This window comes from Sphaerodactylus townsendi, linkage group LG08, assembly GCF_021028975.2.
Source record: "Sphaerodactylus townsendi isolate TG3544 linkage group LG08, MPM_Stown_v2.3, whole genome shotgun sequence".
NCBI classification, from domain to species: Eukaryota; Metazoa; Chordata; class Lepidosauria; order Squamata; family Sphaerodactylidae; genus Sphaerodactylus; species Sphaerodactylus townsendi.
The window spans coordinates 70,382,413-70,454,501 of record NC_059432.1 but is presented as its reverse complement, the minus strand read 5'-3'; the positions used below and the strand labels follow the sequence as shown (position 1 = coordinate 70,454,501).

General features: G+C 44.1%; 1 protein-coding gene across 4 annotated transcripts; it reads right to left on the bottom strand.

Moving 5' to 3' along the window:
• Window positions 1-30,201: 30,201 nt before the first annotated feature.
• Window positions 30,202-71,180, bottom strand: SOX14 (SRY-box transcription factor 14). Of its 4 annotated transcripts, XM_048506079.1 has the most exons (6): window positions 70,526-71,180; window positions 59,462-59,526; window positions 57,198-57,341; window positions 36,883-36,978; window positions 36,663-36,745; window positions 30,202-30,478 (listed from the first exon to the last, which is right to left on the bottom strand). In XM_048506079.1, exons 1-3 carry the CDS (start codon window positions 70,795-70,797, stop codon window positions 57,241-57,243), a joined length of 438 nt encoding a protein of 145 aa, XP_048362036.1. In that variant the 5' UTR covers window positions 70,798-71,180; the 3' UTR covers window positions 30,202-30,478; window positions 36,663-36,745; window positions 36,883-36,978; window positions 57,198-57,240. The 4 variants fall into 4 exon arrangements, 3 of the variants coding, with proteins under 3 accessions (XP_048362036.1, XP_048362035.1, XP_048362037.1); XM_048506078.1 differs by lacking the exon at window positions 36,663-36,745; XM_048506080.1 differs by lacking the exons at window positions 36,663-36,745; window positions 59,462-59,526.
• Window positions 71,181-72,089: the final 909 nt, after the last annotated feature.

Genomic DNA, 72,089 nt, shown 5'->3' with positions numbered 1-72,089 from the left:
TCTGTAAAAAAATTAAGTTTGTTTAGCCTAGCGATCCCATGTACATGTTGTTTTTCCTTTTTTGAGGGGAATGTCTGTGAAGCTATGGCAGCACAAATATGTGCATATTGCAGTTTCTCTACCCATGTTGCCATAGCTTCACAGACATCCCCCTCAAAACAAAACAAAAGAAAAATGACATGTGCACAAGATCACTAGGCTAAACAAACTTTGTTCATCTACTTTTTACAATGAAATAGCAAACAGATGAGCTGCAAGCAAAGGAAACCTCCATGGGGAATCTTCACAGAGAATCTGCTGCAGCACACAAAATGGTGGGCACAAGCAGTGGAAACAAAAGAAAGAGATATGGGCAGGAGAAATAAAGTGTTTCCTGCCTGCTGGCGTTTGCTCAGCAGGCAGGAACCATCTTCAACCTGGGCTGGGGGGGAAAAGATCGCAAGCTTAGTGATTTTTGAAAAACCCAGGTTGAGAGGAATATAACAGGCTGAACACATTTTGGGGAAGACAGCTGTGCAAAGTTCTTCCCCAAGATGCTTTTTATAACATCCTAAAGATGTTATATTTGTGGTGTACAGAATCCGCTGATATGGCTTAAATCAACCAAGCCACATAAAGATACAATTTGCTCCAAACCATCAAGCCACATGAAGAAAAAATTCCATCAGGTTTCTTGAGGGGAAAATTCTTACCAGGGCTTTTTTAGTTGCAAAGGGTTAACCTTCACAGTGGTAGTGTTGTGAGGGGTCAGGCAGCTGCGGGGAGCATTTGGAGGCTTCTGGCAGTGATAAGTAGGTTTCTGAGGCATCGGGGTTCATTGGGAGGGTTTGGGAGGCAATGAGGGCATTAGGGAAAAGGCAGGCCATGCAGGTAGCATTCTGAGGCATTGGGCAGATAGTAAAAAGGGGGAAAGCCACACGGGACAAGTCCAGTTGGCAATGGGTAGGTTTCTGATGTCCAAATTGTTGGGCAAAGCTGCAGTTGTTTCTTCATGTGGATTGATTTTTCTGGGGCAAATTGTTTCTTGATATGGCTTGGTTTTTGGGGGGCAAATTGTTAGCCAAAGCAGCAGTTGTTTGTTCATGTGGCTTGCTGCCTTGTATTGTGATTATACATTTTATATTAATTCTGTGAGCTGCCCAGAACTTCAGAACTGCAAGATTGTAATGTTTAAACTAAATAAAGCAAATGTCCTTGTCAGAAAAATCAGAGATGTTTCCACATATGTCAAACAATGGCCAATTCATGTTTTTATCACACATTCATGGGGTTGAGCATGTAGACATGGTAGGTCCAAAGGCTAAAGAAAATGGATGCATTTGCCCTAGAGAAAGGAAGCCAATGTAATCATAGCCTCACTTCCTTGGGAGTGTTTTTATGATCATTTATGTTGGAAATTTTTTTCTTGTCAGTCTCCATAGAGCTGTCTTGTAAAAGCATCCTACCACTGTAAGGTTTACAATGAGCCATAGACTAAAGAAGATTAAGGCCATTCCATATATTACTTTTCCCCACACAAAGATAATCACTACAAGGGATAATGTGTATGTTTTGCATGATAAGCAGGATAGGAAAGTGGGGTTTTTTCCTGTATATATACTGGGCAGCTGAAGTAGTTTACTGTAGACAGAGGCCTGCATTTGAATCTCTGTTCAGCTATGCAACTCCCTGTGTGGCTTTGAGCAAATCCCTCTCTCTCTCTCTCTCTCTCTCTCTCTCTCTCTCTCTCAGCTTGCTTAGAACTGTCTTCTAAAACAGAAACCTTGCACAAGTCAAGTGTATGTGTGGGATGAGGGGAGAATCTGTTGACCTTGTATCACAGCCAGGTATTATTTAAGCCCTTCTGAAGGAGAAGAGCTCTATAAAACTGGAAGATTATAATATTCCAGAGGGAGCCTGTTTGCTTAAAATGAAAATAAACCTAGCAGAAGGATTACAAAACCAAACATGGAATATTACATGAAGCAATAATTATCTCCTATTATTTCTTTGCACTCACCAAACAGCTATTTAGACAAACAAAAGACCAAAGAAAGGGAGAAACTAACACTGAAAGTTGTTTTATCTGAGCTAATCCCGGCTTCTTTGATAAGGTTGTAATAGGATCACTTGGCATCCAAAAGAGTGGAATATCTGCAGAAATACCTCTGCATAAAGTTTTCACTTGATCTCTCACTGTCTTGGCCACCCAATAATAGAGGAATCCCAGCCAGATTGAAAACATGACCAAAAAAAAGGCCTGTGTATTGTGCAAAAGGCATCATACCATATCATCAGACCCCTTATTTATATTATTAGACCTTCGTCACACTCCTTTTTTTTCTTTGCTTCACTGCACAACCAACCCATGCACCATGCTTAAGAGAGTGAAGTGAAGTGTGAGCATAAATCACAATATGATATCTTTACAAGAATTTTGAATCAAATGTGTGCTGAGAGCTCAGTCCCCCGACACATGGGGCTCTGATTTAGACCAGGACCACAGCAAAAATAAGTAGTTTCAGCCTTCCCTTTGCCCCCTCCATTTTCCCAACCCAAAACAGTCTGGGGGGAACACTATTTGCCCCACTCAGGAAACCTCGGTGTACCCCACAAGTATATGTGGAGCCCGCAACAGCGCAAGTAGCAGTCTCTTGAGGCTATTTCAGGTTGGAAAAACAGGAGGAGGGGCAGCAGTCTTCCCAATTTGATTTGGACTCCACTTACCTGGATACTGGAATCCATACTGGAAGGTCTGGAATCCATGCTCTATGATGAGCGACTGATGGAGCTGGATATGTTTAGTCTGGACAAGAGAAGGTTAAGGGGTAACATGATAGCCATGTTTAAATATTTGAGAGATGTCATGTAGAAGTAGGAGCAAGCTTGTTTTCTGCTACCTCAGAGACAAGGATAAGGAATAATGGATTCAAGGTACATGAAAAGAGATTCCACCTAAACATTAGGAAGAACTTCCTGACAATAAGAGCTGTTCTACAATGGAATACATTGCCTTGGAGGATGGTAGAGTTTCCTTCTTTGTAGGTTTTTAAACAGAAGCTGGATGGCCATTGTTAAGGGTGCTTTGACTGTGTATTCTGCATGGCAGAGGGTTGAACTTGATGGCCCTTGAGGTCTCTTCCAGCTCTATGATGCCATATTTAAGTCCTCAGTGTAAACTTGCAAGTGGATTACATGGAGGAGAAAACAATACATGTAGTTTGGCCTCAGGAGTAGGGAATCAACCTGGTTCTCCAGGTTAGAGTCTGCCACTCTTAACTGCTATACCACACTGGCTTTTGGTACACTTATTATTTTCAACACAATGAAGTGGCTGATTGGGACGATCAATGCAATTTATGTGTTCAGTTACTATATGAGGTGGAGAGCTGAAATTTGCATTCTTTCTAAAACATGTGTAGCTAGCTGGTTGTTCCTAAGAATGCAGTCCCTATGGGGCTTTCAGAATTATGTGCCAGTGGCTCTTCCTATTCATACTAATAATAAGAATTGAAATGAAACATCAGCAACTCATCTGATCTAGTATATCTGTATTTCAAATCAGTAGTTTTGAAAAGAGTATTGAAAAACATAATGCCAAGCCTTCAGTAACCTGGCCTACTTTATTATACAGACTCTCCGAGTCTTCTATTTTTTATTGAATTGGCCACTCAGTCATACTAAACATGATAGGGAAATAAAGCTAAATAAAATTAACCAATAATTTTTTAAAAAAGCATCCAGAGGTTTCATGATTTTCAAAATGTACGAGGATATAGATTAAATTAACACTGGGCACTGGGAGAGAAAATAAGATATGGCAGCAAGCACAATATAAACATTCAGCATAAAATTCCATGTGTCCTTGAAGACTCAAGACTTCACATTTTCCCTGATGGGATAACCATTCTAACTGTGTAAGTATCTTACCTCACTAGTGCCCAGGCTGAGAGTTCACTGGACTGTAAGGATGGGATAATGAACAAAGAATCCAAAGGAGGCACCTGAATCTGTTCCCTTCAGCTCTCACTAGAGGGCTGTTTAGTATGTTTGGAAAGTGAAGGAGCTTAGCTTGCCGTGACACCCTATTTTCTGTTCTACTGCACAATGTTATTTTAACAAGGACACTGTGCTCTCTGATAAACCCAAAGAGGACCTAATACCTACTAATATCTTGCATTCAAATATATATGTGAGAGTGCGTGTGTGTGGAAGAGAACCAGGAGGAGGCAAGATGTATGCAAAGTGCACTAACTTTGGTTCTTCTGAACTCTCTCTCTCTCTCTCTCTCTCTCTCTCTCTCTCTCTCTCTCTCTCTCTCTGCATCTGTGTGTGTGTGTGTGTGTGTGTGTGTGTGTGTGTGTGTGTGTGTGTGTGTGTGTGTGTGTGTGTGTGTGTGTGAATTTCCATTCTCCCATCCTTACACAAAATATTGTTTAGAAGGGGCAGAAGGAAAGTGTTCAAGTGTGGGATGCTGCCATATGACTGTCTATCATCCTTCCTTTTCCCAGTGCTGATATTTAACAGACTAGCTTTAGAGCAAGAGGAAGGTGGGCTGAAAAATGTGAAAATGTTATTTGAAGAAAGAATGTTATCCTCAAGTTCAGATGCAGAGACACAACACAGGAGACTGGATCATGGATGGAAACATATGAATGGATTTTCATGAAGGCATGATCAAATCTCAAGGCATATATTTTCTGGTCTGCCAACGGAATGAAATTGAATGAGAACCAAACAGTCTCTCATCAACTTCAACAATTGCTTAGCAGAAATGGCAGTGTGGTTTAGTGTTATTTCTTTAGAATGAATTGAAAGGAAGCCATAAGTACTTCTAATAAGTACCAATCCCTCTGTGAGCAGATGATTTTTACCAGTCCCAAATTCCATTTACCCATCATGCAGAGTGGATTAAATGACCTCCAACTAATTAGAAACCAACACATACACTTAAAATCCAAATGTGTCTATATATTAGTGGTTATTTCCATACACATAGAATCCTGCACATTAGAACACAGAATAGATTTATTTCAGATATATTACTCTTATCTGATTCTGTTTGTGTTAAGTGCCCTCAATTTGCTTCTAAATTATGGCAACCCCATGAATTAATAGTAAAATGTCCTATTATTAGCAGCCTTGCTCACGTTTTGCAAACTGAGGCCATGGATTCCTTTATTCAGTCAATCCATCTCATGTTGTGTCTTCCTCTTTTCCTGCTGCCTTCAGCTTTTCCTAGCATTATTGTCTTTTCCAATTACTCTTGTCTTCTCAGAATATGAACAAAGCATGATAGCCTCAGTTTAGTTATTGTAGCTTCTAGAGAGAGTTCAGGCTTAATTTCATAGAGAGCCTACTTGTTTGTCTTTTTGGCAGTCTATGGTATCTGTAAAACTGTCCTCCACGACATGAAACCAGAGAGAGAGCTAGAATTTTGCAAAAAAACTACAATTTGTTCATTGTGAACACATTTCAAGCAACTGAACAGATAATGATATACATAGATATCAAGAGATAGCCAATACAGAAATGAAATAGATAACATAACTGGAAGCAGAGGACTGAGAAGTTCTATTCTCTCTGCTAAAACAAAACTAGGAGGTAACTATTGTACAGCCCATGATTTGTTAATATAAAAGGTTAGAATAAAACTGAAGAATACCAAAATATTCATAGTGCCAAAATACAATCTGTAGAACGTTTCTGAAGAGTTTAAAGAACAAGAACAAATTTGCTTTGAGGACTCTGATCTGGGTGGGAAGATGTCATTAAAATGGTTTCAACAAATAAATAACTTTCAGTAGAGCGGTGTTCCCTCTTTCTATCTACTCAGGTGGCATCCAACTACCCAACAGACTAGTCATTACTTTCAATTACTGCAGCACACTAGTCATTACTTGTGGACCAGTCATAACTTATAGACCAAGGCCTGCGGAGGAAGGGGTGCATGCATTTTAGTAAGAGAAGAAGGCACAGGCCTTCTGGTACTAGTTGGGGTTCCTTAGCCCCAGTACCAACAAGGGATGAAGAATAGATTGTGTAATAGAATCTCCTGCTCCTACAGGAGATAGATTACACCTTGGGGGGTCAGGTTTCAAATGTTGAAAAATCTCTTTTAATTTTTATGGGATATGTCACTGTCTCTAACAAATTCCAAAATAGAAAGTATTTTCCCTGCTTTCTAGCACACCATTCTGCTCTGCAGAAGTTCAACAGGCCCATATTATTCTTTCTTTCAAAAATTTGTTCTTGGGGCCCAGGTTCAAATTTGTTTCTGAAGCAGCGGCTTGGATCTGAAAAGGACAGACTTTTGCGGGTATGTGCATGTGCCCAGCTCAAGCACATGGCATAATTCTTGTGAGATAGTACCACTACACAGTGCAGTTGGGAGACATAACGTATGTTTCAGTGCTCATAAGCAAAATAGACACAACTTTGAGCGCAGCTTGAAAGAATGCAAGAAGCTCATGTACATGAATGCTGGGGTATATCTTGGTTGGTTAAAATTTCTATTGTGTGGATTTTCAAAGGACAGATACAATGTAAAATATATATTTGAGAGCTACATGGTGTTGTTGCTACTCAAGTCTGTGCCTCTTTGAGATACATAATTTGTAGGAAACACAAAACCCCGCAACAACAAGAAGGAGGTCTACCTGTAACCATTCCAATGGAGCTTCTTCATAGAGCTTCTCCACTCATCACCTTGGTGGAGAATAGAGAAAGTTACTGCATTTGATAATAGCCATATAAGGAGAAGTGTTTGTGTGCCTGTGTGTTTTCAAAAGATGGATGCTAGCAACTCAGAGACAGATAACATATGCCAATCTCTGTAAGTGTCCATCAAAGAAAAAATTAATATTAATGACAAATCAAATAACATCAGTGAGAATCACTCTGGTGTGACAAGCTCAATTTCTAGCCTATGGCATCTTCCAGTTCAACATATTAAAATTGGACTGACCTTCCTAACCCTATCTGTGTGATCTGCCACGTAGGATGAATAATAGAAGAGCTTTAGGGTCACCCAGATTTTAGGGGTCACCAGTCCTGTGTGGTTGTATTTTAAGGGGAGCAGTTGTCATTCAGTGTATGCATCATGCTGACTCACTGAGGCCCTTCACAAATCCCCAGCTCTTTCTAGCCCTCCCATTTTTCCAGAGGATGACACGGTGAGGTCTTGTTGGCTTGGTCAAAGAGAAATCTCCAGTTTCTTTCTCATGAAACAATCCTGCCTTAAAGACCGAGGACTCCATCGTGATTCTTCAGTGTTGTAACATACTGAACACATTATTGCTCATTAAAAGGGTAACTGACATATCTAATAGCAAAGCTCTGTCCTTTAAGCAGCTAATAAAAATTATTATAATAAGGACAGGTGTGAGGGCAATTAGAAGCCAGGTCTCCCATAGTCTTATTCCCAAGGAACCCACCCACCCCCCAGGTATGTAGAAAAATGACCCCATGTTTGTGAGGGTGGGAACAAAAGGAAAAATGCAGTATGCACATGCAAAAAGTTAGCAAACTGCCATATCTCACAAGAGAATGAGAACTTTACAGGAATCCAAATGACATTTTCACTGCCTTAGGCTCATTCCGCACACGCAGAATAATGCACTTTCAAGCTGCTTTCAGGGCTCTTTGAAGCTGTGCGGAATGGCAAAAACAGTTGTGAAAGCAGCTTGAAAGTGCATTATTTTGTGTGTGCGGAATGAGCGGCCGTGTCTGCACGGGCAATTCATGGCGGCCTGGAGACGGTAAAAACACCGTCTCCAGGCCGCCATTCGCACGGGGGGCGCAGCTGCAACGCAGCCGCGCCGCCCTCGCGCCGCCTGGCCGGCCTGAAGCGCTGGCAAGTTTCCCAAGAGCGCTTCCCGAGCGCTCTTTTTGAAAGCGCCCGGCATGAAGCCGCTGCCGAAAGTGAACGGCAGCGGCTTCATACCTCCCCCACCCGGCACTCACCTTCTCCGGGCCTCGGGCGCGTCGCCGAAGGCCTGGGGACACGATTTTGCCCCTGCAGCGCAGGCGCGCAGAACCAGAGGCGTGTCCCCAGGCCTCGGCGGCAACAGGCGCCGGAGGTCCCGAGGACAGGGCCGGGTCGGCTGAGCCGGCGCCTCAGCGGCGCCCGGCTGCCCAGCTGCTTCAAGGACCGTCCATGCAGACGGTCCCAGCGTCGTCAGGTCGGCGCGCAATGCGCCGACCTCGCCCGTTTCCTCGCCGCCGCGTCTCGGAAACGAGCCAATGCGCCTGAAGCAACCTCCTTAGGCAATGAAGCCTTAGAGTAGATGGAGGAGAGGAATCTTCATCAAATGATTCCTCAGGGGCCATTCCTAGAAGAGAGTTATATATGCCTTTTTAATTGCACAAGAATGGTTATCATCACTAAGGCTCATTCCGCACACGCAGAATAATGCACTTTCAAGCTGCTTTCAGGGCTCTTTGAAGCTGTGCGGAATGGCAAAAACAGTTGTGAAAGCAGCTTGAAAGTGCATTATTTTGCGTGTGCGGAATGAGCCTAAATAAAGTTAAAAGAAGATGCATAGCTAAGATGCATCACTAAAAAATGCATCACTAAAAGTATTGGATAGTATAACCACTTAGACTCACTCTTAATACAACAACCCTCTCAGAAGCAATGAAGATCCCATTATTAAAATGTGACAATACGTCTCTTATTTAGTTAGTTTCCTTCCTGCTCATTCTCAGTTCCCTGGAGATGTAATTCTCCAATACTGTCAATCCACAAACCATTTATTCTGGAGAAGACTCATAGAAATCTGTCAGTTAAAAACTGAATGAGTTGTTTGTTTCTGACAGCCATGCAGTGTCATTTAACAGTATGTGCATGTGTGTGTGCTTGTTAAATGCCATCCAGTAACTTCTGAATTATGGAAACATAATGAATTAATGGCCTCCAAAATGTCCTATTAACAGCCTTGCTCAGGTCTTGCAAACTGAGAGCTACTGATTCCTTCATTGAGTCCACCTATCTCAGGTTAGGTCTTCTTTTCAGTACAGTACAGTAACTTCAGTACAGTACAGTAACCAGTTTGGTCATTGTAGCTTCTAGGGAGAATTCAGGCTTGATTTGACTTACCGGTAGAACCCAGTTATTTGTCTTTTTGGTTGTCTGTGGTATCCATAAAATTCTCCTCCAACACCATATTTCAAATGAATCAACTGTCAGCTTTCTTCATTGTCCTACTTTCACATTCACATAGGCCGCTTCCGCACGGCCCATATACGACGGCCTGGGGGCGGTTAAAACTCTGCCCCCAGGCCGCCGTTCGCACAGGCGCCGCTGCTGCAACGCAGCAGTGGCGACCTGAATGCTCTTCCCTCCTCCCAGGGCGGCGTCAGGCCGCCCTAAACAACAACCCTTTAAAGGGTTGTTGTTGGGGAGGGAGCGTCTTCCCGGCAGCGCGGTGCGAACCACGCCGCCGGGAAGACGCATGTCTTCGCTCTCCGCCCCATTCACGGTGTCCTAAAACCGTCGCCTGCTGGTGCGTCGCAGCCCGCCCACTGTCCTCCGACCTCCAGGGTCGGAGGGCAGCGATGAAGCGGGGCTGTACGCCAACAGCAGGCTGTTACTTCCACGAGGACACCCCAGTGGGCGGCGAAGCGGCAAGAGGCATGGCTCCGTCGCGGAGCCGCCTCGCGTCTACCAGCCTCCGCTTCGCTACCGCTCGTGATGCTTGCATGCGAGGAAACGGGCTTGCGCTTCATGCGCCGCCCACACTCTTGGCGGGCGTGAAATGACGATAAGGAGGCCGTATGAAACGGCCATAGTGACTGGAAACACCATGGTATGAATTATATTGATCTTGGTCATCAGTGACATATCCTTACCCTTAAGAATATTTTCTAGCTCCTTTATGGCTGCTCTTCCCAGTCTCAAATCTCCTCCTGATTTCTTGTTTGCAGTATCCCTTTGGTTGATGATGCAGGCAAGGGATAGAAAGTCTTTAACAATTCAATCTCTTCATTATCAACCTTAAAGTTGTACAATTTTCACTTAACTAACTTCCAGAAAATTGCTGTAACCATTCCTGGTGCATTGACCCTGCTGAAAGGAATTTGATGCCTACTGACTGTCAAACAGCTAGCACACCAATTGGTAAACATGCTTAAAGGTTATAATCTCTTGCTGATCTTGCTATTAAAAATATTGAACATAATTTCTTAGTGACTTTTCTATGTGATTCACATCTAAAGTCTCTTCCTTTGAATAAAACCTTCTCATGGTTCTCTTATCCCTTATTTGAAGATGCTTTTCAAAGCAATGAGAATATTGCTGCCATCTGTATCTAGTAGGATGAAAAGCAGTTCAAAGTTATTTTTCAGTATTTTCCCCTCATGTATTCTGTAGAATTGCATCTTTTCATATCATTGCATTAGATTTGAACTGGCCTCTAAGCCATGGCACTGTCAAGGCACAATCCAGCCAAAGTTAAGCACTTTTAAATCCTATAAATTTCGTAGGAATTGAAATCATGTAACTTTGTCTCTAATGAGTCTGTTGTAAGTAAAGTCCTGAGCTGGAAATGTTTTTTTTCTTTATTGAAAACAATGAGAAGCAACTGAGATAGGCAAAGGTCTTTGTTCCAATAAAAGAAAAGTAATTTCAAATGTTTTCTCCCACTACAAGTAATTGGGACTAAGACTGGAGGAGTCCTGAGTTCTAATTGCCACTGAGCCATGAAACAAACCGGATGGCCTAGAGATAGTTATTCTTCTCTGGTTCAGTTTCTTCACAGAATTTTTGTGAGGATTATTTATTTATTTATTTATTTATTATTATTTGGATTTGTAGACCACCCCATCCCCAAGGGGAAGCAGGGAGAACAATGCTTCTCTGAACACCTTGCTGAAAGAGTGGGATCAAAATGATTACATGTATACCTAGTCAGACCTATGGCCCCATCAGCTTCATTACTGTCTACTCTGATTGGCAACAGCTGTGTAGATCTTAGGTCTTTCAATCACCTGCTACCTGATTAAGAAAGCCAGTGTGGTGTAGTGTTTAAGATTACCCACTTCTCCTCATGAAGCCTGCTGGGTGACTCTGGGCCTGTTGCAATACTCCCAGAACTGTCTCTGACCATGCAGAGGCAAGCAGTGGCAAACCACCTCCAAATATCTCTTGTCTTGAAGACCTATGGGGTCACTATAAGTCAGCTGTGACTTGACAGCATGCATGCATGTACACAGAGAGAGGGGGGAGGGAGGGAGGGGGAGAGAGAGAGAGAGATTATTTTATCTAAGGATGCCCAGGGAGTGATCCGAGGATCTTTCTCATACTAAACAGATCATCTATCTTTGAGCTGTGGACCCTCCCAAGGGGCATCCATGGATTGGATCTACCCCACTTTTCCATTTCGTCTCACTCAGTCCCTCCTTCCTACAACCCAAGTCCATGTTAGGACTTGACAGTTAGATCACCAAAATCTACTTGACAGCTTGGCTGATGCAATACTCTACCTTTCACCTAGTTTCAGTGGGTGATGCAACCATGACTAAGCACATCTAGTGTGATTGCATCACTGCTCCCTGATTGGTTGAATGTCTCTATATGTATGCACAGAACAGTTTGGTCTATGCGTGCTTTGGTTATACAGTTGCTGCGCTGCACTCTGTCAGACTGTTTTGTGACTTTGGAAACAAGGAATAAAACCCTTCTGTTCTTTGAAGTGAACAACGCCTGGGTTCCTGTGTTTTCTTTTCCTTAACTGCTTCTGCTGTTACCACGACCGCTGCTGGGTGGCTCCTTCTCAGGTTATGGGCCCAGCTCCTCACGTGCTCTCGTGGTAACAGTGAGTGTACTCGCGTGCTGTGTGACTCGCTATTGCCATGGCTTCCACTATGTCGGCTTGCTGTTTGAAGGCTGAATAGCAGGCATAACATGGCAGGGCTAGAGATGCAGGCTATCTCATTAAGTGAGGACCTGTGGAATGTTATCTCTACCCCTCAGCGGCTAAGTTGCTGGCGTGCAGATGAAAAAGCCGTGCGTCTATTGTCTTTAGCAGTGGAAACTCAGTTAGTTTATCTGCGAAGCTGGAACTGCAGCCAAAGGCGTGGTGACTTTTGAAAGGCATCTATCGAAGCGATGAGTGGAGGCTGGGGCAAAGGTTCTCTCACAAGACAACTGTACAATCTCAAACTGGGAGCCAGGAGGATCTGTGTTTGGGCATCTGAAGCAGATCGTGAACTGTTTGCACAGCTCGCTGATCGAGGTTTACAGTTTGAAGACTCCCACAAAGTTTATCTGTTGCTTTCGTCGTTGGATAGCAGCTGGGACCAGTTGGTATGCAGTTCCAGGCGTCAGCCGGAGTCTCACGTGACTTTGGATGCGTCATATGGCTGCTAGACCACCAGAAACAGAGGAGACTACCAGCTTCGAGAACCGCGGCTGAGAAATCATCGCAGAGGGATTTTCCTGCTGATTCTGCGTCCTACTTCCTGTGCTGTGAAAAAAATGTTTTAAGTTGTGGGAATCCTGGCCATTTTGCGGGCCTGTACAAATGCAAAAGTGTGGTGCAGAGGAAGAACAAAGCCACCTTGGAAGCGAGGGCCAACAGACAGGAATGCAAGCATCTACTTTCCCGCGGTAACAAGCAAGGAGAAAGGACTCCAACTCACTGCTGAAACAGAGTGACTCCTTTGTTCTGGGCATGTATAGTGAATAAGGAAAGTCTCCTTACTGACTTCCCGTCGCCAACCTGTTTATTGACCACGTTTGTTTAGCTGATGATGGCGCAGCAAAGGTGCAACTTCTAAGGAGATCAACATTTGTTCCTGCTCTAATGGCTCTCTGAGTAATGTATGTTGTGCCTTCATTTGAATTTTGTTTGTTAAAATACGTTTATGGAACTGACAGCTGAAGGGTTATGTGGTGGAATTTAGTGGGCAGACCTGTTTCTATTAAGAGAAACAGGGAGAGTCTGTGCCACTGCAGAATAACAACTATCAGCTAAATAACAATGATGTAGGACAAGCATATGGCTAATGCAGGTTAACAAACTATGCATGATGACTGTATTCATTATATGCGTGTGCTAGAGACATGCCAGTTTCAAGTGCTAGGAAACATGTCAGGTTGTGTGTGGTTTTGAAAGCCAAGTCCTGTCCTAATTATCTTGAGTTGTACTGTGCAGTAAGGCCAAAGTAAAGGCATTTCCTTCTACAGGAAAAGCACCAGACAGTCAGATAGGCCACATTTGGTTTTAATTCATGCAGACGCCTGGACCATTTCAAGCCCAGTCAGGGGCAATACCAAAAGTACCACATGGTTTTGGTGGATGACTATAGCAGGTTCACCTATAGTCTTTCCTGGAAATCAAAGCTGAGGCTTACCCAAGGTTTAAAGGGGTGGGTGGCAATGGTGGAAGAACCCAGTTTCACGCGGGTGGCTTTACTCCAAGCGGACAGAGGAGGTGAGTTCCTGGGTTCTAGGTTCCAGAACTGGTTGAAAGGCATCGTCTGAAAGACCAACCCTTTCTCTCCTTTTGAAAGCGGGGGGGGGTTGCTGTGAGAGGAAATTTGGGGTTCTACATACTATATAAAGCTGTTTGCTTCTGGATGCCAACATGCCTGAACATTTCTGGGCTGAGGCTGTGAACACTGCCACATACTTGATAATGAGTATGGTCTTCTAGTGTGAACCAGACTCCTTATTTTTTTTTACTGTACCAGAAGATCCATCTGGATCATTGCGCTATCTTTAGCAGTTATGCTGCCAATGTGCTGTTACCTGGCGCCCAAAAGCGGAAGAGGATCAGAAGGTGGAGTGAGATTGAGGTTTCTTGGATTTGCCGAATCTGAGACAAAAGGTTTTTCGTTTTGCACATTCCTATGGAAAGGTTGTGATCTCTCGAAGTGCAAACTTTGAAAAGCATGCAGGGATGGGGAAACTATCCATGCTAACACAGAGTTTGCTACCTTTCACTCTCAGCATGAAGGGGTTAACAGAACTGCCAGGCAGCAGCCTGCAGCAGCCCAAGGTCAACCAACTGCTTCCTGAAAGTAGTGGCAAGCGTCCAGGAAGAAATGAGAAGGGGAAGGGCTGCAAGACAGTGACACTAGCAGTAGTGAAGAAGATGAGAAACAAATTAAGGTGCCTCAAATTAATCTCTGATGGAGTCTACAAAAGGGATACCTCTGACAGGTATGGAGTTTCTCAAAGCGTCTATGTTTGTCAAGCACAGGTATCAGAGCCAAGCTCTATAAAGAGATATTAAAAACTGCAGCCAGCTGAATAGAGGCTCTGGTGAAGCTATGGCTGAGGTATACAAACTTAGTGCAACAACAGGGTGTTTACCAAGACTGTTTTGCCAGAAGGAGGAGGCAATTGGGTCAAAAGTGGGTGTTTAGGAGGAAAGAGTTGCCAAATGGTACTCAAGGTATAAAGCAGGCTTGTCGTAGGGGTTTGTACAAGACCGTTTGCTGAATTATGACCAGACTATTCTCCACGAGCGCGACCTGGAGTCTTTGAGCTATGCTTGCGTGTAGCTAGTAGAAAGGCTTTATGGTGAAACATTATGACTTCCAGTGTGCTTTTTTAAGTACAAATTGAAGGAAGCAATTTATCTGAAGCCTGCACCAGAGGTTATGAAAGAAACGGGCCAAATGCTGTTTATCTTTTGCATAAATTCTTTGTATGGTTAAAACAAGCTGGTGCTAACTGGTATGATGAACTGAACAGTACATTGCTTAAACTGGGGTTTAAGAATTATTTGCTGATGCATGTATACATCAGGGGAACCTAAAAGAATCAAGGAGGTCATTCTTTATGTTGATGACATATGTTATTGTGTGCAAGATCATACACAACAATTTGACAAATTGTACAAAACAATAATTGACATGTATGTTCCTACAAGGACTTAGGTTTTATCAAACATTACTTGGGTATTGATGTCATATCTACATAGAAAGCAAGGTTATCTCCTAAGTCAGAAGAACAAAATAAATGAGTTGGTCGCAAAGAACTAGATTGTCAAAGACAGGGTTGCCACAACACAATATCCTAAGACTTTCCAGAAGTTTAGTGAAAGTGAAATTCAACAATCCTGAACTGTATAAATCTGTTGTAGGTAGTCTTCTACATATATCTAACTGGACAGCCCGAATATGGCGTTTGCTGTTAGTGCACTAAGCAAGCTAGCAAGCCCAGCAAACATGATTGGGAGGTGTTAAGCGTGTGGTTAAGGTACTTAAAAGGAACTGCTGCTGATCATGGTTTTACTGATCCAGTCCACGCCAAAGCACAGAGTTAGGTATTGCGAATAGTTCATTTGCAGACTGTGGTGACAGGAAGTCCTGTACTGGTTTGTCATTCAGGTATGTTGATGTAGCTATCACCTGGTGTTCCTAGAAAACAGACCACAATCAACCTGTGTCCCACTTCTGAGGCTGAGTTCTCGCGCGTGTCTAAGAAACATGTTCAAGAACTTTACTTTGAGTTGAGACACTGCTAACTGAGTTAGGTGAATCAATAAAGAAGCCTATAATGCGTGTTTGATGATTCACAGACCTGCGCCATGATAGCGAGAGACTGCAAACATGAAGACAAGAACTAAGTACATAGGGTAAAGTACCAAATGTTAGAGAGCTAGTACAGAATGGAACTATTCAACTTCGCCTATGTTGAAACAAATGAAATGTTGCTGATGTGTTTTACTAAAGCTGTGTCACAAGAATAAGCATCGAGAGAATGTTAGAACAGCTGAGAAGTAATAAAAGGTGCTGTCATGAGCTAGTTTGGAAGGGTGTTAGGACTTGACAGTTAGATCCCGCAAAATCTGCAACCATCTGGCTGATCTAATATCTGTACCTTTCCTAGTTTCAGTGGGTGATGCAATACATGATAAGCATCTAGTGAGGTGCATCACTGCTCCCTGATTGGTTGAATGTCTCTATATGTATGCACAGAACAGTTTGGTCTATGCGTGCTTTGGTTATACAGTTGCTGCGCTGCACTCTGTCAGACTGTTTTGTGACTTTGGAAACAAGGAATAAAACCCTTCTGTTCTTTGAAGTGAACAACGCCTGGGTTCCTGTGTTTTCTTTTCCTTAACTGCTTCTGCTGTTACCACGACCGCTGCTGGGTGGCTCCTTCTCAGTCCATGCATGTCCCATGATGCCCAGCATACTCTTTTTGGGGAGAGGGGCATCATTAGCAGAAAAGCTGGTTTGATCCCAGAGTTTCTCTTGTTTGACAGTAATTATTTGATATTCATGTGCTGATGATCAAGCAAATGCTCTCTGTCTTTATGGCTCATTCTGCACATGCAGAATAATGCACTTTCAAACTGCTTTCAGTGCTCTTTGAAGCTGTGCGGAATAGCAAAATCCACTTGCAAACAATTGTGAAAGTGGTTTGAAAATGCATTATTTTGCATGTGCGGAAGGGGCCTAGATGTAGCATTTTTGTTATCAGTATGTATTGTTCAATTACTGTTATTTTTTTCTACTTAATTTGTCTCGTCCTACAGTGTACCTTGAATCTACAACCCTTTCAACCTGTGTCATGCATTCAATGAAATAATATAGCTCTGAGAAAAGCTCATGCCACACTAAACCATTTATAATCCATACCTTGGCAAAGAAGAGTTTGAGTTTGGATTTATAACCCCCTTTCTCTCCTGTAAGGAGACTTAAAAGGGCTTACAAACTCCTTTTCCCTTCCTCTCCCCACAACAGACATTTTGTGAGGTAAGTGGGGCTGAGAGAGTTCTGAAGAACTGCAACTAGCCCAAGGTCACCCAACAGGTTTCATGTGTCAGAGCAGGGAAACAAATCCACCACTCAGAAGGGAGAGCAGGGAATCTATTCAGGTCTCCAGTCCAGTTCTCTAGAAGGAAATCATGCCATTTAAGTATTCCTTAGGGGGGGAAAGGGTTAAGCCTGAGATCAAGTAAAGTGCATCCAACAAGTGCATCCAAGATGAACTAAAGCTCCTTGGCTTTCAGTTGCACAGGGATGTCTGTCGTTGGTGAATAAAGCAAATACGATGCCCAGCACACTTAGGCTAATGGGTAGTGCAAGCATATAGCCCCACATAACAATAGGTATCTATGAAGAGGAGATGCATACCTTGTTGAAAGAGGACTCATTCTCCAATTCCCCTTTTTCTCATTGTGGGCTTACTCCTTGTGTGTGTCCCTTCTGAGCCCCAGCAAACACAGTGTGTGCCCTCTGACACACACACACACACAAACACACACTGTGTGGAAGAAACAGAAGACAGATAATGCTTGAGAAAATGTTAGAAAAGAACAGACTTGGAACTGTCTCCAAAGAGATGCTTTCCCTGTGTGGTAAGTGCCTGGCGGATTAACCTTTTGTATATGCAGAAATAGGGGATGAATAATTGAACAGCTGTTCGTTCGCATAATGCTCCCCCATGCCATATTTCTGTATCATCCAGGCTCATGCAGCTCACTTTACAAAGACCCTTTCAGTGACACCTTTTAATTGGTGCCAATGTGTGGTGGCAAAAGGGGGCAGGAGGAGCAAGTGTTCACTTCATTCACTTTACCTGTTGATGTTCGCTGGGGTTTTGAAACATCTTGTGAACAAAGCAACACTCTGCCTTAAACATAGCAACCAGCCTAGTTGCATAGCACTAAACTTCAAAATGCACACATCACAATGTACGTCTCCATCAATAGTGTCTGGTTGTTTGCTGTAGCTCAACTTTGCTAAAGCATCAGTGTGCCTGGCACACTTTCTTATTTATTCATTTATTTTATTCAGCTTTTGTATCACCTCTCCCCTTCTAGGCTGCGGGCAGTTTCCAGCATAACAAATACAAACTATCCCTAAAATTAGATAATACAAATTTGATTAAAAATAGATACCCAATGAATCATAAATATCTTAACTTTAAAATCAATGCACAAATTTCTGGATGGCGACAAAATTCAGTACATCAGACTGGGTAGTGGACCAAATAAAACTGAACAATTCAATAAAGATCTACATCTTCTACTTTGGTTACTCCCTGAGGTGGTATGAAATGTCCCTATGCATACGGGTAAAACTCTTACTCTTACTAACCAACTCCTACTAATCAAAGCAATGTATTCCAAGAACCAGGCAAAATGAACAGTATGTACAGTAACTGTGGTTTTGTATCCAGTTTGATTTGGGGACCAGCACACTCCTGAATGAGGCAGAGTGTTATAGCACATTGGCCAAGACCAAAAGTAGTCCGTCTTTGTTGTGAAGCTGCTGTGAAGCAACTACTGCACATATGAACGGACACAATATTTTCCAAGTAATGCCCACATAGAAACATATGATGCCTATTTGTGGCACGAATCTCGTGGCTATCTGGTTTTACTCTTGCATGAGATTTCATAAGCAATGGATTGCCTTGTCAAATGAATGAAAGCAGCATGTGAGGATAGCAAGTGTACATATGCATGGGTGGAAACACATGGGAGGATGCCTTTTTTTAGCCCAGGATGAAATGCAGGCAATAATGGATCCTGATTCCAGGAACACAAAATGTGTATGAATTGTGTATTCATCTAAATGGGAGATGCCCAAGTTATTGTAATGTGCTGACAACATAGTAGCCCTTCTTCAAGCCCCAAGAACCAAAATCACATTTGTTCATGAAGTTCAGTTTTTGAGCCTCGTATTTTAGTAGCTGCTGTTTTTGTTCATCAACTTGCCTCTGCTGTTATATTATGAGTGTCCCAGAAAGCACTCCCCCCCCCTCACCCACCTTTGGATCTTTGTTGCTGTTATTAATGTTTCATTTGTTCCTGTTCATTAACTTACACGGGGGCTCTTCTGTTTCCCCAGTTTAAATCACTCGTAACAATCCTTATAAGGGATTGTGAATAAGCCACTGGTTGCATAGCTGCTGTCCCTGGTCCTTTAATTGTGTTGGCAAAGGCGATGCAGTCATGCCAAATGATGTAGGTAAATAACAGATGTGATGTATGCAAAAAATAATCCTGATAGTGTATAGCTTTTGGGCACTCTTTCTTGTAGCACTAGCAGTTCACTAGTTTATTCTCTGTCCTCAGATCTGATAAAGATGTGAATTTCTGAATCATCCCTTAAGGAATTCAAGACAGATTCATGTTTCTGCCTCACTTAAGTTGGGTTGCAGATTCCACTGATAGACGACAGCCTTCAGGTGAACACTAAGTGAAGAGAGCTCATGTCCATAAGTGGACAGCACAATCTTTTATTAGAGAGAATAACTGAAAGGTAATTCCCTAGCAAAGTTTCGCCGGCTAATTTCTATCTGCTTGACTGGTCCCAATTTCTTGTTCAGGCATTAGAAACTAAGTCAGCCTGGAACCCATGGTCTGCTTGATGGAACGATATGGACAAAACATATTCCTTCCATGTTATTCTGAAATTTAAGAATCCCATGTTTTGATTTCCTCTTTCCAGGTAATTACTATAAGTTCACATCAAGCTTTGAAAAATAACTTTATGTGGTGTTTTTCTTCCTCCAAAATGCTTACAAAAAGGAAAGTTGCCTTTTATGGATTCAATTTTGGGTCCCACCTACTTTTAAAAAGTGCCTATGCCCATATGAGCCAGCCTATGCACTGAGGTCAAGTAGGGAGGCCCTCCTGGTGATCCATTCTGCTGCTGAGGTGCGGTGGGAGGGGGAACATTGGGGGGACTTTTCTGTGGTGGGCCCCAAGCTGTGGAACAGCCTCCCTGCAGAAATTTGCCAGGTGCCAACACTTTATGGATTTCGGCGCTTGGTTAAAATCTTCCTCTTTCCCCAGGCCTTCAATGCGTCACACACACACGCACACACACATGCACACGCACACACACACAGGTCACAGATCAATGCCAGCTAAAAGCTAGGGGATGGGAGGGGGTGATTTTTAAAGGATGTTTTTATGGTGGTATTTATGTTTTATGTTTTTTAGGATTGCAATGTTTTAATGGGGTCTTTAACTCCATTATGTAAGTCACCCTGGGACTTTGGTGTAGGGCGGGGTATAAATGGAACAAATAAACAAATAAATCTACTTTGTTGTTTGGAAAAATATATATTTACTGATTAAATTTATATTATTCATTAAAATATTTTTACTTTGCCTCTTGCTTGTGCCTCAAGGCTACTTCGAATTCTAAATTAAAACCATTCATAATAAAATAAAATCCCATTTGTTGACCTCCCAAGAACATACTGTTACCCAAAATGGTAGGAGTCTCTCCCTTTTAGAGTAGGGAATTAGCAAGAGCAGGTTCTTGGCTTAGCAAAGGGTTTGGCAAGCTTGAGGTCTTGGTTGCCTATGTTTATGAAAATCAGCTTTTGCAAGAAATGCCACAGGAGAGCAAATAAAGTCTAACAATTTTATTAAGGGATAATGGGGTTATATAAGCTCATAATGATCAAAACAGCAGAACACACACAATCCTAGGATATAAGAATGAGTGGATAGGTCTGGAATAGTCTGGAATTGGGCCGTAAGGGTTATAGTCACCTGATCTTGGAGCAGAATGGTCCAATGAACAGAGCTGAGTGGCCCACATTAGCTCTGGCAGAAGAACAATGTGTTATGGAACAATATCACAGACAAAAATATTGAGATATTGAATAAGGGCTACTGGGAGAGAGGGCTTTTTCTAGGGGAAAGGGGACCCTCAGGGTTATGCAGAGTGACCCTTAATATCCAAGGACAAAGAGAAGTCCTGCCTTTCCGGGGAAAGACCAGAGGCTGACATCAACCTTAATGGTTAATCTAATCGGCTGAGGCATTAGCTTGATGGTCCAAGCTTTGGAGTGCCTGAAAAGGGGAAGGTAGTTGATGGATTTACAGCTATGAAACAATGCCAGTGTAAATGAGGTGGTCATTAGAGGGATTCGTCAGAGGAAGAAACATTGGGTTAATACTTGGCAGGAACACTCAGGGCAAACACATTAACAAGTCCTTTGTCTCTGCAGGGGTGTATAGTCCAGGGCTGGAAATGGGAATGGTCTTCAGGGAAGGATCATTGTGCTCCCTTAAACCCTTTAGGAAGGGTGTGAGATAGGTACTTTGTATGGCAGATGCAGGTGAGGGCAAAAGTTTTTACTGTGTCCTTGTAAGTACACTGAGCCAATGCAAAGAATGGGCTCCCCATTTTGGCATTGCTCTGCTAGGCACCCCAAGGGTTGGCAAAATGGGTAGAGCTATCACTGTCCTAAAACCAAGGGCCCCCACAACCCACCATGCGTCAATCTAGTCACAATGCCAGCAGCTTAGAACCTATTAAAGGCCCTATCAAATTAAAAAAAAATAGCCTCATAGTGCCTCCTTTAAAAAAGATGGTGTCTTCCTCACAAAACTTATTCTTAACAGTAGGAACAGTAATGTAAAATGAATGAGCAAGGTAGGAATAGATGCCAGATGAGGAACCTTAAATGGAGTATAGCCAAATGATAGTAGGGAGATAACACATGGGAACTTATGGGAAGAGATGGCTCTTCAGATATACAGGTCCTAGACCATGAAGGGCTTTCAAGGTACTAGCCAGCAATTTGAACAGAACTCAGAAACAAACTGGCAGACAATGCAGCTGTTTTTGAAAAGGCAAGACATGTTCCCATCAGCTACCTCCTGACAATAATCAGGCTGTCACATTCTGAATATGTTGTCTTTGGCATGCTGTCTTCAAGAGAAGCCCCATGTGTAACATGTTATAGTTGTCTAATTCCAAGGTTATAAAAGCATGGATTACCATGGATAGGTCTGTAACATTTTATGCTGCCCTTCCTAAAATACATACATGGTGTCCTCTGCTTCATTTTATCTTCACAACAGCCCTATGAGGTAGATTATGCTGAAATACAGTGGAATCACACAATTAATTTTATAACTGTGGAAAGATTTGAACTTGGGTCTTCCCAACTCAAGTTCAACCACTACCCCATGCCAATCATCTTCATAAGTTACATTGAGACCACATACAATCCCTGTACAGTCTACACTTTATTTTTCTTTATTTATGTGTAGAGTAATTCTCATGTTACATTCAATGCCTGTATAACTGAATAAGTGATGGAAACTGCACATTTATTCAGGTACTGCTCTCTGATTTCATTTGTTAAATGAATGCACATTGACTCTTTTCATAAACAATTGAACACATGTACATGTAGGCTGTAACTTTATTCATGGGCTAGTGCCTCGCATGCATGTTGTCTGTGTGTTTGTTTCCTCTAGCTCTTTTGTAAAAATATAACTTTAATGCTCAGCTTATAGCAACATTTCTTTTTTGCTGATTCCATGGCCATACCTATTGTACAATTTTAAAATGGTTTCTTGCATAGATTTTTAAATTATATTTAAAAGGGATCCATATATAAGGAATCCACGTTAGCACAGATTTTCTGCACACCAACTATCACAGCAGCCTTCAAATATGGTAATCCCAGCCAACTTTTGCATGACACTGTATGAACCTGTATATGACATTAACTGTGCAATCTGGGGTGGGGGTGGGGGGCTGAAGCCACATTGGAAATGGCGGAAGGGTTGCATCTGTGCATACCAGCACAGTGCAAACTGGCATGGATGCTGGCACCAAGGAACCAAGGTCATATTTATATCCTGTCTTCAGGAGCTGTCTCACAGGAGTAAAATGAGACAGCTCCTGAAGACAGGATATAAATATGACCCAAAAAAATCATATACTTTCCTTACAGGATTCAGCAAGAAAGGCTCCCTGATTCTATTTGGATTGAGAATAGTTGAATATGTTTCAGAGAATATGCATGTCCTGAGAATCATTTGTTTCCAGAGTATGTATAGAAGGTTAGGAAAAAGCATCTGGGTATTTAATTTGAGATGGAGGATATCTCATATTTCCTTGCAACAGCAGGAACTTGCAACAAGGAAGTGGAAGGATGGGACTTCACAAAAAGCAAACAGCCAATGGAACAGGAATGTATAAAGCTTACTGACTAATTTTAAAAAGTGGTGTAGTGTGAGAAGAATCCATACCCAAGGCTGCTTACAAATCAGACACTCGTATGAATAGCTCCTGGATATAAATTCTTCCGCCTAGATTATTGTCATGAACAAATTGGGGGTACTCCCATGAAGGTCGATTGCACTGTCAAGAAGCAGGCCTCACTTCTTGCACGTAACAACAGAGCAGTCATCCCCTAATGCATTATCAGAACATTTTTATGTTTAGTGTGCCTTTTCCCCCCTTTTGTGTATTTATTCCAAGTAAGAGGGTCACCACCAGCCAACAGGCTGAAGACTGTGATTAAGTGTAACCACACTTACCTCAGAAATAAGATGTGAATAGAAGATCGGAATGACATTTCAAAAAGTCATTTGCTGAACCCCATGCACTGAATTTCTTTCTGTGCACCTGTGCAGATCAGAGGGGGTGATTTCTGGGAAGGCTTGATGTGACAACCCATTTCTTTGATCGCAAGGGCTTTGTGGTTGTTCAGCGTTGAAGGAAAAACATTTGAGTCATGTGCAGAGGTACTTTGCTATTAATTTGTACATTTCAGTGTGGAACCCTGAATTCCAAGCATAGATCAGGTCAGAGCTTAGCCATAAATGCAGCTCAGTGAAATAAACCAATGTTTATTCATGTGAAGGAAGGTCACGGAGCTGCAGCCTACTTTGATGGCTACCCTGTAATTCCTGTGGCTGATTAATCTCTGTGTACAAGGAGATGCATTCAGCCCATGGCACGTGGATGGGTACAGGACCAAGCAATGCATAATAAGAGGGATGCCAGCCTCTCAGAGGTGGCTGGAGACCTCCTGCTGTTACATCTGATGTCCAGGTGACAGGGATCAGTTCCCCTGGAAAAAATGGCTGCTTTTGAAGGTGAACTTCCACTGAGCTTCCTCCCCAAACCCTGCCCTCCTCAGGCTCCACCCTCGAAATCTCCAGGGATTTTCCAACCCAGAGCGGGCATCCCTGCACAGTATAGTGCAGTCCTAAGAAGAGTTACAGCATTCTAAGCCCACTGGAAGGCACAATTTAGCTTTGGATGGTGCTGTTAGAGCAGTGGTTCTCAACCTGTGGGTCGTGACTCCTTTGGGGGTCAAACAACCCTTTCACAGGGGTCGCTCACCTAAGACTCTCATTATCAGTGTTTTCCATCTGTAAAATGGATAAATGTTAGGGTTGGGGGTCAACACAACATGAGGAACTATATTAAAGGGCCACGGCATTAGGAAGGTTGAGAACCACTGTGTTAGAGGCTCATATTTCATAGTCTGGCTCAGATTTCTAAAACCAAAGCAATAATGAACCATCCAATGTCTTTTTAATGTATGTGTATGACAATGAGATCCTTTTCCTTTCAGAATCTCTAGATATAAATATTAAAGCAGCAAAACATCAACAATTTTGACAGAGGTTGACTCTTCCACTCAAATTCCCCACATGATGCTATTTGTGGCCTTCACTGGGCACTTGGAACCAGGAACAAGATCTCCCCAGGCTCCCTCCCTCACAGAATAAATGAAAAAGAATCTTTACAAAGAATCACAAATTAATTCTATTGTGATTAACGTTTCACCAACAAGTCCAAGAAAAATCTCTTTATTTCTTATGATTCTGTGGAGTCTTCATCTCTCTCAGAGGTTATGGAAGCTGCTATTTTTGGAAGTGCTATGAAAATGATACCATGGCCAGATGGGGAAACAATTTAAAATTTTCTACTTGCTGAAGAACATATTGTTTGGGTCAGTTTAAATGCCCCTACTTGACAGAACCACAAGATGGCACCATAACACTGTTGTGTTTTCTCCTCAAGTGGAAGGGCCTGGTAGACCACACCAACTGGCTGCCCCAGACACAAGAGAAGGGAGTCCGTTCTGGAATAAGAATCGGAATGTTACTGAGACTGAAAGATGCAGTCTGAGTAATGGTTATAGTGCTCGATTAGGACCTAGAAGAACCAACTTTGAATTCCCATTTTACCATGCAGCAAAACAGTTGGTGACCTGGAACCAGTAATGCTGTGTCAACCTGATACATGTCACAGAGTTGGGGGTGGGGGGGTGGATGGGACCCTGGCCCTCTTTGGAGGAAAGGCAACTTTCAAATGCCAGATAGATCAGTATATGAAATGAACCTGTAAAAATGAAAACTGTTTCAGCGCATTTATTTGTTTTTGTTAAATTTGTACTCCACTCAATTCCTGGTCCAAGCCAGGCTCAGAGTGGTTTACAATCAGAAGTTAAAATCCAATGCAATATCAATGCAATAGTTAAAACATTGCAATATAAAAATAACTCAACTTTTCCTATAAAATAATTCCTGTTTTGATGGCTGCCCATTAATACAGTTAAGCCTACGCCTAAATTTCTGTCTCCTACCGCTCTCTGTTCTTATTTATTGCGGTGAGAAAGAAGGGGGGAGAGCCAACACACCAATGCTCTTTAACCTATTCATAAATGGTGGTGGCCAAGTTTGCAGATGTGGCCAAGTTTGCAGATGATACCAAATTAGGTAGGGTGGTGAGAACCACAAAGGATTGCAAGGAGCTCCAAGCGGACCTTGATAAATTAGGTGAGTGGGCTAAGAAATGGCAAATGCAGTTCAATGCAGCAAAATATAAAGTGATGCACATAGGGGCAAAAAATCCAAACTTCATATACACGCTACAGGGGTCAGTGTTATCAGTCACAGACCAGGAAAGGGATTTGGGCATCTTAGTTGATAGTTCCATGGGAATGTCAACTCAATGCATGGCAGCTGTGAAAAAGGCAAACTCTATGCTGGGGATAATTAGGAAAGGAATTGATAATAAAACTGCAAAGATTGTCATGCCCTTGTGTAAAGCAGTGGTGCCACACTTGGAGTACTGTGTTCAGTTCTGGTCACCACATCTCAAAAAGGATATTGTTCACCGCCCAGAGCCCTTCGGGGGTAGGGCAGTATATAAAACTTAGAAATAAATAAAATAAATAAATAAAGTGCAGAGAAGGGCAACAAGGATGATTGAGGGATTGGAACACCTTCCTTATGAGGAGAGGCTGCAGCGTTTGGGACTCTTTAGTTTGGAAAGGAGACGTCTGAGGGGGAATATGATTGAAGTCTATAAAATTATTCATGGGGTAGAAAATTGACAGAAAGAAATTTTTCTCTCTTTCTCACAATATTAGAACCAGGGGGCATTCATTGAAAATGCTGGGGGGAAGAATTAGGACTAATAAAAGGAAACATTTTTTCACGCAACGTGTAATTGGTGTTTGGAATATGCTGCCACAGGAGGTGGTGATGATCACTAACCTGGATAGCTTTAAAAAGGGCTTGGACAGATTTATGGAGGAGAAGTCGATCTATGGCTACCAATCTTGATCCTCCTTGATTTGAGATTGCAAATGCCTTAGCAGACCAGGTGCTCAGGAGCAGCAGCAGGAGGAGGAGGCCATTGCTTTCACCTCCTGCATGTGAACTCCCAAAGGCACCTGGTGGGCCACTGCGAATAGCAGAGTGCTGGACTAGATGGACTCTGGTCTGATCCAGCTGGCTTGTTCTTATGTTCTTATGAATATATAAGTATCCCAGACTGCTCAAAGCCTTAAAGGTTATAATCAACACTTTGAACATGATTTGGAACTGGCAGGTAGACAGTGCAGCTGGAGCAATACAGGTGTTATATGCAGAGCCTCGCTGCTGCATTCTGGACCAGTCTTAATTTCTGGGTCAGTCTCAAAGACAGGCCTGCATAGAGTGAGTTACAGTGATCCAGCATGTAGGAACAGTAATCCAGAGTTTGGTTATTGCACTAGAACATAACAAGATCCCTGCTGAGTCAGACCAAGATATGTAGTTCAGCTACATATCCTGCAACCTTGAAAACTGGGCACTAAGGTTCCCCTTCTGTGTTTCCTGATAACCTTCTGCCTCTAAAGGTTTCATATAAGTTTCATTGCTGGTAGAAAAGGCTTCACCAAGGTAAAGTATGATGAACCCACCCCCAAATACCCTTTCTTCTGAAGTAGATATGAAACCAAGAGGACAAATTCCATTCCTTGGAGGAAAAAGAATCCTCACCTCCCTTTAGAAACAAAAAGTCAAGCCAGGTACGTACCCCCTCAAAGAGGGTGTCATTTCAAAAGGGGGTGATTATGCTGTGTCAGTTGCAAATTTCTCCAACTAAATAAGGTGCAATAGAGGCTCTTACCATGCTTCGTGTGAGCATGTTTTTGCGCTTCTAAATAACAATGTGCAGAAGAAAGAGGCTGGAATTACATCCCTCCAGACAGCCATTCTGCAAGGGAGAGAATGGGGCACACAAGCTGTAATGCTATGCATTAAAAAGCACTTAGGCTTCTCAAACCAGCATTAGAATAGCACATAAACATGGCTGTCATGATTTCAATGGGACTCTGGAGTTCAAATGGGAGCTCTAGTTGCTTCTCAGGGACTGCATGAGGGAGCGGGGGGAGACCCCAATATATTGCAATGATGTATTTGGCACATGAAGAATAACCTTCTCACCAGTGTTAAAATGAGGTTATGAGGCTCCCTATCAAACATTTTTCCTGTATCCAGACTTTTTTCTCTCTACTGCACAGGCAGGCAAAAACAGCCATACAGACAAAGACAAGCACTCTTCTCGGGATCTATTCATCCCATGCCCAAAGTTGGCTATGCTATAGGAAGATTGATTACTGTGGTCCTTCAGTTGTACCAGCTACTGTTTGTGCAGGCTGACCATGAAAGTCTTGTTTCTAGTATTGTTCTACCCCTCAGGCTCAGTTCTGCGTGGCCATAAGGAAGCCATTTAAAGCATAATGAGCACACTTGAGAATATGACACATTACCACAGAGAATGGTGAACTGTATACTCAAAGGCACATCAAACAAACAGCAAGATGGTGCTACCTTTTAAAGGTGAGAGTTACCTATGACATCCTTCTTAGCTGACATCTGCCAGGGCAGGAAGGCCCTAAATCAATGGCCGTTTCCGCACGGCCTCCCTGTCGCCTCCACGCCGGCGAGAATTCCGCCGGCGTGGAGGCGAAGGCCGTTCGCATGCACGCATGCGAGCGGCTGCAGCAGAGGCCGGCAAACGGCAGGCGGCTCAAGACGGGAAGCTTCCTGGTATTCGCCCATTACTTCCAGTCACGCTGCTGGTTTAATTCGCCACGCTGCCCTCCTACCCAGTTCGAGGACAGTTACGGGCTTCGGACGCCAGCAGGCGACGACGGGGACAAGGTGAAAGGGCCAGGGAGACAGCGTAGCCGGGCGGCTGTTCGCGACCGCGACATCAGCTGAAGACCGTTTCAACAACAACCCTTTAAAGGGTTGTTGTTTAGGGCAGCCTGACGCCGCCCGGGGGGGGGGAAGCGCTGTCAGGTCAGCGCTGCTGCATTGCAGCAGCGCCGCCTGTGCGAACGGTGGCCTGGGAGCAGCGTTTTTATCGCCCCCAGGCAGTCGTTTTTGGCCCATGCGGAAAGGGCCAATGTCAGAGTTCATATGTTGCATCTTTGAGGTCCTGACTCCATAAAGAATATACACAGAATCTGTATATGTTTTAGTTTAGGGATCATTTTGTTTTTTTTAAATCCCATTGTTTTATTCTTTATAGTAGTGATTAGCAAGTTTGTTTTCTTTATTTTGCTCTTTACTCTTTTCCATCGGTTTCAACATTTTTGGCTGTGACTTTTTTCCTTCCACTCAGTTGAGATGACATTCTTAAAGGCTGGGCTTCCTACATGCAAAGAACTTCGGCACCAAACTTTCAGGCAGACAAGGTCCCAGTTTTATAAATAATTAAACTTCTTCCTTGCAGAAGGGGAACAAGGAAATACCTCAAATGAAGGAAGAGAGTCTGGTTTTCACTGTTTTCCCTCAAACCCCACTGATGTTCATTACAGGCACCAGACAGGGAGAAAAGTACTGAAATGCAGTGAGACATGGAGCAGGAGATGACAGAGTTACTTTTCTTCTTCAATTTTGGTTTTAAAAAATGTCTCTCACCTCCTACTTTCTGTACACGTACCCTGGCATGAATACAAGAATTTACTCCTGAACTTTTAAAAAAGGTTTTCCTGTGTTACCTGCTCCAGTAATGTGGCCTCAGCCTAAATTGATAAGGTCCCCTCACCAAGGAGCTTTTCAGTGATAAAGGCCTTTTCTGCATGCACAGCTTACCACAGATTTCCCAGAGATCACACCTTGTGTTTTAGAAATATTTTCTATGAAATCATTCCGACTTCTCCTTTCCCCCTGTTGTTTTGGGTTTTCTTCCCTTGTGTATCTTCTGTTACATTTATTCCACACACACTACTGATGAAAATGTATTATTCTTGATGGTGGTGGAATTTAATCCATGATGCAGAAAAACAACCCTTCCCCTCTTTTTTTCTTTTGCATGGGTGCTCTAGAGTTACAGTCCAACAACATTTTGAAGCAGCAGTTCAAGAATGCCTCAGCCTACATTTCCACTATTGAGAACTATCAACCCAAAACAGGAGTCATAAGAACTCCTGGAGCAGGCGCCATTACCTGCAGTAACAGAACTATGTAACCCATTCATCCCCCAAATGAATTTTTTGGTAAATTTGAGCAGTCCCCAATTATATGCAGCAATTTCTCCAAGTACTCTGTTCAGTATCCCAGCGTCCCAGTATTCTATTGCTGATGCTATTGCCTCCCACTTCAAAATCTCTCTCTGACTTCACATTAAATCTCTAGTTCAATATAAAACTGATGAAGCTGATCCAATCAACCCTGATGTTTGTATCTCTTCCTGAACCTTAATATGATCCAATTGACCCTGTTTCTTGTATCTCTGCCTCAGTGTTACATTGCTAGTTCAATATGACAGATGTTGAAAATTAAAATTTTCCTTTTGAAAATGGTTGAAGAGAGGGAAGAGAAAGTGGCTGAAGGAAAGCTGGGCAACTACAAGTTGGGGATGAATAAGGTCCAGGTGTTTGGTGGGGCAGAAAAATAAAGACCATTTCAAAGGGCATGCTCAAGGTAAGCTGGCTCAAAAACTTTGAACTTGTACTTAGGAAAACAACAGAGGAAAAACAAAAGTAAAATGTTTCCAGAACCAAACAGAAGGGAAAAAAATGTGGAATTCAAAGAAAACATGCAGCATTTGGCAGCAAGATATGTCGTAAATGACTTGTGCAGAAAAGGCCATACTTAAAATAACGTCTACAGTTCAAACAATACAATATCATAGTTTTTGATCTTTCATGTAGCGACACTGCATATTAAATGCATTAAAGAAAATAGGTGTCTGAAAAATATTTTATTGGCAGCATATTTTTTATGAAGAAAAAGATCTGTTTCAGATTTAGGTTAGAAAGCATCCAAATGCACATCTCTGTTATGTATACATTCAGAGAAATAGGACAATTCTGATATTTCACAGCTAGTACATCAATACATATTCCTTCTTGAAAATCCCAGATGGTAACAGACTTTGGACAATGTCAGTATCATCTACGTATTTCCTGGAATAGATTTCTGCACTCCTCTCCTTGTAAGCATAGTGCAAAGATGCCTTGGACCTAAAAAAAGGAGAAAATGAAATATTTCAGAGCAAATCTTATCCTACAGTAGAATTCAGTGTGATTCCTCAGTGTTAAAAGTTAAATTCATGCTGCAGAAGGCACAAGTCTTTCATAACATATGCTTTTGCTGTCATAATCCTTAAAAAACCTCAGTGGCTCTCATTAATGTGCTGTACTGAAATTTTGGAAGACACATTCTGGGGATGCACAGCAGACAGGTAATTAATACTCCCAGCCTGAAACACAGACTCAAAAAGAGCTTTACCTTGGTTGCAGTCATGATAAAGAAGTCCTAGATAGTCACAGAAAATAGTGGAGGAACTAAGCTGTCGCTCCCTTAAAATCAGCAGTTATTATTAGCCCCAAAGGTAACAAATAGAACATTAAAGGTATAGATAATTAAAAGTTTATGGGAATTAAATAAGCTTTACTATTACTTCAGCTTGATTGTCTGTGACTTCGATGGACTTAGAAGAATATAATTGTTTAGAACTGAATTGTTAGTCTAACTCTTTAGAACTGCTCTCTGTCTCTCCTCTCCCTCTCCCTCTCTTTACAGAAACATCTCAGTCTATTGAAACTTGCTATCAGGCCCATCATGAAGTTTTCCTCTAGGCTTACTATGCCCAATGGGCAGTGCCATCCAAAGACCTTGGTGGCAGGATGCGGCACCACTGTGGCACTGTCCCTCTGCCTCCTATATGAAACCCCCCCTCCAGAAAGCCCTCTATAGCGTGGCATAATTCCAGATGACAGTCGATTAATGTAAGCTCCACCCTGAGAACACACAGACACACGCACTGGTGTCTGGTTGGGACACCAGCGCAGCCCCACTGCGGCCTGAACTTCTGGGTTTGGGGGAGCAAGGGCTTTAAAAGGGGCTTGGACAGATTGATGGAGGAGAAGTCGATCTATGGCTACCACTCTTGATCCTCCCTGATCTGAAATTGCAAATGCCTTAGCAGACCAGGTGCTCGGGAGCAGCAGCAGCAGAAGGCCATTGCTTTCACATCCTGCTTGTGAGATCCAAAAGGCATCTGGTGGGCCACTGGGAGTAGCAGAGTGCTGGACTAGATGGACTCTGGTCTGATCCAACAGGCTCTTTCTTACATTCTTAAGGGCTGAGGGGTGGGCAGCTGCCAGCACATCTGCGTTCTCTACTGGGGTGAGTGCCCTGGGAACAGTGGATGTGAAGCTAGGGAAAAAATTCGGACAAAATCTGAGTTTTGGCGCATATGGGCAGCCCCCCCTTCCCCACCATGACCAAACACCATCACATTATAGAACATGCCCCAACACATGAATCTGAACACACCCCAGTGCTCCCTAGTTTAAAACAACATTGAGTGATGCCATTTTGAAGGATTCACTTCCCTGAAACAGCATCACTTTTAATGTTGTTTAAACCAGAGAGCCCAGATTCTCCTCTTTTAAATACACCTTAAAGATACACTCTAGGCTACCTAGTTTAAACAACATTGAAAGTGATGCTGTTTCAGGGTGCAGATTTCCCACCCATCCACCCCCCAAACAGCACACCATTGTCAAAGTTGGTTGTTGTGGGTTTCTAAGCTGCATCCTGCTGTGGTCTGGTAGATCTTGTGGCTGGTAATCTTCAGAGGTAATACAGAGCAGTTGGCTCAGAGGTGTGAGTCACAGAGAGAAGTCTGTTATGCTACTCAGGTCCAGACTTCTCTTATAACAGACTTCTCCCCTGTGATACACCTCGAAGATGCCAGCCACAGAGGCAGGTGAAACGTTAGGAACAAGATCTACCAGACCATGGCCACACAGCCTGTAAAACCCACAACAATCAGTTGAATCTGGCTGTGAAAGTTCTCTCAACAATACTTCTCAATGTTTTAATTTGAGTCTAGATTCTTCCCTTTAAACCACTCCAAAGGGGTGGATTTAAAGAGAGAACTGGGAAAATTTTGAGGTGCTTGTCAGAGAGCAAATGTTTAAGATAACAGTACCAAAAATTTTAGGTATTATCTTTAGGAGACTGTCTCGATATAATTACCTTAGTTTTGTGAAGTTTGGTTCAGGGGTCCAAAGTTATGGACCTTCAAAAAGGTAGCCCCATCTACCATTATCTCCCATTGGAAACAAATGGGGATGGAGCATCTTCCTTGGGGGGTCCATAACTTTGGACCCCTGAACCAACCTTCACCAAACCTGGTGGAAGACAGAAGGAGACTATCTCCCTTAAGGATACCACCTGTGGTTTAGTGAAGTTTCATCTAGGGAGGGTCCAAAGGGACCCTCAAAATGATAGCCCCATCTGCTATTAGCTCCCCATTGAAACAATGGAGGATGGGGCCTTTGGGGGTCCATAACTTGGACCCCTGAACCAAACTTCACTAAATCCTATTGATATCATCAGAGAGTCACCTGATGATATCCTGAAATTTTGGTGCCACTAGCCTAAAAAACTGTGCCTCCTGCAGACCAAAATTGGAAAAAACAGTAAAAAATACAGAAAGCTTCAAACGAACCTGCAATTTTTCCGCCCACCACAAGGTGGCGCCCGGGGCGCTTGTCCCCGGATGTCCCCATGGTAGCTACGCCTGTGCCTGGGAAGGGCAAACATTCTGGCATAATGCCTCCCTGATGACACTGTCACTTGATGACACTAGACACTAGACAAAATAAATCTGTTACTTCCATATAGTTGTTATTCTGTTTGGCTATCTAGTCCTTTTTCTAAAAATCTTAATTTTTACCCTCAGTTAAGTGCCACACATGCACAGTTCTTTGGACACTAGCACTAAGACAAACTCCCCCCCAAGAGTGTCTCTCTCTCACACGGTGCTTATCATAGAAGGATGGCCGCTGTCCTTGAGGAAGCTACAATCCTCTCTGTATAACTTCCCTTCTCTCAGAAGCTTCACTGCTTCATATCTGAGAGAGGTCCTCCTCAGAGAAAAAAGAGAGAGAGAGAGAAGCGACCAGTGTGATTAATCATTGTTACTGTTTTACGTTTAACTCCAGGAACTCTGGTACAGATTTCTTTATTGAACACTGTCCTTCCTGGCACTTATTTCAGAGAATCATGGGCCACTCTGAACTGGCCCTCTGCTTCCAGAGAATAGAACTATCTCCAAGCTACCATTCACTCTGGCTCTCACAACAGAACACTTCTTCTTTTAAAACTTCCTGTCCTCAGGCTTTATAATGTTGTACAGTTCTCACAGCCGATCCCCGTGGAGTTCTAAATTAACCCTTCGGGCTCTGAGAGTTCCATTGACTTGTATACGTTACAGCAGGCATCTTTTAAGGATAGGAGGGGAAGGATTTGGGGTTTACAATTTTATCTTCAGTTTCAGCTGGCGCTGTTTTAACTTTAATTGTAAACTGCCTTGAACCAAGAGGAAAGGCAGGATAAAAAGGTTTTGATTAATAAATAAATGCAAATAATTTACCAAGTGACTAAAGTGTCAAATTCGCTACTAGAGGATGCAGTGATGCCCAGAGGCATAGACACCTTAACGAGTGATTAAACAGATTCATGATCATCTATCAGTGTTCACTAGCCATTGTGCCTAAGGGAACCTCCACATTCAGAGGCAATTAACCTCTGAATCCCAATGCCAGGAAGCAACATGGGGAAGACCTTGGTCTCTATGCCTTGTTATTAGTCCTCAGATTAAGTGGTTGGCGACTGTATGAGACACGATGCAAGACTAGATGGACCTCTGGTCTGACCCAGTGGGGCTGTTATTATGTTCTGAAACCCTTGTTCATCTTTTCTACTACCCACTGAATTCTCTCCAAACATATTGCTTTTAATATATTTTATCTTTTTAATTGTAAATATCTTATTTACCTTATGCTGGTCTATGACTGTAATAAAGATTGTTTGTTATTACCTCAGCAACAATGATATTACCTCAGCAACAATGAAAACAGCAACTTCATATTGGGTATTGCTAAGAAATGAACTGAAAACAAATTAGCCAGTTTTGTAATGCTGTCATATGAATGTATAATGTGACCACATATGGGAATACTTGTACAGTTCCGGGTTGCCATACCTCAAATGAATATTGTAAATAGAGGGGGAGTTAAGAAAAGGCTAAGTAAAATAATGAAGGGACTGGAGCGCTTTGGGTCTTTTTATTTTAAACAAGGGATGAGTAAGGGGAAAACATGATAGAACTTTTTTAAAAAAATAAAAGTTTGAGGAAAGGAATAGAGACAGCTTTTTCTCCCTTTAATCAACTTTGTTGGGGAGGCAAATTTTAGTACTATAGTAATAGAACTTGAGACACCCAACAAAATTTGATGAGCAATAGATTCAGGATAAGCAAAAGGAAATATTTCTTTACTGAACAAATAATTAAATTGTGAAATTCACTGCTAGTGAACAATAACTGAGAAAAGACCATCAATGGCTACTAACCAGAATGACTAAATGAAAACCTTTGGAGGCAGTAACCTGAATGCCAGTGGTACTGGACGGGGGATTGGCCTTCTTGCCCTACTTATAAGCCCTCTGGGGCCATCTTGTTGGATTCTGTATTATCCAGCATGATTTCGCTTATGAATCTGCACCAGAAGCGTAGCTGAGCAGGACTCTATGTTTTCTGCCCCCTGCGGCCCCGGCCCTTCCCCCTACTTATCTTTTTCAGCCGACAGAAAACAGCTTTCTGCCAGCTGAAAACGGGCCAGGCTGGTGGGGCAGGGCCAGGCCTGGTGAGGCAGAGCAAGGGGGGAAGGGGTTGGGGATAAGAGGATGATTTTCACACACCCCAGGCACGCGCCCAGTGCAACGTGCACTCCCCCTGCCTCTTGTAGCTCCGTTACTGGTCTGCACAGTGAGTTATATTGCTTCATTTCGCATGAAAACTGACACAAACAACCGTAGCAAAAAGACAGGATCCTTGGATTCATAAAGGAGGACCCTGCCAGTTTTTCAAAGCATTAAATAGCATCCACCATCAAAACATATATAATGGGTGTCGCTTAATGTTCATGTTAACATAGCTCAAGACTCCAGATAGCCCTGTGCCACACATGAAAAGACTTTGAAGAAAGCCTTTAAGTTATCTCATTCTAAGCTGAAGGTATAAACAGAAAATACTGGAAAATCAACTGAGAATAAGAGGCCACATGAAGTTGGCTTATATTGAATCATACCATTGGTCTGTCAGGGTCAGAACTATGATAGGCTGCAACTTAGTAGACTCAGCTAGGGTCTTTAATGCCACCCAATATCTGATTTTTTAAGTGGAAGATGCCAATAATTGAAAACAAATGTATCACTGAGCCACTAATGTAATCAAACTACATTTCTGAATTGCAAAAAAGACATCAGATAGCTGTTCAAAATTCTCATTTTAGCAGTCAAAAAGTTGTCTTTTGATACATATTTGTACATCCCTCTATTAGTAAATCTGAAGAAATACATCAGTTTCATAACAAGATTTTGGCCAGAATGGCTAAAACAGTGAACATCCTTTAATCACCAGGATGAAAGAATGCTGATAATTTAAAATGTGTTTTAAATTAAAACAGAATATCTTTAGTTAAATTGTCTTGACTGTGTGAGCCATGGCAGGTATCCAAAAGGATTATTTTAATTTGGCCGTGATACATTCTGATTAATGAGCAGTGGTAGACAGACATTAATCTCACAGTAATGAAACTTTTTTCCTAAATCCATCCCAATTGTAGCATCCCAATGTTTCTTTCTTTCTTTTTAAAACATATATCCCTCCAAAAATATTTCTTCATCACAAAAAAATATTATGAGGTACTTTATATGGAGGGATTTTATAGTACCCATAGAATCCTGAAGTGATGCTCACCAACAGACCGTGTAGTAGACATCACATTTTAGGATTAATTTTAGGAGAGCTGATAGATGTATTCCCTGCTTACATTGGGTTTGAGAAATCACAAGTTAGACTGCAAGAAGAAAATAACTTGACAAAGGGTCATCTATGTAATTTGCAATACAATCCTAGGCTCATTCCGCATGGGCCAAAAACAGCGGTGTGAAAACAGTGTGAAAATGGTGTAAAAGGGTTTAAAACAATGTAAAAAGGTTTATACCATTTTCACACCATTTTCACACCACTGTTTTTGGCCCATGCGGAATCAGCCCTAGAAATGTGTAGTCAAGAATAAGGGCTGCTAAGGACGAAAGGACATACTGCCAAGCAACTATGCTTACAATTGCAGGGTTATGCCGACAAAGGATATACTCTAGAATTGTTAAAAATAGATGGCCATCTTTCTTTGGTGAATAGCAGCAATCTATAGAGAGGAGAAAACAGGGAATTTATATGGTGAGAAAAGTGTTTTCTAAAATGGTGAAAAACTAATACTGCAATCCTATGCAGAGCTATTCCAGTTAGGCCATTGAAATCATTCAGTGCAACTGGAGCTTTTACCTGACAGGAAGAAAAGCTGGAAGGTAGGGGTCCAATTGGTTTGTTTGTCCACTTCTAAGTTAAAACGTTGGATGATGCGGTTGATTTTATCTGCAACTAATAAATAAAAAGTAAAAAAGAGAAGAGAGCAAAAAGAATATTGATTTGTTTGCCCATGGTTACATAAAAACTTGGTAAAATGTTCAGAATTAGGACCACTCCTAGAGATGAAATCAAATGTTGCAGAAATTCCAAATTTGGTAGCAGTTCAACGTTAACAAGAGGTTCAGAGTCTGCATTTGAACTTCAGTTTTCATGAAAATAAATCTCACATTTTGTTGATGAATTGTAGGGTCATAATGTTTACTGTCACCCTGCCAAATGCAGTGCTTTTTCACAGAACCCTAAATGTCCAGACCCAAGAACATATCAACCAGTCACTGCTGGAAGACTCATCCAGTGGATAAGCTATGAACATGCCAGCGGTGTATCTAATAAAGTAAGAATGCTTCATAGCAAGTCAAAACACAGAAAGCTGTCAATATACAAGTATTACACACATCCCTTTAGAAGAGGGAATGAAAATGCAGGATTCTTGAACAAACACTGCTGACTGGATGAACACTGCTTTAAACTAGTTTGCAGCAAAGCTACCTCCTAAGGATTTGCATATAGAAAAGGGATCTACATAAAGCCATTAAACGAGAGCATTACCCAATAGCAGTCATGGCTAGAATAGAAGATTCAGCACAGCTTGAGAATGGGTTGTTTTTTTGTGGGGAGGAGGAAGGCTATGAGGGTCCATCTTCACAAAGAAATTATAGAACCCGTCACTGTTAAATAAGTTGTTTATGTATGAGATTTTCCTTCAAGAAGCCAAGGAATGTTACCAAATCTGAGAAAGAGGGGCAGAAAGAACTCTCAGGCTCTAGACTTGGGTGAGAATCAGTATCCCCAAAAGAGTGTTAGCAAGAGCAAGGTCTAGTACTGATTCTTGGAATTATTCTTCATCATAGCATGCCATTTCTCTTTATATTCTTTGGTCTTCTTCAGATGTCACATTTGGGGATATCCAACATTGTGTATGGGGTGCACATATTACAGATGAAGTTTACTTGCTTATTTCAGATGAATGGTGCATGTATTGGCAGGGTCACGGGCAGCATGAGCCACCAGTATATGAGGTTGGACATCCTTAAATGAAACATCTGAAAAATACTCTTCAATTCCATCCTCCCTTAAAGAGCACACAGTGTAGGTTTAAGCTTGAACAAACCTCAATGGGTGCTTTTAGCTATATTTTGGGGCAACATTCTATAAATCGGGCATTTTCATTGGGTCAAGGTATAGCTATTCACAGAATTTCTTTGAACATAATTATTTTGCCCATATGAATTTCAAGGTGAAAAAACATTCTCAAGTAATAGGGAACAGAACTGGGAGGTTTTCTTCATATAATAGCCCACTTCCATTTCCTCACATAATGCTGGACAGTTTTGACCTGCTGGTGTTAAATAAACCCTATAGCAGTTTTTTTGTGTGTGTGTTTTATTTACAGGGCTAGGGATTATTTAATGTCAATGGGTCAAAACTGTTCAGCAGGTTTTTTTAAAAAAATGTCTTTAGCCTTCCCTTATATAGAAGGTCTTAGTCAGCAGTGTGGGTGACATCCTATGGAGAATTTGGGCATGCCTATTCAGGTGACCAAACTATCTTAGAGTATCACATTTTGTTTAAACTTGCCTAGTGGGTAAAGAAAAACAACTGCAAGTGTGTGGTATGGAGAGAGAAGACATTTCTGGGAAGAATAATGAGCACACTCTCTCTCTCTTTGCATTTGGTATGTCAAAGATCAAAGTTCTCATTCAGTTTCCTCCCACAAAGTGACCACAGCAGCTGAGCAGCTAAGACTTGTCTAAAAGGATCCTTCTTGGACATGGGGCTTGGATGATAGCTCTGTGCCCTAATTCCCCCTCCCAGTCTCTCTTTTTCAGCATTCATGTTGCAAATGACTATATAGCTTTCCTGTTCTAAAAGCAAAATACATGGCTGAGTGCTTTCAGTAGGGCAGCAAAATAAAGAAGCCCATAGGAAAGACAGGGTTCTCTTTTTATAATTATTATTATTTTATTTATTATTTATTGGATTTCATATCCCCACCCCTTCCCCTTGCAGGCTCAGGGCAGCTCAAAATATAAAATATATTACAAAAAATAACAAATGTAAACATTTCCCTAATTAAAACCAGATAATAGTAACATAAGTGTAACAATTTCACACAATTTCATGCAATTATATCCTGGAAGGGATAAGCGTAGGTGGAAAAGGGAAGAGGGTGACCAGATGGTAACAACTGTAACTGCCTGAACCTTATTCCTGGTGGAACAGTTCTGTCTTACAGGTCTTACAAAACTGCACCAAATCTTGCAGGGGCCATGTCTCATTAGACAGAGCATTCCACCAGGTTGGGGCCACGGCCCCAAAAGCCCTTGTCCTGGTTAAGGCTAGTCAGACCTCCTTTGGGTCAGAATCACCAGTAGATTTTCAGTTGCAGACCACAGTGCTCTTTGGGGATGTACTGGGAGAGACAGTTCCTTAGATATGTGGGCCCAGACTAGAGGCACACCAGGGGGAAGTGGTGCTGCGCCTTAGGTGTGGGCCATTGGCGTCACATGGGGTGGAAAATTGCCACCAGACCCTCCCCTCCCAGGGGCAGGGCAGGGGGGCCCACATGGCCCTGTTGTGCCCCGGGTGCAGTTTCCTCTCCCTCCATCCCTGCTTGGCAGTCAAGAGCTATACACCATCAAGAGCTGATAACTGACAATCTGTATGCTGGGTGGACTTCCAAGGATACTGAAAAATTGTCCACTCTTTTAAAAGACACATACACTCCCAATTAACAAGCTTGACAAGAAGTGAACATGTTTTTGCCCATGTGATGTTGTGATCAGTTAGCAGTGCAATCCTAAACAGAGTTATACCCTTCGAATGTAATTCTGTTTAGATTTGTTGAACTCAGTTAAAGGTTAGAATCTCAATAGGGAAATGGGGAAATTGATCAGCTGAAGTCCTTACAACACCTGGAGAGAACAATTTGGATGGGAGGAGAAAAATTCGTGGTTGTTTATTTCCTCCGCCCACACCCCCCCCCACCCCCCACCCAATCACTTCTCATAGGCTTTAATTTATTATTTAAGAATCCCGAATCGTTGTGCTTAATAATCTTCACTCAAATTTAAGGACACAGTTTTTAAAGAGAAGAGGAAATGCATGTTAGATATTGTATCAATTTTCTCTATAAAGCTCTCTTTATTCTTTCTACTTACTTAAAGATGCAAATATTTTCAGTGTTTCACCTTTCTAAGGATTTTTCATTTGGTGCTGTTTCATATAATTTGTGATGGCACAAAGATGAAAAGCTGGATGAAGCAAGGATACGTTATGTGGAATCAAATGATTAATCTGTATTTAACATTCCCTGATGTCCCAATCCTCAGTACAATTATTTGGAAAGCCCCACTGATTTCAGTAACAAATAAATGTGCTTTATTATTGCCTCCTCACCTAAAAGCCCTCCACTAACTTTGATTGTGACCTGGAAGATCAGTTAAGAATACCCTTTGACTGTACAGTCTGGATTCCAAATTCATATCAGCTTGGCATGAAGATATGTTTATGTCCCATACCTATTAATGGCTGTCCCACAACTACAGGACTACTGCCCCAAGATCTGATCCAGGATGTCACATGAGTTCATCACTGTCACTTGGAGTTGCAACTTTGGCAACACCCGGTAGCACTGTGGTACATTGGAGTAATGCAAAACTATTCAGGGACAGGGAACTACACGCAGAGTATGTAACAAACCTGAGGAGAATCCAAGTGTCAAAATTGATTATAGTAGTAATCATTACGTGTTCAGTAGGCTTGCAATTACAGACTGAACCACAATCCACATGGCAAAAACAGGATGCTGTCTATAACTATTTGATCACAATTCACTGTATGTATGGCCACTGCTATGCACATCTATGGAATAGTGAGGCACATTCATGTGAAACTGTCACATCAAAATTAATGACACTTTATTCCACATAGCATATTCTGGATCTCAGAATTATGTTGATTATTCTTTTATTTGTGTCTGACAAGTGTAGAGAAGCATAACAAAAGGCAGCAATAGAAAAATCTGAATTCTGAGGAATACAGTCTTATTTCCCTATCTGTTCATTTATTAACTGGAAACAGAACTGAACTTGTATTGTGTGTGTCTGTGCCATCACGGCTGACTTATGGTGACACCATAGGGTTTTCAAGGCAAGAAATGCTGGAAGGTAGTTTGCCATTGCCTGCCTCTGCATCACACCATGGTAGTTGTAGGGTCACCCATCCAAATTCTAACCAGGGATGTCTCCGCTTAGCTTCTGAGATCTGATGAGATCAGGCTAGACCGGAACTATCCAGGTCAAGGCAAATGGATATTAGGCACTGGTAATTCCCATTGAATGAAATGGAAGAGATATATGCATATACATTATTCTATTTCATTGAACTCAATGGACTTTTCAAATGCCTTAGCTCTGATGCCTCAGGCTCTTCCCCACATCTTAAAAAGAGATATAAAAGGGTTGCTGCTAGCAAGAGTAAAGGTCAACACTTTGATTCAAGGTAAATACACATTTGCATGCAACTTGAAAGCTTGTATATGACCAGAGTAAAATCATTTGAAGATTCTTGTAAGGCTTTTGCCATTTTCAAGGGACATTTAGGCTTATCTTCCAAGCTCTTGTTGCATTTTAGAACTTGATGCCTTGCTAGAAACAACTCTTTATTTTCCACTACAGCACTGCTATATATATATTTTAGGCAACCAATTTCATGATTTCATCAACCAAATTTTGGAGGCTGTTTAGTGTGTTGACCAGAGCTTAAACACCCTGTATGTAGTTTTTTAAAAGCTAAAGGCAAACACCAGAACATTACTGACCCATAAGGTGACTTCACATCATGACATTTACTAGGCAGACTATGTTTATAGGGTGGTTTGCCATTGTTTTCCCCATTTGTCTACATTTTACGCCCCGGCAAGTTAGGTACTCCTGTTACTGTCCTTGAAAGGATGGAAGGCTGAGCCAACCTTAAGCCAGCTACCTGAAACCAGCTTCTGTTGGGATCAAATTCAGATCGTGAACTGAGCTTTTACTGCAGAATTGCAGCTTACCACTCTATGCCACGGAGCTCCTCCTCTAATAGTGGGATATTCGCTACTAAGAAAAAGTTGTGCTTTAAGACTTCCCACTTCCAAATCTGAAAATCTGGAGGAGATCTGAGCAGATCCCTCTTCTTTCCTTTGTGATTCTCATAATAGTGCATCAGTAAGAGTTCTTTCGGATTCATAGGCCATGAAGTAATTTGGGTTAGACCATGAGCAAGGGTTCTGAAAGTAACTGGATGCCTATGTGACCTTGTGACTTAAAGGTAGGCAACATAGATCTCTAACAGCATCTTTCTGAAAAGGAAGATTACTTCTTTCATAAACCAGATTCACAGCTACATCTTTCTAGCAAAATTGGCATTAACAAAAATAAGGCTGAGGCAGCACAGGGATAGAAAACTCTTTTCTGTGCTGAAAAGAAGTAATCAGAAGCAAGAAGAGGAGTTTGGATATATCCCCCCCTTTCTCTCCTGTAAGGAGACTCAAAGGGGGTAACAATCTCCTTTCCCTTCCTCCCCCACAACAAAAACCCTGTGAGGTGGGTGGGGCTAAGACAGGGGTAGGGAATCATCCGCGGTTTCTCCAGATGCTCAGGGAATACTCTCTGTCAAGCTTCGCCATCATGGCCACTGTCATGCTGACATGGCCAATTGGCCATGCTGGGACAGGGGGGGCCGATGGGAATTCAGGTCTCGAACATCTGGAGAGTCAAGCAGGTTCCCTGGCCTACCCCTGGGCTAAGAGAGAAGAACTGTGACTAGCCCAAGGTCAAATTCAACCAGCATGTAAGTTAAGTACACACAGGGCCCTGGTTCACCAGATAAGCCTCCATGAGCTCAAGTGGTGAGCTGGACAATGAAACCCGCCCTCCAGATTACAGTGCACCTGCTCTTAACCATTACACCACACTGAAGGGGAAAAGCGGCCTAGCAAACAAACAAACAAACAAATAAAAAGGATGTTAGAAAAGAATTCTCACCAGAGTAAGCCAACAGTTTTGCTCTGCACACTTGGTATATGGCTCAAAGATTATGCCATTGTGGACATCTGTAGTCAGAACTCAATTTCTTAATAAGAGTATTTTGTCTGTAGCATATTAACCAACGCTAACAGTGATTAAATCCTAGCACTGTTGATTAATGCCCTGTTGTAGTTATCCACCTCCTGGATTTTCCATTCCAAACAGGAACATTCAAGGAAGAATTAGCATGATATCACTAAGTGTGATGGCATGAGAACTCACTGGTGTCTCATGTATGTAGTCATATATGTTTGGGTTACCTTAATATTATACACACACATACATATTGTATTCCACAAGAATATCTTTAAATGATTTTTAAAAGGAAAAAATCACATTTGTAAGATAGAATGCCCCCAAGAGTTTTCAATTTTTTAGCCTTAACTCAACTGCTAAGGACTCCTTTTAGCATGTTGGAGACGGTGTAAGAAAAGTTCAGCACTCTTTCCTGTCCAGACCCACTGGCAGAATTTACCCCCACCCCACCCCACCCCGTCCCCACCACAGCTTCTTTACAGGCTCAGTGGCAATCCACACTAGAAGATATGAATCTGCTGTGATCACATAAAGTTCCACCCTCAGTGTATGTATGACAAGTGCTAAAAACATGGTATTTTCACAAAATGCCATTAAAAATTCAGAAAGGGTTAATGCAAGGGCTACTCTTTTTCAGTTGAACTGGTCAGTGCTACTTTTAAATTAAGAGATGCCGGAAATGCAAAAAAACAAACAAACCCAAAACTTTGTTACTTGTGAAAATGGCCAGAAATTAAAAACTGATCTGTAGATAATGCAAGGCCAGCAGCATGCAAAGAACTTCTCCCCCCATCCCACCCCCAAATTCAACAGATGATCGTCCTGGAAAGGAAAGATGTATCTGACTGGCATACTCTGTCCTAACCATGGCAAACATGAGGCAAAGAAGCTCCATGAAGGCAGCAAGGGCTTCATAGTTCTAGGAATGCAGATCTCAGGTTTGGAGTTCTGTTTGCCAAGCTGTCTGATATGATTAATTTTGCATTACGTGCAGGTAGTGGGGCAAGCCACAAGGGAAAATCTGTTTCCATATAGAGATCACCTCTTACTGGATCACGGCCACCATGAACTCATTTTGTATCTGAACACAGAATTTTATTCACTTATTGAGATAGTCATACTCTAGAACATAAGAACATAAGAACAAGCCAGCTGGATCAGACCAAAGTCCACCTAGTCCAGCTCTCTGCTACTCGCAGTGGCCCACCAGGTGCCTTTGGGAGCTCACATGTAGGATGTGAACGCAATGGCCTTCTGCAGCTGTTGCTCCCGATCACCTGGACTGTTATGCATGTAATCTCAGATCAAGGGAGGATCAAGATTATAGCCATCAACCCACTTCTCCCTCCATAAACCTGTCCAAGCCCTTTAAAGCTATCCAGGTTAGTGGTCATCACCACCTCCTCCAGGTAAGACACCTAAACACCAATCACACATAATATGGAGAAGTGTTTCCTTTTATTAGTCCTAATTCTTCCCCAGGCCATTTTCTAAATGAATGCCTCTAACTCTAGTGTGCATTGTGAGAAAGTAGAGTAACACCTCTCTGTCAACATTTTCTACCTCCCATGCATATCCTTGTAGTATCTTCAATCATATCCCCTCAGTCAGCCTTCACTCCAAACTGAAAAGTCCCAAACGCTGCAGCCCCTCTCCTCATAGGAAGGTGCTCCAGTCCCTCGATCATCCTTTTGTTGCCCTCTCTGCACGTTTTCTATCTTCTCAATATCCTTTTGAGATGCAGCTGACCAGAACTGGACACAGTACCTAAGGCGGTCGCATCCACCGCTTTATATATGTAAGTACGACAATCTTTGCAGTTTTATTCTCAATTCCTTTCTAAATGATCCCCAGTATAGAGGTTTGCCTTTTCAATAGCCGTTATGCATTGAGTTGGACATTCCCAAGGAACCACCAACTAAGACGCCAAATCCCTTTCCTAGTCTGTGACTGATAGCATCTGACCCCTGTAATGTATGTGAAGTTTGGATTTTGTCTCTAATGTGCATCATCACTTTACATTTTGCTACATTGGAACTGCATTTGCCATTTCTGAGCCCACTCACCCACTTATCAAGGTCCGCTTGGAGCTCTCTCGTAATCCTTTTGTGGTTCTCACCACCCTACATAATTTGGTATCATCTGCAAACTTGGCCACCACGCTACCCACCCCTACTTCCAGGTCATTTATGAATAGGTTAAAGAGCACTGGTCCCAAAACGGGATCCTAGGGGACACCACTCCCAAGACCCTCCATTGTGAGAACTTCCCATACTTACACCCACTCTTGTTGCTCTGTTTCAACCAAGTTTTTTTAATCCATAGGAGGACTCTCTATTCCCTTCATTGCTGAGTTTTCTCAACAGTCTCTGGTGAGGAACTTTGTCAAAAGCCTTTTAAACCAAGTAGACAATGTTCAATCCGGGTTCACCCCTGTCCGACATGCCTGTTTACACTCCTTCAAAGAACTCTCTAGTAGTCAGGGCGACAGGATTTGTTCTGCAAAGCCATGCTTGACTCTTTTCTCAGCAGGTCTTGCTTTTCTACATGTTTTATAATTTTATCTTTTCACGATAGATTCTATTACCACTTACCAGGAACAGATGTCAAAAACTGACTGGTCTGAATTTCTCGGTCTCCTAGATCCTTTCTTAAAGATTGGTGTGACATTGGCCATCTTCCCAGTCTTCAGGGATGGAGCCTGATTTCAGGGATAAGTTGCATATTAAAGTGAGAAGATACTCTGCTTTCCTGCCCAATGGGGATCCAAAGTAGCTTACAATATTATTTTCAACTCCTCCATTTCATTCCCACAACAACCCTATGAGGCAAGTCACAACTGGCCGAAGGTCACCTGGCAAATTTTTATGGCAGAATGGGGATTTGAATCTGGATTTCCTAGTCTGGCCCTATCAACACTACGCCACACTGACTCTTAGAAGATCCATTGATTAAGCAAAACTGACCAGTCTCTGGATAGGGGCACCATTTTACCTTACCTAATGAATGAAAATGACTATGATTAGTAATAGAAAAGCATGCACTGAAAGTCTTTGGACTGGGGGAGAACATCTGATGCTACCAAAACAGCTGAAAAACATATTTGCTGGTATTTCTAAACTGAAAACCAAAGGGGAAAGAGAAAAAGGTAAAGAGAGAGGAACTGACTATATTTTGGGAATATTAGAGGACATAAGAAAAGGAGGAACGCTACCCCTACCCTTTTCCTATGTAAAGAAGAAAAGGAATAGCCTGAACTATTATTATCACTGAATAGGTCCACAGAGGTTCACAGGCACAAAGCGTCATTTGAAGATGGATCGTGAAGCAAAACTAAAGGCCACGGAAATGTCCTTAGCTGGAGGCCACCATTGTCCCCCACTATTTTCTCAGAGTCTGCACATGGACATTGTGCAGATAAAAACAAGTAAGAGCCTTTAAAAAATAAATCCATTCTGCAGCTATTTGCCTAGGCTGAGAAACTATTGAGTCTCCTTTTCAAAGCTTCCAAATGGTTTCATTCTCAGTCCATTTTCTTTCTATCCCTGTGTGAGATATTCATGCTGGGCTACAAGGCTGTTGAATCAGTTCTTGTTTCCTTAATGTTGTAATTTCAGATGGGGTAGTCATGGAATCATCTAGCTATGACCACTTGATAGGGTTACCATGTCCAAGTCAAAACGGACTGTAGGATTCCCTAGAATCAAACCCCATCTTGGCACTGTATTTATTGCTTGCAGTTGCACAAGTGAAAAATATTCAGCCTTTTGGTACAGCCTTTTGGAAATATTGCACGAATGATACAGTGACATTCTGGGACATCCTTGGTCTGTGAAGAGTGTGGGAGCTATGAGAGCATTTGTTGTCCACACACACACACCCCCAATGTATTTATCATGCCTATTTTTTTTTAGCCATGGGGGAAATAGTAGCACAGTGGGAAAGGGTTAAATTCCCTCACACATGTTCTCCAATAAAGTTATGAGGCCATCCACAGCAATCAAAAGGAAAAGAAAGGAAAGGAAAGATTATGACATCACATATGATTTGGTCCACAGGAAATGTAGGAGAAACTTTGTTACTGGCCATAAAGGGGATATGAAATGAATCCGTTCAGGAAAAAAAATCAATGTATTGGTCGAAGGTTTTCACAATCAGAATCAACTGGCTGATATGTGTTTTTCCAAGCTGTGTCACCTCACCATGTTCTGGTAATAGAAATCCTCCAGAAGTGGGCGGGAAAGTCATAAGAGTTTTGTAGGAAACAACCTAAAGATCTGTGGGGAAAATGATTTTTTTTAAAAAAACCTTGGAAGTGGAAACCTCTAGCACCTCACAGATAGTTATGCTGGGATGGTTTTTTGAACTTCACACTTAGTTTTCCTCTTTCTTGTACTTTGTAAGTGCTTTTCAAAATAAAATTATGCTTTGGCTTCATCTCTTGCTAGTTAATGGGCAAATATATGAGGAAGACCAGCAAAATGTTTGCAGATACTGCTCTGCAGAGGTATCATTCTCTTCTCAAGAAGAAAGGCAAAGCAACCAAAAACACCTGAGAGGAGTAAGTGGGGTGAAGCAGGCAAAAGTCTTTCCCAGGATGCAGAGTGTTCTACTCTGCATGTCAGGGAAGGACTTTGGCTCATTTCATAATGTAGGAAGAAGAACTAACCCCTCAAGTCATGCATCCCTTTCAATGTCTTCTTCAGCTGCTTACATGCCACAGGACACATCAGGACTTCCAGTCACTCCAACACCATGTATAGTTTGATTTGTAGTTTCCTTAGGAAGTTGAACTGAAGTAAGAGGGCACTGTGTGAATGAACACAAACTGCACTTTTAGGAGATGTTCATGTGCCTTAAAGTATTCTGATTTCTTTTCCCCTCCCACCTTTCCCCTGGTGTGGATAAATACATTTTTTACTTCAAGGTATCCTCCAACAGTGCCTTAGAACAAGACCAACTAGAATGTAAAGAGTAAGGAAAAGTGTTGTTCACAACTTTGTTTTGTGTTCCTTCTTCAATCAATTTCTGTGCAGAAACTCGATGTGTTAGCTTTTTACAAGTAAGAAATTCTTTACTGTTTTAAATGCTGCTAGCTGTTCTCCATACCACATAGACCTCCACTATTTGAACATACTACTTAAAATGGGCACCAGGGAAAGGAAGGCAGTCAATTGATAAATTGCTGTTTCCTTGCGGGTGCACAAATGTGGCAAGCCATCCCCATAGTAACCAGACCTTGGGTAGAAGGAGACAAAGGCACTAGAAGGAAACTTAAAATGGCAAGTCTTTGAAAGCCAACAAGTCTTGAATGGAGCAGGGGTGGATTGAGAATTTCAGGTGACTTCTTTAAAGCTGACTGACTAGCAAAGTGCTAAACTCAGGCAGTGCTACAACCCACCCACCCTTTTTTTTTAACCAGGGCTTTCAGCAGTGCATAGAGTGATGATATTATATAAGAGAATGTGGGGTTATTTGGGTTTTGCAGGTTTTAAATTGTAATTTGTAAGTTCTCTTGAGCCATGAGGGAAGTCAAGAGATGTGTGTGTGTGTATTTGAGACACACACACACACACACACAGAGAGAGAGAGAGAGAGAGAGAGAGAGAGAGAGAGAGAGAAACCCAGTAGGGTTTTCAACAGAGTTGGTATGCCATTGCCTTTCTCTGCACAGTGACCCTGATATTCCTTGGTGGTCTCCCATCTAAGTACTAACCAGGACCAACTGTGCTTAGCTTCTAAGATTTGACCAGATAAGCTAGCCTGGGCTATCCAGGTCATATTCTAACTGTGAAGTTTCAGTTTGGCCATAGACCCAACTTATCTTGCATTCCTGGGCTGCAGAACTGCTCTCTATGGCCATGCAAGGAGTGACCCGTCCTCTTTCTTTGAAAACTGCAATCAAATTAAAAACATTCTACTTTGACCCCAGATGAAGTATATATTTGCTATCTTGAGCACCAGTCTAGAAACAAAACAAAACAAAACAAAAAGTTAATGTGCCTAAGCCGCTTGAGTAATCTGTGCAACATTTGACAAATCAATACATATTTTCCATAGAAAAACTATTTTTCTTAGGAACTGAAGATTTTCCAGCACACCTATGAACTGAGCCAGTGTCTCATAGTGGCTGAACTGTTGGATTTTCAACTGGAAAGGCTCAGCTTCCAATCCCTTTGCCATTAAGTTCATTGGGTGATCCTGGGCCAATCACTCCCAGTCTAAGTTGCAGAACTCTGAACTCTGAGAACACAGAACTCTGAGTTCCAGGGTGAATAAGTAAGATTAGGATCAAGTGTACCAACCTGGACTTTCCACAGTGAGTAATTCTCTTCAAGTCTGAAACTTGTTGCAACATTTGATGTAAGATTTTACTAGTGGAGATTAGATTAGCTTGACCTGAAGCTTGGATGTGGGGGTGTGATTACATATACATATATTTTAAAATATTTTCTCTCTCTCAAGGGGAGAGGCGTACCGGCTTGTTCCCACGGCGTGGCTTGGAACGCTCCTCCTTCCTGTCCCTGTGTGGACGCTTCCAGCAGCAGGCAGGTTTGCGTGGCATGAGCATGCATGCCACGGCGATTGTGGGCAAGCCACACACCCTTCCCCAGTACAGCGGCCCCTCATTGGTCTGCCGTGGGTTTGGGGAATACTTCACCGGGTTCAGTGCGTGACCCGCGAGTCCCGGTGAAGGTTGCAAAACCTGCCTGCAATGGGAAGCCACATCGTGTCAAAATTTGGGAGCAATCAGTCCAGCTGTTTCAGCATTAGAGAGTGAAGAACAAACGCACGGTTACATTTTTAGATGACAGACAGACAGACAGACAGACAGACAGACAGACAGACAGACAGACAGACAGACAGACAGACACTAATGCTGAATGAATTGAACGTGAAAAGTTCTGAGGATAGGCAAGGGTAAAGATAAACACTGTAATGTAATTAAGTTGTTCTTAATTACATTAAGTTGTTTTATTAGTTAAAGCCACATAACTGATTTAAGATAAAACTAAATTGGGGAGAAAACTGTAATCAAAACCACAATAATGTTATAAAAAACTGCAGTATCCCCATAGAAAGCTCTGCTAAGGGACCTTTGCTCCAAACAGCGGGTCATCCAAGAGGATGATTCAGTCTCACCCATTCCCACTGTGCCCTGCAGAAGGGTTCTTTACCACTGATCCCACCACCATTCCCCACTAGTAGCTTTCCATACAATAAGTTGAACTCTGGGGCGGAAGAACTGCATGCACCAAATGTCACACATAATGGATTAAATCCCTTAGATATTTAGGGGGGATGTATATAAATAATACAGAAATGGATTTTTCAATTAAAAATATACTGCTGTTTCACAACAATGACGACAGCAATCCTGATCCATTTGAGAACTGTCTATGGAATAACCTACCAATTCTGAGAGATCCTATCCAACTACTTATGTCTTTTTTCAGAGCCCCCACTTTGAATGCTCCTGCCATCTGAGGCTAGATAGCTAGCAATCTGAGAAAGACTCTTCTCAGTTGGGGCAGCAAAACTCTGGAACTCCCTTCCCAGGGAGACTTGTCTATTTCTATCATTGTCTTCTGTCTGCAGATAAAGACCTTTTTTTGGTCATTCTCTCACTAACACATACTAGCCCTTCTCCAAGTTTTTGTCTGTCATTATATATTTACATATAGTTTTATATATTTATATATAGTTTTATGTATATTGTCCCTCTCAAAAAGTACCCCAAACTATTGTCAGAGGAAAAAATGGCTGTTTGTTTATTTCCCATCTTCTGAGAACCTCTCAGTCTGTTAGGAGTTCATAATGGTTCACAAGTGACAAACATGCTAAGCTTTCAAAACAGTATGGAGGATGAGGAATGTACAGTGGTGTCTGTCCACTATATTAGGAAGTTGAACAGAACTGGGTTGAAGTATTGCCATAAATCCTATGAAACTCAGAGGAGATTAATATGGCTGTATGATTCTAAACAGATTATTCTGAAGCACAACAACAAGGGCAGGCTGGAGAAGAAACATTTTCCAGACGCAAGCAAGCCAGAGTGGTCCCTGCAGTGCTAGAAGCCAACACTAAAATGGTCACACAGTTAAATCTAGCCAGTAATGCCAACAATGAGTCTAGAGCTAGTGACTGCAAAGATTGAGGGATCCCACGGATCATGCAGAAGTTCCATCACTGCCAGCTAGCCCTCTACCCAGACATGATGTCACTTCTGAGTGATGCTCTAGAAATTCCTGTTTCTCTGTGGTTTTTACCCTCCCGCATCCACCCTTCCCAGGTACCACCCTAAAAATTTCCCAGCATTTGTTAGAAACCTTAAATGGGTCTCAAATCATCCATCGCCTCAGCAACATCTACTAATAGACAGTAGTGTATATATAAATAAATCCAATCCATGCCCATCATAGGCACTTCTGACCAGGTCAGAGCTCAGTGAGTCTGCTGGGTTACAACTTCTACAGTGCTGCTTGCTACCAGCCAGACTTCAATATGGCAAGAGATCTTGAACAGGGGAGTGAGGGGTGCCATGCATAAGAACATAAGAACATAAGAACAAGCCAGCTGGATCAGACCAAAGTCCATCTAGTCCAGCTCTCTGCTACTCGCAGTGGCCCACCAGGTGCCTTTGGGAGCTCACATGTAGGATATGAAAGCAATGGCCTTCTGCGGCTTTTGCTCCCGATCACCTGGTCTGTTAAGGCATTTGCAATCTCAGATCAAAGAGGATCAAGATTGGTAGCCATAATCAACTTCTCCTCCATAAATCTGTCCAAGCCCCCTTTAAAGCTATCCAGGTTAGTGGCCATCACCACCTCCTGTGGCAGCATTGTCTAAACAATTCATCACACACGCTAGGAAGAAGTACTTTTATTAGTCCTAATTCTTCCCCCCCCAGCATTTTTTCAATGAATGCCTCTGGTTCTTAGTATTGTGAGAAAGAGAACATTGTCAACATTTTCACCCCATGCATAATTTTGTAGACTTCAATCATATCCCCTCAGTCAGCCTCTCTCCAAACTAAAGAGTCCCAAACGCTGCAGCCTTCCTCATAGGGAAGGTGCTCCAGTCCCTCAATCATCCTCCAGCAAGTTCTCTCAACTTTTTTTTTCTATCTCAATATCCTTGAGATGCATGACCAGAACTGGACACAAGTAATTCTAAGTGGTCAGACCACCAGGTTTCTATGGCATGACAATCTTGCAGTTTTATTTCAATTTTTTCTAAATGATCCCTTAGTGAGCAGAGTTTTGCTCTTTCACAGCTGCTATGTATTGAGTTGACTTAGCGGAACCATCAATCCAGACGCTTAAATCCCTTCCTGGTCTACAGACTGATAGCACTGACCCCTGTAGCGCAGGGGCGTGAAGTTTTACTCTTGTCTCTATGTGCATCACTTTTGCTTTGCTACATTGAACTGTACGGCCATTTCTGAGCCCACTCACCTAATTCTATCAAGGTCCGCCATTCTCGCAATCCTTTGTGGTTCTCACCCACCCTACATAATTTGGTATCATCCGCAAACTTGCCACCACGCTACCCACCCCTACTTCCAGGTCATTTATGAATAGGTTAAAGAGCACTGGTCCCAAACGGATCTCAGGGACTCCTACATCTCTCCATTTCAGAGAACTTCCTATTTCAAGAATCTCACCCTTGTTTTCTGTTTTCAACCAGTTTTAATCCAGGGAGGATCTCTCCTTATTCTCATTGCTGAGTTTTCTCAACAGTCTCTGGTGAGGAACTTTGTCAAAAGCTCCTTTGGAAACCAAGCAGACAATGTCCAACGGGTCTTCAACCCCTGTCCATGTGCCTGCTTTACACCCCTCAAAGAACTCTAGTAAGTTTGTAAGACAGGATTGCTCTCTGCAAGTTTCATGTTGACTCTTTCTCAGCAGGTCTTGTTTCTGCACATGTTTTATACTCTTATCTTAATGATAGATTCTAGCCACCACCAGGAACAGATGTCAAACTGACTGGCCTGTAATTTCCTCGGTCTCCCCAGATCCTTTCTAAAGACAGGTGACATTGGCCATCTTCCAGTCTTCAGGGATGGAGCCTGATTTCTCAGGGGATAAGTTGCATATTAAAAGTGAGAAGATCAGCAATTTCATGCTTGAGCTTTCATGCTTGAGCTCTTTAAGAACTCTTGGGTAAGAATGCAATCTGGGCCAGGGGATTTGGCAACACTTAGTTTATCAATGGATGCCAGGAACTTCTTCCCTTTTGTCTACCACCATCTTCGCTAGTTCCCTGGATTCGCTTCCCAAGAAGCTTCTTGGGTTCCAGGTAATAGGAATGTGCCTCAATCTCCCTTTGGGTAGAAGACAGATGCAAAGAATTCATTCAGCTTCTCTCTGCAATCTCCCAAGCCATCTCCTAGCATCGACCTTTGTTCCTGCTATTTCATCTAACGGGTCTACCGCTTCCCTAGCTGGGCTTCCTTGCTTTTGATGGTACTTTGCAGAAACCATTTTTGTTGCTGGTCTTGATGTTCATAGCCATGCGTTCCTCATAATCCTTTTTTGCCTCCCTTACAGCTAACTTGCTTCTCTTTTGCCATGCAAGGAAATGGTGATTGTGAGGGACTCATGGAAAAATATTTCAACCATCGCTTTTTGAGCAAGACAGTCCCACAGCAATGAAGGAGGGAGGGAGAGCCCTCAGCAGCGTACAATGCCATAGAGCCCGCCCACCAGCTATGATGCTCAAATTATGTGTGGCTTCAAAGGTCAGCACCAGGACCTGGAACTGGGCCCAGAAACAAATTGGGGGCCAGATGGGGAGTGGTGGAGGGGAGGGAGTAAGGGGTGGCATGCAAGGAAGGGGAGGGGGCCTGGCATCTCGACATGGCCCACCCACCCTAGCAGAGGGAGGGGGAGGGGTTGCATGCAAGGGAAGGGGAGTGAGGGAGAGAGGGGTGGCATGCAAAAGAGAGGAGGGAGGGGCATCGGCATCTGGACATGGCCCACCCACCCTAGCAGAGGGAGGGGAAGGGGAGGGAGGGGTGGTATGCAAGGGGAGGGAGGGAGGGGTGGCATGTAAGGGAGGGGAGGGAGGGGTGGCATGTAAGGGAGGGGAGGGAGGGGCATGCAAGGGGAGGGAGGGAGGGGAGAAATCTTGAACAGCAATCTCTAGGTGCTTGTACTAAGGTCATGCGCGTCTTCAAACTTCTATTCCACAACACTGTTAAATATGACTCTAAATTACGAAGTCTATCACTATGGCCTGCCTTCATACAATGACAACAGCAACCATCCTCATTATCTGTTCTCAGCTTCACCCCTGAGCTGAGCATGCAAATGAATGGAGGAAGAAATGGGAATCATAAGAGTCATATGGGAATGGGTATCATAACAGTAAGAGTCATATGGGAATACAAATGGGAATCATAACAGTAAGAGTCATAATATCCCTTTGCTGCCTGAATATCTCAAACACTGTTGGGGATCCTCATATTTTGGTGACTGGATCTCCCATATTGCCTACAGAGGGCTCTTCGGTCCTAACCTCCTGGTGACCCCAGCCCCAAGGACATTCCAGTGCATCTCAGCTGGAGCCAAGGCTTTTTTTTGACCACAGCTCTCCCGGCCTAGATGGGAACTCTCTGTCAAAGGTTAAGGATGCCACAATGGGACCTTAACAAGTTCCATAAGACCTGTAAGACAGAGATGTTCCACTGGGCTTTTTAGTTGAGGCAGCCTAGATGTCCAAACCATCTTGCTGGCCTCCCATCTATTAAAACATTTAAAACTTTTTCTGTACCCCCTCATCCCCATCCCTATAGTTAATGATTAGGTGTATGACAGGATGTTGGGGTGAGGGATTTTAGGCTATGAGACAAAAACCATCCTATTATTTTATTGTGTTTCATTACAATTAATTAGTTAATGGTTTAAGTTAATTTAGCATAATTGTATGTGTGAAATGTTTTCATTATCATGTGTGTAAGCCGCCCTGAGCCCGGCGTCAGTCAGAAAAGGGCAGGATATGAAATTTAAATAAATAAAAACAAACAAATAAATAAATTGTGGGAAAGCAAGCTCTGCAACATATATTCTACTTACATAAGTATCTGGCAGCAAGGACTGGCAGAGTGGTATGGCCCTTGCCTGCCAGTGCTCCAAATTAAGAATAATGAGAGGAATAGTGCTTGCCATAATCATCTCCTCAAAGAGAGCCATCAAAGGTGGCCCAGTAGAGGTAGGATTCAAATGAATTTAACTAGCTTGAGTTCCAATGCAAGGATTAAAATGGTTTAACATTTTAGTTTAGTTTACAAGAACCATTTTAACAACCGGTTTTGCCAAAGTGGTGCGAACCTGCTGAATCCCACCACTGATCAGGCCGCTATGCTGGCTTCAAAGCTGACAGAAAAGTGGGGCAATCTCTTGTCACACCCTTCATCCTAAAACAATGATCAGGGAAACCTCTGCATGACATATATTCGTTGGATGCCTTACTGTAGTAGAGGAACCTTAAGGATTACAGAGGTGCTGTATACCCCAGATTGTTCAAAGGGTTCGCAGTGGGAAGTGGCTGCTTGGTGCAATGAGGGAGGAAGAGAAAAATCTTTCCTCTCTCTTCCCAACTTCACACAAACACCCTCCCTTCCCCCCAACCCCCCAAAAAGGTTTCCATGGATTCCCACTTGCAATGATAACAACTTAAGGTACAAAAGTCCAGATATCCAGGAACCACTTTCACCTAAATCATTGGATCTGGTGACTTGAATCAGGGTTGCTACTGTAGTTATCAGCAAGCAAGTTTCTCCTCTCGCTCTGGTACCAGACAATCTCACTCTTACATTTTGGAGAAGGGCATCCCTGATAATAACCTGATTCACTGTTTAGGGCTAAAAAAAATGCTTTCTTCCTTTACTCTGAAATGATATTTTGAACAATTACCACATATTCTACGCTTTGTTTTTTAAATGCATCTAAAATTTCCTGCAAGAAGAACATGAACTATTACTATGGCAATATAGTTGGATCACAGTAAAAGGACAGTCTAAGTACCTATGACCTTATAACCTAAAGCTGATGAGCAGTAGATTCAGGATGGATAAAAGGAAATCCTTGTTTACACAGAGAGTAGGATTTGCTGCTAGAAGATGCAGTGATGGCTACAGGCATAGACAACTTTAAAAGGGGATTAGACAGATCGATGGCAGAGAAGTCTGTCAGTGGCCACTAGCCACGGTGACAAAAGGGAACCTTCACATTCAGAGGCAATCAACCTTGGAATCCCAGTGCCAGGAGACAGCATCAGTGGAAGCCCTTGGCCTCTATGCCCTCTTGTTGGACCTCCAGAGGAACTGTTTGACCACTGTGTGAGACAGAATACTGTGTGAGACAGAATACTGGACTAGTTGGGCCACTAGTTTGATCCAGCAAGGCAAGGCTCTCTTTATGTTCTTATGTTAAAACAGGAACCTAAATCTTGATTTATTATCTTGAGAGAGCTAGATGCCATGTTCATTTTTTTTGCACGCTTGAAGCTATATTGTACATTCCAAAATATATATTGCTTTTGTTTAACAGCTTCATTGCTTGCCCTTGGGTGATACAAAACACTAGCCAAACCACAACCTTTGCATGGATGTTTTGACATAATACCGACATAAGACTAGATGGTGGGCTTTAAATAGCAAAATCTATGTGTATAGCAACCCATGTAATCTAATCTGACTGTGAAATATCAAGAAATCTTGATCAATTTGGGATTAAGCTGATGTTGGCAGATACTAAAGGTAGACGATCCAGAAAGAGACTGGCCTAATTATCTCCCATAATTAAAGTGTAAAGAGTGAAAAAGGAGTAGCCCAACACACTCTTCTGACCATGGCGGTCTACCGCGCTGCAATCAGTTTTGAAGTAGCAATAAACAAAAAGTGTCCCACCTGAAAGTATCATTGGCTTGCTCCAAGCTAGCAAAGCAAATCAGGATTTCAAGGACAAAAACAAAATCAGACATTTTCAGATTTAGCATTAGCATGCAAGATTAAACCAGAGCTGTCAAAAGTGCTGACCACTAAAGCAATCTGCTTACTGTTTTGGGTAGAACTCCCACGTTTGAGGTGAGGTCCAAGGCTCTAAACTTCACGGAGCAGGTCAAGAAGATGTAAGAAGGTTCCATGGAGGAAGGTCCCAGAGGTTAGCTTCCACACACCCAGGCCAAGCAAGAGGGGCAGAGCTGAGACATAAAGCAGCGGTTAAAGAATCGGCGTATAGTTAGCGACGCCTTTATATGTACCTCCAAAGTCCCACCAGACATTTTGGTTGCACGGCAATTTATGCAGCGTGTTAACCTGCCACCAGATCCCGGTAAGAATTATGATGGATTCCGGAGAACCTGGGATCACCTGTGCGGAAAGTCCCGAGACACTAAAGCGGGGAATTGTGTTGATAAACAGAACTTACACCCACAAATTCCCAAGTAATACAGAATGCTAAGAGAAAGAGTTGCTGTCATGTTGTAAATGGTCCCACAGTTTTTCATGCTCTGAGCAAATAAAAAACTCCAAACTTCTTCCAAGTGAAACAAATGGGATTTCAGGTAGATCTTCCTCCAAGCGGATAAAACTGGCCCAACTCCATTTGCTTAAAAGTTTTGTGTATCAAATTTTCTACCAACCTGATATTTTTAAGTAAAGTATTTCTGTTATATCACGCTGGTTTGCATACTATGCATTTTCAAGCAAAATTTTCCAGTTAGCAAGAAAAGGTTACATCTGAATAGATTATTCTGGTTCTTGCTGATTATGTATTTGTCAAAGTCTCGGTTTAACAAGGATATGTAATTCCTCAGTTATTATGGATAGGACTTTAGGAAAACCAAAGAGATTGTTACTGCTGTTTTATACGGTCTGTGTACTTTTCTTGATTACATTTGAGATTTACATAATTACATGTCACTCTATCCTGCCTGTCTTTCATGGAAACTTGACCGTGCCATTGAAAACTTTTTTCATAGCATTGTATGTATACATGTCTATTTATTGAGGATCCTTCACACACATTTAATGAAGTGGGCTCTAGCCCATGCAAGTTTATACTAGAATAAAGATGTATTTAGTCCTTAAAATGGTCACAATGTGTATTGTTTCTTATATTCCTTAACAGCCAGATTAGCCTCTGTTATTAACAGCCCCCTACTTTCACAAACTTCAGATGAGAAAAACTGATCCACACATAGGTTTGGAAATCAATGAAACTTCTGACATTGTTGTCTGTGTGATCTAAGGCTCAAGCATTATAGAATGTTCTCTCATAAAATGCAGCAATGAGGGGGGAAAAAACCCCTTTCACATCCTCACATTTCCAATTGAAACTTTTATCTTATTGGTACATATTGCCTAGCTGTGAAATACTGGAAAAGAGATTCCACAATAAAGGGAGGAAAAACTTTGACTCTTTTCATACATGACAGTAAAAGTTCCTTTGAACCACTCTGACATGATTTGTGCACAACCATAAAAGATGGGCAGAAAATGGAAGAGATGTGTTATATCAAATATACATTTTAGCCTATATAAGTTTCACATTTGCACTGCAGATAAGGGAAATACAGAACCCTGGCTAAATGCTATTGGCGAAAACAGTGCTAATGGAGATTTGCCACTGTTGTATGCTGTGGCGAGTTCTCCAAGGCTGGCAGGTCACGGTTCTGAGCACCGATCAGCTTTGTAAGCTCCATCCCACATTTTTTGGGCATTCTTCTTGATTACTCAAGCAGAAATAAGATGAAACTATCCAAAATTCTGATTGTGGTGAATGAGACACATCCAGACAACTCATTGGATTCTTCCCATAAAATGCAACCTCCCCAGTGGCAAAAGTTTGAGGCTGCCACCTAGGAGAAAGACTCCAATCAATGACGTGTGTCTCTGTGTGTGGTAAAAACATTCTTTGTTGTTTATTTTGTGTTACTTTCATTTTGACTTTCCGCATCCAGTATCATATGTGATATGGCAGTTTCTTAGGTTACAGCAGAATAAGGGCATACAGAAGCGGCTCAAGAATTTCAGACCTATGGAAGGAGGAGATGCGCGCCCCGCCTTAACATTTTTTAGGCGCAGACACCGTCTTTGCGGTATTTAAAACCCAAGGAGAAAATCCAGACAAAGTGAAACATTCTTACAGCCCTTGGATTCCAGTGGAAGGGAGATTTAAGCATGTGCTTTGTTCTCTCATTAAGCTTAATTCAACATAAACATGTGCAACTAGACCTGGATCATGCCCATTATGTGAGAAACAGCTCTTTTCTAATCGACTCCCATTCACAGTTCAGTATGTGTGGTCACACTAACCTACCCCTGGTTTGCAAAGGTAGTTCTGTGATTGTTTCGAAAGGAATAATGCAGTAAGAGATGTGGTGTCTAAAGAGGGAGACACAAAATAAAGTTATTGCCTTACCATTGGAGTCATTACTGGGATCAGTGTAGAAACAGCTGCCTATGTCAGAGAGGAGCAGCAGAAGAGGAAGGCAGGAAGATTTACTCACCAGATCTTGGGCTTGGCTCCATCCAATCTGACCAGCCTTCCAGGGCCAGGCAGAGGATTCTCAGAGGAAAGAACTCGAAAGAAAAGCCTGACTCAGTTTCAGCAAATCAAGAACATTCATGCAACCCAAGATGATAATAATAATAATAAAAAATTAAGAATTAAGTCAGACCCGACTTAAATGTGCAATTATGCAAAACTGCTTTAAATGGGCATTTATTCAAAAGCAGTGGGCTTTAAAAGATTAATAAAATTAAACACTCTGTGTCAGTGTTTCAGTTCCCAATCCAAAGGGGTCTTTCAAGTCCCTTTGGGCTCTCATGGAAATGTACGACCAAACTTCCACTGATTGAAATTAGACCAGTTAGGACCAGGCCTTTGTGTTCATGTGACAATCCTACTGCCTGGGAGTTTGCTGTTCTGCAAATCAAGCACAAAAAACCCCCTACATTGCATGATTTCAATGGAAAACCTCCAGTGTGCTCATACCCATAGTTCTGATTTCCACAAGTGCTTGCATTTTTAAGAATTTTTAAAAAAATGCAGTTTAACTTCTGGCAGTTCCTTTTCACAGCTGATCTCAGCTTTGAGAGCCCTTTATAATACCCTTGCAATTAATTGTGTTGCATGAGATTATAGTGCATTTACCCAATGAAAGGTTCAGAACACAACACATACCTCCCTTTCAGGCTCTGATCACTGTATATGGGTGGAGAGTGGTGTGTCTGGACAAGAAACATCTTTGTCATGTCACTTATTATAATGAGGATATGTGATTTCTGGGTATTTGATTAATCTGTTCATTTATATTTTTGAAAGACCGAGAGGGAAGCCCAGAATGCATGATAGGAATTCTTTTAGTGAACACAGTATTTGAATGAATTCAACAAATGTAGGAACTGCAAGTAACAAAAAGGCCACAATCCAGTGAAAGTGATTCAGAATCCATTCAAAATGCAAAGGAACATGACTTACTTTCTACCAATGAGACAAGGAAAATTATTCTGTGCATATTAGTTTTCTGCGAAAGCTAAGTTCAATACTCTCCAATTCTATGTAGGAATGCATAGAAACAGAATCATGACTAGTCTACCTGCTCAGTTGTCCCCAGAATATTTTGTCATACCTATTTTGAATTATTACATTGTTATATATGTACACACCCAACAAGAAATTAATTGAATTCACCTTTTCCACTGATCAACAATTCCTCTTAGTCCTTTGCAACTGCTCACCTGAGTAAGTCTGCAAGAGTCAAACACTGGAGAAATACCATTATGCATAAAGCAACAATAAGAACAAACTTTCAGAGGACAGACTTGTTTAATGTTAGAGTGAACTGCTGATGGCAAAAGAAGGGGGCTGGGCATTGCTTTTGTTTGCAAAAAAAAGAGAAACTTACAGCTCTGTCCCTTCTCTCCCAAATGAAAGCCACTGTTTTGTTAAAAAACACAGGCAGGCCACTTCTGCACTTTGGCAATTTTAATCTGTCATTTTTGTTATCTTTTGAAAATGGAAAGAGAACTTTCTCTGCATCGTTCACTGTTAACAGAGACATTTCACATTATGGGGATGATCTTACTATAGTGGAAATACATGACAACTTCCTCTGTATATGGTATACATTTAATATGGATGTGTAAAGGAACACACAAACATTAAATATACTCTCCAGTTATGGGTAGCATGCAATAGCAAGTTGGGATTATTTTTTTAAAATATATATTTGTACGCTGATTTCACTCACATCCTCATTGCATGATCTATTACATTAGTAGTAAATATTATTAAAATGAATATTATGTATATGTGCATAGATATAGAAAGCACACATACCTGTCCTCATTCTCTACATGTGTAAATGTCAGAACACAGCTACACCCTCATATCCCTAGGGTGGAAAAGGGCTCCTCTTTACCTACTTCATCCCACGATTTTTTTAAAAAAGAGAACTTCATTGTATATTCCAAAAAAGTATATTGGTGAGGAAGCTTTAACAGAGCTAAGGACTCTGTGCAAGAAGTGAGAAACTGAATTGATGGATGGATGGTTAAATGAATATAAATGAACTGATACCTTTACAGGAAAATAACATTTCTTTTCTTTTTTTTATTCTATAGATCAGTGGGTTTTGTATCTGTAATTCTTTCATATCAGCAAAGAGGAAATAAACTCCCCATGTAAATCATTTCCCCCCACCTGGAAGCATATTAAAACCATGCCATTTTTTTTTCTTTTAAGCAGAGCCTCCCCCATTTGCTTATCAGTTCATCCACCATTACATTTTAAATGAAATTGCAAGACCCCCCTCTCTCCCTTCCTCCCCCCCAAATTCTAGGTTGATGTAGGAAAGTGAGGAGCATACTTTTCTTGCTTTAGAATATTGACCTAGATTCAATTACAGATAGACCCAGAAGGGTGGATGACACCTTCCCATTTCTCTTTAAAAATTAGAAAATGCCTCTCCTGGGCACACCACATAGCCACAAAGGCAACCCCAGCCCCCACCCCCACCCCCACGTGGGAAGGAGTCTGTTTCTCTCCTGCCAGGGGGTTCGGTCTAGCCCGCGCCTTCCACCACGAACCTAATAGGGGCGCACCCGAAGGCAGCAGAAACAAACAAACAAAGATTCGATCTTCGATTGTGGCGTTTGTTTGATTGGACTTTTGGAGCCCGGGAGAGCACCGCGGGCCGAGGACCACAAGGCCGCCCTGCGAGGCAGGACCCCTTCTGATTTGACAGGGGCCGCCGAACCCCGATCCGCCCCCTCCTTGGGTGCGAAAAAAAGCCCCCTTTTCGACCAGGCAGAACTGAGCACTTGGAAGACGCATCCGAGGATTGGGAAACTGCGCAACATCCCCCCCCCGTTTCCTCTGAAACATTTCCAAAGAGGGGACGCCGCTGTGATCTTTGCTTATTGACTTTTATCACTAAATTAGGCATAGAAATGACCTGAAAGCGGTGGCTGCTGCCGTATTAAATTAAAAGGAGACAAATAAAGAGCAATTACCGCCCCCCCTCTTCCCCTGCCGCCCCTCCCCGCTCTGATCTCAGCCTGAAAGGAGCCTGGACGAGATAAGGACAGATTGGATGCTGCCTCCTCCCGAGCGGCTCCGCTGCTTCCAGAGAATGGGCCCGAGAGCCTGTCCCTCTCCGCTCGCCTCCATCCCGCCCGGCAGGGACGGCGAGGAGGGGCGCGGAACGTCCCCTTTTTCTTTAATCGCAGGATCTTCGACGGCAAACCCGACGCCTCGCCCACGGTTAAGGGCAAGGCTGGCAGGCTCGCGCAAACCGGCCAGAAAGGGGCTCGCCTAGCCCTCTAGCCAAGGAAAGCGAGAGGAACTGAGTTGCCACGGGGGAACCCCCTCCCCGGGGTGCCAAGCAGGGTAAGGCGGCCACAGGGCGGCTCAATTCGTTGTTTCAAAAAAAGGCAACGATCTGGCCAGCTGTACAAAGGATATTGGGGGGGGGGGGGAATATAATCTTCATATTCAGCTCAGTGGAGTGTCCTTATAATTTACAACCACCAAGATAAGCTGGAGGATATAATAAAAAAAGAAAGAACGGAAGTCTTCTCTTTCCCCTCCACCCCCACTCGCCAGTATTGAATTGCACCTTGGGCAACAGTGCAGAGTCCAGAATCTGCACTTCGCTCAACATATGTTTCCAGCAGATAAGTAAACAATCTGGACGTGAAATGAAAATTTTAATTAATGCAGTAATGCTATTACACCTCAAGTGTGCAAATCCCATTGCATTGCAGTGTGACAATGGGGGGGGGACCACAAAGCCCAGACAAGGGAGCGCAGAAGCCCCCATCCGGAGCTGGGCGCGGGCTTTTGCGCTCAGCGCCAGTTGGGTGCAGTCAAGCAGGCGGAGTGCGGCTCGGCTGCGGCGGGCAAGCGCTTCTGGGGCCCTCCGGAGTAGCTTCGGGGCGATTTTGCTTGCATGTTTACATTTGCAGGCGGGCTGTTGTCTGCGTTTCTTGGCCTTTGCAAGCCCAAACTCCTGGAATGCGATCCTGGCTCCTGAGACCCTGCACGTTATTTCTTGTTTAGCTCATTCAAATGAGGCGTGCTCGGCCCTAGCGAAGTGCCCGGGTAGAAAGAAAGAGAGAGGACAGGAGAGGCTGTTGTTGCCTTTGATGTGCCCATAAAACACCCCCAAACAGAAGCTGGGGCGTGTGAAAGAAGAAAGCGAAGAAGAAAGCTTTGAAAAGAACGTGTTTTTGTTATTATTATTAAGGCAAGGAAGGACCGGAGAGAGCAAAGGTGCGGGGCGGGCACATCAAAAGCCTCCCCAGGTGGCGGGGAGACCGCCGCGTCCCCGGGCAGAACAAGCGCGCCGGGCCGGCCAAGGGAGAAGGTGCCGTCGAGAACTATTCCCAGGAAATGTGCGCGCCCTCCGACCTCTTCCCCCGCCCATCCTTCCCACCCCCAGCCTGAGATAGGGTGTCTGTGCCCCCCCTTTCAACCCAAATGGTTCCAGGTTTGGCACCTGAGCTGCTACACCGGATCTTTCGTTCCCCTTCTGGGCCTTGCTGGCACCTCTCTCTTCTTTCAAGCCCTCCACCCCCATCCCCTTCAAGTCCTGCACCGGTTCCACTACTTTCCCCAGCAGCTGCCGTCTGGCCTGCTCCGGGTGGAAACAGTCTACCCAGAGAAACCCGGCTTCAAACCGAAGTACTGGGGGGGGGGGGGGGAGAGAGAGATTTGTTTCTTGAGAGGGGACTTCTGCCCACGGGAGCCAAGTCTAATCAAGTCAGCCAAGGTCGGGCCATGGACCCCCCCACCCCGGCGCCACTCTTGCTGGACGGCACCGAGCCCTCTGGGCTCCTGGAGCAGCGCGCTGAACTTGGGGCAGCAGCAGCAGCTTCACAAGCTGGGACCGGAGGGTTGGCGGGCTCGGGCCGATCTGAGACGAGCCACTTTATGGCGGGGTGGAGCGCCTTGTAAACCTGGCCGGGCGAGGGTTCCCGCGACTCCTGCAGGGAGCTGCTTTCCACGTCCCGCCCAGCTCGGATGCAGCAGCAGCAGCAGCAGCTGGCGAAGACCTGTGTCGATCTCGGCATTTATGCAGCTGAGGACGTGTTCTTACCTGCGTAACTTTCCCTCGCCCCTTTGAAGATGCTCCGCCAGATGTTTACCTACAAGATGGAGCCAGATAAGCGCTGGCTGGCTGCGTCTCCCGGACTGGCACGCTCCCAAGCGCAAGCCGGCTTTTCCAGGAGGAGGGCAGGCTTTTGGGGGAGCTTCATTCCCAGGGGGAACCTCTTGGTTTCTATTATTATGATGAAGATTACCTTCTTTTTTTTCCTTTTTCTTTTTTAAAGCCTTTCGGGCTCGGGATTAGAGAATAAAGATGCGTTAGTGATCGCCCTGCTCGTTTCTATCCAGAGGTGCAGTCAAGGAAATATAGCCAGAAGGACGAAAACCAGCAAATCACAACCTGAGATCTTTTTGATCTTTCAGCGTCCCTTTGAACAGCTCAATGACGAATTTCCACTCTTATTATCACCAACAAGCAGAAATAAGTCACAGCTCTTTGAGATTTCTTAATATGCCCTTGCACAGAAAGTTTCTAGCACGTTAATTCCTTGCTAGGTAGGTCTCCCACACAGCAAATCTCGCCACGAATTTGGAAAGGTGAGCAGGAAGGGGAAAAAGAGAGTCAACATTATTTCTTGCCAATAATGCTATTTTAAGAGGAAAACAGAAGCTCCTTCGCACAATTTCTCTTCCTTCCATCCTCCAATAAGATATTATTTTACATCTGCAATTTTGGGATAAGACTACTCAACTCAAACGCAGTAAGAGATTTGCTATTGATCACAAGGAGTTGAGTGTAACTATCATTGGTATTAAATTCGGTGGAAACTAGCCGGGCTGATCTGCAGGCGCTGGTGTTTGGGGTCATGTGCAAGCGAGGGGCCCAACCCCTAATTTCTGGTTGCTTTTACAAGACAGGCTCTCCCGGGTCTGGCACGTGCTTCGGACTGGCTGCAGAGTGCAGGCCCAAAGCAACCCTTCGGACGGAACCCCTATAGAAACCACGAAGACTTTGGTTTTGCCTGCCTGTGACGGTTCATTCTGGGGCTGAGCTTGGTTGAGAGTGGGATCAGGCCAAACCCCAAACCTCCTCCCCAGAGAAGAAGCCTCAGATTCCAAGAAATCGGGTCCTGGGCGCGGGATTTTTCCCTGGCCACGTCCTCCCCGCAAGTCTTTCTTGCTTCCCCCAACTGGGTCGCCCCGGCACCTCCCCGGCTTCCTCAAGGGCCCCCGCTGCCAGGGCCAGACTGGGTAAGCGGAGCATCCCAGCCAGCCCGAACCCTCAAGCGGCCAGCGCAGAGTGAAGCTGCCGGTTGAGGGCCTGGCTCGCAGCGCCTTCGTCTTCCCCTGCTCTGCTGGCAGCGGGCGGAAGGCGTGGCGTCTCCACGCCCCGCAGCCTTTTGTTTAATGATTTTATTGGGAGAAGGAGACAGTTGTGGGGGAACAGGTTTGACAAGGAGCGGCTCTTTCCCCCTGTAGGGAATATCTTCTCGCTCTCTCTGGTCTCCCTTTGACATCAAAGTCAGTAATCGGTTCATTTCGGTGTCATGGCCATTATTTAATGTATTTATCTGCACGCCAAAAAACAGCTACACACCTGCAAAGGGGGAAGGCACGCAGCTGGGGGGAGGGAAGGGCGCGGAGAGGACCAGAAAACGCTACGAGGGGGGGGAGGGCAGCGAAGGGGGTGGCATTTGCAGCTTCCATTCAGTTCTCATATTTGCCTCGTTGCCTCAGACTGAGTTTCTGGTTCAGTTGGTCAGTCGGAAAGGGCTTTTCTCTGCCTCGCTGCAATTTCTGTGCATCAAAATCTGTACGCTTTCGGATCACACAGGATTCTTGGTTGTACAGAATGAGAAATCTCATGGTTCAGACACAATATTTTTTTAAAAAAAAAGTTGTCGGGATTCTGATCTACGTTTTGTGCCGCATGAAACTAAAACTATGTATTAAATTCGAAAAAGGCCCGGGAGAGGATGTGGCATTTAATGCTGCGAGACTCGGATCAGGCTGAGACCTTCGCAAAGATGGTCTTGAAAATCCAATCCCAACAAAAGCGTTTTGAATGTTTCCGAAATTAAAAGGAACTTCGCTTGAGATGGCTGAGAATCAGCTGCCCCAGACGAAGCGTCCTGTGTAACCAGGAAGATGCCTGCCCCTGCTCAGGCAGGAATTGGAGATCATTCTCACCCCACCTGTATCACATTTCATTCTCCTCAGCAAAAACTTCAACCACTGTGTAACAGTGATAAACAAGGCCAGGCTGTTTCAAATCGACCAGAGACAGGAAAGAAGCCCCACACAGGGCGCAGGGGCTCCCCAGATCATCGCATCAGGTCTGGCCCTCGAACCCGGGACCCCTGCCGTGCCCTGCCCCTAACCCATCAACTGGCTCCCCACTGCCGCTGGAGGAACCAAACGGATAGAAGCCAACTCGGAGGAGAGACGCGAGGTTCCGGGGCGGGGTGGGGGGACGCCTGCCTCCCCAGGCCTCTCCCGGAGGGCCCTTTGCCCCAGCCCGCCCTCTGGCCTGGCCTGGCTTGGCCAGATCTCCCGGGGCGAAGGCAGCCGGCGACAGCCAGGCGCCTGTACCTGCGGCCGGCGTTCAGCCTAATCTAGGGAGATGTTCAAGGACACTGAGCTATGAGCCTTGTCACCGGCCCTGACAGCTCCTGTCAGCTGGGGTTAAATCAGCCAGGCAGCCCAGCTCGCCTCTGCAGCCGTGCCGCGGTGGGGCCGCTCCAGTCACCGAGGGCTGCCCCAGGAGCCCCCGACGGCCGCCCAAGTCAGGCCAGCTCTGAACGGCGCCTCTTTGGAAAAGGGGATGTTTTGTGGGAGGGTGGGTGGTTTTTTTTTTGTCATGCTAAACAAGCGTGGCGCAGCCATTCTAACCTCGCCTTTCACAGCTTCCCTCCCCGTCCCCTTTTGTCCCCCCCCCCTGCCCAATCTCTCATTTATTTATCTATCTATTATTTATATGCTTACCCTTCCATTCAGGCCCCGTGTCTGTTAATTGTGTTATGCCATTTAATTCTAACCGCGGTCTCAAAAGAGCACTTAATGAGAAAAAAACATCGACAACATGGATCACGTCGGCTATTCAGCTCAGCCAGATGGACAACCGCGACTTCGCCTCCCCCCCCCCCCGCCTTTCCCTTTTAATGAAAAACCCTCCTTTTCACAAAAGGGGAGACCTGATGAATAGGCGCGCCAAACGCCGCTAATTGTTTGGGGCAAGATGCTAATCGGCCGCCTCCCGCTCCCTTCGCAGCCTGGCCGAGATTGTCCAAGGCTCCCTCTGGTTTTGGATACGGGGGAAAAGTGAAATTGAAATATTACGGGGGGAGCCCCTGAAATGCCGCTGCCTCCCGCAGCCCTGGAAAGCAGGTGAAACAGAAAATATCTGGACACTTCCCAGAGGGGCAGGAAACCCCCACGCTCCCCACGGGGCTTGCTTTCTCGTTTAAAATGTGGAAGCCTAGACTGGGAGGGGGAGTTGTGGGGATTCTGCACATGCTCGACAGCACTGTCTCCAGGGGCCCAGCGCTGCCTATGGCTCAGATTAGTCCCTCCAAGCACCCCCATTCCTGCTCAGCTTTGCGCCCAGGCAGAACCCTTCCTCTGACCCCTGCGAAGCATCCCTCCAGGAGCCGGCGAGGAAACGAGGGGCCGCTTAAATCTGCGGTTTTAATACCGGAGACAGTTCAAGACAGGCGCCAACTTTGTCACTCTCCAACCCAAGCACACTTTTGGACAAGGCAGGCCCAGCTGCTCCCTTCTCCTTTCCTTCGAAGCCCTTCTCCTGCCAAAAGAGGGGGGGGGAGGTAAATCTCCCAGTCCCGCAACCAACTAAGCAACTCCGCGTGCCGCCAGTGGTTTCACGGGGGATTTCAAGCCTCAGTGGACGACTTCCAACCTCCCAGCGCCTCTGGACCGTTAGATGGAGAACTGCCAGACCTGATCCCTGAGCGCCTTGGAGCCAGTCGCTCTGGGGGGCGGGGGAGCCTCAGTTCCCCCAACTGTAAAATCGCAGGAAAATGAGCGAAGGGGCCGGTACAGGTCTGGGGCCTCCGGAACAGGTCAATTTGACAACCGAAACGTCTCGGTCTGGGGAGAGCAGTTGCAAAACTGTGAGGGCACAACCCTCCGGGAAGTTACCCTGCGCCAGCCCCGTCGAATCGTTGGGAACTGCGCAGGCATCTTGCCGTCTGGTTTACTGCAGACACGAGACAGCCCATTCACGTCCAGGCAGTCCATTGCGCAGGAGAACTTCTGCTGTTTCCTAATCCCGCCATGCAGCAGCTGGATGATAACAGCAGCTTCTTTGCATGGGGAAGGGAGCCCCGTTTCTCCCGGTCTGGGATGCCCTGAAAGGCGGCCGGCCTCGGTGCAGTCTTTAGGGGGAACCTGATCAGAATTGGAACTGGATTCACACCCACATTGCCGACGGGTTCGACGACAGATTGTCTTTATTCAAAATGTCTTTGTTCAACAAAGGAACAGAATGAACGAGGTGAAACCCTTTTGGTTACATTTCCCCCTATACATTGTCAAAACATATTTAAAATCAGCATCGTGTTCTTTTTTTCTCTCTCTCCCCATTTTTTTAAAAACCGTTCTACTGCCTGACTTCATAGCTGACATTCTGTCTAAAGTAAACTTAGGTCTACTCGCACTGATTCACACAAATTGAAGGACTATCTGTTTTTAAAATTAAGCAAACACTATCATACCATGTTTGAAATATAAACGTTTCCCCCCTTTTTTATAACTCTAAAGAGCTTTCTTTTTTAAATCTTTTGACATGAAAAGCAATTTTACCTATTAGTGCCAGATGGTAAAATATAGATATATAGATATATATTACACAGTTAACTCTTGCCTTTTAATGTGCAAAAAAAAGAGAGGAGGAAATAATTCAGAATACTTCCAGAATTCGAGTCCGAATAACTCATAGACATGAAGGTAATAAATTAAAATAATACCCAAAGGTGTTTGGCCACTTTTTTTGGTTCGGCCAAAAGGTCAAATACAAAGTTAGACACATTTACAATTCTTACAAGTTTCGGGCACCGCTGAGCCCCAAGTGCAGAAAGAAAGTAAAACCGCCTTGTGTGGGTGTCTGTGTTGTGGGGTGGGGGGGAAGGGGAGGGGAGGGATTGGGCTACAAAGTCTCGGAGTTCCAAAAAAGAGAGTCTTTCGCCAGGTGACGCCAGGTTTCCCGTGCCCAGGTGAGTTTTGCTTAGGGCTTTCAAGAGCTTGGTTTGCTGCGGTCTCTCGGTTTACATGCACGTGGAGGGACGCCGAGGTTCCCACCTGCCGGCCCGGCGCCCGGCCTGTCTGGGGGCGACTGTCTCAACGGAGACCGGGGCGCGTTACATGGCCGTGGCGTGCGCCGAAGAATAAGGGTCTATTCCAGTCTTGGTCATGCCTGGGAATAAAATGTAGGCCACGGGCGGCTGCAAACTGGACGTCGACCAAGCGGAACAGTTACAGGGCACCACGTAGCCCGGGTTGGTTGGCGACGGGTGGGTGTGGGTGTGTTGGCTGGGGCAACTCAAGGTGCCAAAGGCCCCGTTCTGGTATCCCAAGGTGGAGGCGTAGGGCAGGGTGCTGGTGGCTAAGGTGTGCGGCACCTCAGTCATCTTCTGGAGGGCGCTGGAGCTGAACTGGCTGGGGTCGAGTAAGGAGTAAGGTGCGGAAGTGGGGGGCAGGAAGGCCCGGGCCTTGTCCGGGGAACCGAGCAGAGAGTCCGCGGTGCCCACGGGGAGCCCTGCCGCCTTGAGGGGGTCAGTGTCCCCCAGGTAAGGCAAAGGGAAGACATACCTGTCCTTCTTGAGCAGGTTCTTGGGCTTGCGGCGGGGCCGGTATTTGTAGTCGGGGTGCTCCTTCATGTGCTGGGCGCGCAGCCGCTTGGCCTCGTCGATGTAGGGGCGCTTCTCGGCCTCCGAGAGCAGCTTCCACTCGGCGCCCAGGCGCTTGGAGATCTCCGAGTTGTGCATCTTGGGGTTCTCCTGGGCCATCTTGCGCCGCTGGCCCCGCGACCACACCATGAAGGCGTTCATGGGCCGCTTGATGTGGTCCGTGGGCTTCGACATGGCGCTTCCCCGAGCAGCCTCCCTCCGCCACGCGCAGCCCCTGCCCGTCTCACCTGGCCCCGCCGCGTCCCCTGCCTCCTCCTGCCCAGGAGAGCAGCCGCCTCTCAGCTGATCATGCCGGTCGCTCCCTGAGCAGCAGAGCACAGACGGCCGGGCCAACGCAGGCGAGGCTATCCAGACGGCTGCCCCCGGGGATCGAACTCCTGCTCCGCTGTCCTGGCGAAGGAGCCCGCCCGGCTCGGCTCGGCTGGCCAGGGACGAGGAGAAGGAAGGAAGTTCAAAGGCGCGGCAGCTGACGGGCCCGGCTGGCAGGCAGGCAGGCAGGCAGGCAGGCAGGGCGTTCCCGGCCCGACGGCGGCCGCCCAATCAGCAGCCCGCGCAGGAGCCAGCCGGAGACTGAGTACCTTCGGCGAGGCGAGGGAAGAAAAAGGGGAGGGGGAGGGGGAGCGAGGGGGGGCAGCCGGCGCCGCAGACGCGCGAATCCGAGGGGTGCTTTTGTTCGAGGGCGCGCTAATCGCGGCAGCCAATAAAACGCCTCCCGCCCCCTCGTTTGGGGGCGGGGGAGAAATCCGGCCGGGCTGCGAACCTCCCCTGACGGGCCGGGGGCGGAGGCTGGGTCGATCCAGGTGGCCCCAACCCCAGCCTAGGCGAGGCGCCGCATGACCAAAGCAGCGCGGGGGGGACGGGGTGGGGGCAGGCATCTCTCTCCGGAGCATCCCCCCACGCGCGACCTCGGGACCCTTTGCTGGATGTGCAGACGGAACGAAAGGTGACGCGTGTTTACGGCAACGGGAAGTGGGAAGGCGCGTTGATGCGGGGCCGGCGGCAAGCAGGAAACTTGGGAGGCTTGTGGGTCACACTGGTGAGGGGACGGATCCCGAGGAGGGAGGGGGAAGGCGACAAGATCCACGACCCCCCCCCCCCGCCAGTTCCAGGGAGACGGGCGGCGGGCACGAGCGCGGCAGAGGCCCAAACTTTTGCGCTCCAGCTTTTTTTGTGGGCCCTTTTGTGTGCTGTGTACCTTCTATGATTAACTTCAAATCTCTCCTTTTCTGTCCAGGCGCCTCGTTGTTGTTGGATACTAGCTATTCAAGACGGACCTTGGGAAGAGGACGGAATACCCCCAGGAGCTGCCCCCTCCTCCTTTCCACGTCTGTTTTTCTTTGAATAATTGCTGCCTAACGCAAAATGCCCGGGGGGGAATATTTGTTAAATGGAAACCATTTCCCTCGAATCCCTACAGAGGCCGGGCTCTGCGAGGGCGGCTGGGCTGGCTTTCTGCACCTGACTAG

Excerpts from the sequence above, each read along its gene's own strand:
- SOX14 (XM_048506079.1), bottom strand. The coding sequence starts at position 70,797 with ATGTCGAAGCCCACGGACCACATCAAGCGGCCCATGAACGCCTTCATG. Across the intron at positions 59,527-70,525 it reads AACCTGCTCAAGAAGGACAG|ACACCACATCTCTTACTGCA; the intron begins GTATGTCTTCCC and ends CTCCCTCTTTAG. Across the intron at positions 57,342-59,461 it reads ACTACCTTTGCAAACCAGGG|CTCTGCCCCTCTTGCTTGGC; the intron begins GTAGGTTAGTGT and ends TTTATGTCTCAG.